The sequence below is a fragment of the Glycine soja genome, chromosome 4 (assembly GCF_004193775.1).
Source record: "Glycine soja cultivar W05 chromosome 4, ASM419377v2, whole genome shotgun sequence".
Classification (NCBI taxonomy): Eukaryota; Viridiplantae; Streptophyta; class Magnoliopsida; order Fabales; family Fabaceae; genus Glycine; species Glycine soja.
In genome coordinates, this window is record NC_041005.1 from 32,652,928 (window position 1) to 32,725,016 (window position 72,089).

Here is a 72,089-nt window from a genome sequence, read left to right on the forward strand (position 1 = left end):
TGTTTCTTGCTTCATGATTGGTTTATATTTTTTTTTCTTTCCATGATTAGTTGTATTTGTATGTTTTATACTTGTTACGCACTTTGCCTTTTTGTTGATGCCAAAGGGGGAGAGAAATAGGGATTAAATCAAGAACTCATATAAGTAATTAACTTACTTTCAAGTGAAGCATAAAATCAAAAACAAAGGGGGAGAATTGAAATTTATGTGAGTGATCGACTAGGAAAAAGTGTGTGTGTGTGTGTGTGTGTGTGTGTGTGTTTCTTGATTTCAGAAGTTGTCATCATCAAAAAGGGGGAGATTGTAGAAGCAAAGCTTCATGATGAATCAAGATTGATTCAAAGATGTTTTGATGATAACAAAGATGATGACAAAGGTGATGACAAAAAGCTCAAAGAATGAGATCAAGATGTTCAAGATAGAATCAAGAACACTTCAAGATTCAAGAGGAAAGTTGAAGAACACTTCAAGACTCAAGAGGAAAAGTTGAAGAACACTTCAAGATTAAAGAGGAAAGTTGAAATTCAAGAATCAAGATTCAAGATTCAAGGATCAAGCTTCAAGAATCAAGATCAAGATTCAAGAATCAAGAGAAGACTTAATCAAGATAAGTATGAAAAGGTTTTTTCAAAAACTGAGTAGCACATGGATTTTTCTCAAAACATGTTTACCAAAGAGTTTTTACTCTCTGGTAATCAATTACCAGTAGAAAAATGAATTTGAAAAAGTTTTCAAATGAATTTACAACGTTCCAATTAATTTCAAAAAAAGTTGTAATCGATTACAATGTTTTGGTAATCGATTACTAGTGCCTTTGAAAGTTGAAATTCAAATTCAAATGTGAAGAGTCACATCCTTTCACATAAAAGCTTTGTGTAATCGATTACACTGATTTGATTTGGTAATCGATTACCAGTGATTGTTTCTGAATAAATCAAAAGATGTAACTCTTCAAATGGTTTTTGACTTTTTCAAATTGGTTTTAAGTTTTTCTAAAAGTTATAACTCTTCAAAATGGTCCTCTTGACCAGACATGAAGAGTCTATCAAAGCAAGGCTTTGTTTTGCATTTTCAATAACTCTTTCTAACAATCCAATACAATCCTTTACAAGCCTTGAATCTCTTTGAACTTCTTCTTCTTCTTTGTGCCAAAAGCTTTCCAAAGTTTTCTTGTTTTCTAAACCTTGAAAACTTGTGCTATTCATTCTTTTCATCTCTTCTCCCTTTGCCAAAAAGAATTCGTCAAGGACTAACTGCCTGAATTCTTTTTGTGTCTCTCTTCTCCCTTTTCCAAAAGAACAAAGGACAAACTGCCTGAATCCTTTTGTGTCTCCCTTCTCCCTTGTCAAAGAATTCAAAATGACACAGTCTGAGATTCTATTGATTCTTCCATTTCCCTTATACAAAAGTGTTCAAAGGACTAACCGCCTGAGAATTCTTTTGTATCCCCATTCACAAAGTATCAAAGGTTTAACCGCCTGAGATCTTTGTCTTAACACATTGGAGGGTACATCCTTTGTGGTACAAGTAGAGGATACATCTACTTGGGTTGTTGATTGAGAACAAGAGAGGATACATCTCTTGTGGATCAGTTTTAGTGGAAGGTACACCCACTAGGTTCAAAGAGAACAAGGGAGGGTACATCCCTTATGGATCTTTGCTTGTAAAAGGATTTTTACAAGGTTGAAAGAAATCTCAAGGACCGCAGGTCGCTTGAGGACTAGATGTAGGCACGGGTTGTTGCCGAACCAGTATAAAAACTCTTGTGTGTTTGTCTCCTTCTTCCCTACTCTTTTACTTTTCGCTGTGCATTTTAATTTCCGCTTTTACTTTTGATTAAGTTTCTCTTCTACTCCTTATTCTCTTAACAACTTAGTAAAAGCCTTAGAGGAGTAAATTTTTAATTAGTAAAGGTTTATGAATAATTAATTCAAACCCTCCTTCTTAATTATTTTGAGGCCACTCAATCCAACAATAAGAAAAACATTAAGTGTATATGTTGGAATAAGCTACAAATAAATGAATCTCGCAACTCTAGCAAATTCTTGTGTGTACATTAGTGAGAAACATACAAAACATGTGTTTGAACAAATTAGTAATGACAAAGCTTTGTTACCAATTATTTGAATATTTAATTTGACCGAAAAAAGTAAATGTTCTTCATGATTTCAGATCATGGTTAGAACACGAGGTTTAGGTCGTGTGTTAGGAACTGGTAGAGGTAGAGGCATTAGTGAGGATGCACATCAGGCTGATGTTCCTCGACGTCGCAGGCCTACTGCTTCAGCACGTAGGCAACGAGTTCGTGTGTGTGAGGATGTTACAGAGAGACCTGAGGATGTGCCTCAGTTGCATGAGGATGTTCCTCATGTGTCTGATGCTACCCCAAAGATGACAGGCGCCGCCGATGCTGTTCACACAGAGGCAGTGGCTACTGATGGGAGCTTGGAGTCACCTGCTGCAAATGAGGGATTCCCCGGTGGGCCACGCGACCCTTCGGTTTTGACCGGTTTTGCTGAGCATGTCGCACACAACATCTGGAGTGGACAAGTACGTACTTTTTAATGTTGAGTAATTACATAAAAATGATTTGTAGTTGGATTGCTTTTTATATACACGTTATTATAAATTGTTATTCAATTTAGGAATGACCCGATCTGAAGTTGGTTTCTTATGGTAGAAAAGAAGATAAAATTGGGAGACCAGCGCCTGAGATCGATTTCTTATGGTAGTTGGATTGCTGCCACCGGATTGAGTCCCCTGATCAGGTGTTCTGTTATCACCACTGATCCTGGACTCATATCCGCCTTCGTCGAGAGGTGGCATCGCGAGACTAACACGTTCCACCTGCCAGTATGCGAGTTGACGATCACGCTGGATGACATGGCGTCACTCCTACACGTTCCCATCACTAGCATGCTGCATAATTTCGAGCCGCTGGTTTCCTCAGACGTGATTGGTCTACTGACGGAGCTTCTTGAGGTGAGTCATGAGGAGGCTACAGCTGAGACCCGACAAGCTGGTGGGCCTCATCTCCGGTTGGGGTGGCTTCAGGACGTGTATGAGAGCCAGTGCAGGGCCAGACGATGGGTTGTAGCAGCCCGCACGTATCTACTCCACTTGGTGGGTTGTACTCTTTTCGTCAACAAGAGATCAACTCATGTACATGTCGTGCACCTGGAGGCTTTCAGGGACCTGGCCCAGGCAGGGGGATTCGCCTGGGGAGCGACTGCATTGGTCCACATGTACGAGCATCTGAACGACGCGTCGCAGGCCTCTATAGGCAGGTGGGCGGTTACATTACACTTCTTCAGGTACGTATTATTACTGATAATTTAAATTGAAGTAGCATTGAATCCCTTTTTTTATTGATGTTCACTATGTGTTTGTAGTGCTGGATATACGAGCACTTTCCTACAGTGCATACATGCGTCGTTCATGATGCTTATTGATGCAATCCTACCCCCAAGGGCATTGGATAGAAGACTCCAAGAAGATTGGACTAAAGATGCAAGAGAAGGCCCTAGGGTTCTCATGAGCCTTAGGGTAGATTTCGGGCCCATGGGCTAAGTATGAGCCCATTTATCTTTGTACATATTAGATTAAGGTTTCACTAATTTTGGGTCTTGTATTTAGGGCTCTATAATGTAGGTAGGGTACCCTAGAAATATAGGAATTTTCAGCCCTTGTATTTTAGGGCACCTAGACTAGTTTTGTATTAGGGGTAGTTTTGTAATTTCACATGCACTAAGTGAATATTTGATGTGTGTGGTTGGAAATAAATTTAATTGAATTGGTAGAAGCCCAATCCAATTAAATTTTAGAGGGGGAGGTGAGCATTTGCTTACTATACCTCATTGCCGCATCATATAGTCACACTTTGTGTATATCCTTCATGCTTTACATACCTCATGACACCTAAGCACACTTAGTGGAGAATCTTGGAATTAATCTTGGATTAGTGGGCTGAACCATAACTAAAATTCACTAATCATAATTAGTGAAATTTTGGCTCCAAAGTTTGGCTCCACAAATTCAATTTCAAATTCAAGTGAAATTTGAATTGAAATTCAAATTTCCCTCCAAATTTGTATGACACTTAGGCTATAAATAGAGGTCATGTGTGTGCATTTTTTTGAACTTTAATCATTTGAATATTAAACTTCAGATTTCAGAGCTCATTTAGAGCACAAAATTTTGTGCTCTTCTCTCCCTCTCCCTTCATTCATCTCTTTCTTCCTCCAAGCTCTTATCCACGGCCTCCTATGTTGGTGAGCTTCTTCTAGACTCATCTTCTCCTTGAAGGGGCGTCTCCTCTCTCTCTTCCTTTCTCCATTCCGCTGCCATTCATCTTCCAAGAAGCAAAGGATTCCATTGATGAAGAAGATCCTAGGCCTACAAGCTCCAATGGAGCTTACACCACTTATGATGAGGGGAGCCCATGGGCCTGCAAGTGGCTTATGGGTAAGGCTCATATGACGGGGATCAAGGGAGCCCCGTATCAGAGACGTATGGATGCCCTGACTGTGACTGACGTGTACTGGATGCCCTATGCTGAGCACCGGGGAGTCAGGGGCTTTGACTTGATATCGTCGTACACCGGCTAGCTCAGAAGGGGTCAAATTGTCGTGTACGTTCGACCTGAGCGGGTTCTTTGACAGTTTGGCTACATTCAGACTGTCCCTCCACCGCCGGTTTGTGATTCTTTGACGGGTGATGATATAGATGACCGGTGGCTGCATTTTTCAGACCATATGGTGCCTGCAGGGGACTTCTGTGTAGTTTCTGGGCAGGTGGCGCCAAACTACATGGAGTGATTTTTTTGGATTTCGCACCCGTTCTTCATGCGGACCGAGGAGACTGCTAAGCCGAGACATCCGCCTCCCCCTCATGATGAGGAGTTCGTCGAGCCACCCATCCCCGAGGTTTCAATCGCGTCCGATCTCCCTACGCATTCAGTGGTAAGCATAACTTGTGTAGTTTTTCATAATTTAAATTTTTTTAAAATGTGATACTGACTTTGTTATTTTGACTGTGACAGGTTGACTGCGAAGGATGTCAAGGGATGGCTGAGGATTTGGAGCGGGTCATCAACCTCAGGATGGTCACTGAAGGCACTGACTTATATGACATCATGACTCGATGTTTGAGGGGAACTAGAGGTGACGCCGCAGATGGAAGTCTTAGGTCGTGATAGAGACGCCACATAGATTAGGATTTATATTTTTATTGTATTAAAATTATTAATTTTAGTATTTGTTTATGTATGTGATAAAACACATTTACTTACATCATTTATGATTTATGTTTGTCTCTCTATAAATATATGCTTTGAAATTTAAATATAAACCACACACATGAGTCACATTTATAATGGTATTTGAATATATAAAATAAAGAAGATTAAATAATTTAACAAGGAGATTTTCTTCTCCTTTGTAATTTAATATAAATATATAAATATTATTAGTTTTAGGAAAAGAAAAAAATTGTCATATTGAAAATAATATGTTATTCCATTCATTCAAATATGGAAAGAAAAAATAAAAATGATGACATCACAATTTTATTAAAGAAAAAAAATATGTAAGACAAACTTATTATTTATAGTATTTATTTTAGAAAAAGATATGTAGTATTAGAATTAAATTTTATTTTTTTCTAATATTATAATTATTTTAATATTATTATACAGATATTGTTTTTTTATAATATAAGAATTAAAATAGTATTTAATAAATAAAACTAAGTTGTATCAGTATAAATTACTTTTTTAGTAGTAATAAATATATTCCTTTATAAAAAAAATTAGTCACTGATAAAATTGATTTATATTTTAAACTAATACAATGTTATGGTGACTAAAAAACATTTAAAAAAAATCAAAACATCTCTATTTTTTGTTTTCAGTACATCTGGTATTTTTAGAAGAAAAATTGATGTAAAACCATCTTGAAAGTGAGGTAAAATTAATTTATCCCAATTTTGGTCAAATTTGCTTTGTTATTAAAATTTAATTTTTAATTTAAATGTTAAAATTTATAACTATTCTGAAATTAAATAATTTAAATATATATACGTACAATAAAGAAATTTAAAAGTTCGACCTGTTACAAACATGCTTAAGTACTCCTGTTCCGGCTTTTTTTAAAATTATGTGGGAGCCGCTTGAGACTGTCGAGGGCCCCTATTTGTCATGTTTGCACGTCAAGGAACCAAAAAAAAATAAAAGTAGTGCCCCGTTCCATCGAATCGCACCTCAAACCGAGGCACCAAAAATAAAAAAACTTGGTTTTGGGCCTCTTAGAAACATGCCTAACTACCCCTATGTGGGCTTTTTTTAAAATTATGTGGGAGCCGCTTGAGATTGTCGAGGGCCCCTATTTGTCATGTTTGCACGTCAAGGAACCCAAAAAAAGTAAAAGCAGTGCCCCGTTCCATCGAATCGCACCTCAAACCGAGGCACCAAAAATAAAAAAGGTTGGTTTTGGGACTGTAAGAAACATGCCTAAGTACCCGTGTTCGAGCTTTTTTTAAAATTATGTGGGAGCTGCTTGAGACTGTTGAGGGCCCCTATTTGTCATGTTTGCACGTCAAGGAACCCAAAAAAAATAAAGCAGTGCCCCGTTCCATCGAATTGCACCTCAAACCAAGGCACCAAAAATAAAAAAAAGTTGGTTTTGGGCCTCTTAGAAACATGCCTAAGTACCCGTGTTCGGGCTTTTTTTAAAATCATGTGGGAGCCGCTTGAGACTGTCGAGGGCCCATATTTGTCATGTTTGCACGTCAAGGAACCCAAAAAAAATAAAAGCAGCACCTCGTTCCATCGAATCGCACCTCAAACCGAAGCACCAAAAATAAATAAAAAAAGTTGGTTTTGGGCCTGTTAGAAACATGCCTGAGTACCCCTGTTTGGACTTTTTTTAAAATTATGTGGGAGCCGCTTGAGACTGTTGAGGGCCCCTATTTGTCATGTTTTCACTTCAAGGAACCCAAAAAAAATAAAAGCAATGCCCCGTTCCATCAAATCGCAACTCAAACCGAGACACCAAAAATAAAAAAAGTTGGTTTTTGGCCTGCTAGAAACATCCATAAGTACCCCTCTTCGGGCTTTTTTTAAAATTACGTTGGAGCCGCTTGAAACAGTCGAGGGCCCCTATTTGTCATGTTTGCACGTCAAGGAACCCAAAAAAAAAATAAAAGCAACACCCCGTTCCATCGAATCGCACCTCAAACCGAGGCAAAAAAAATAAAAAAAGTTGGTTTTGGGCCTGTTAGAAACATGCCTAAGTACCCCTATTTGGGCTTTTTTTAAAATTATGGGGGAGCAGCTTGAGACTGTCGAGGGCCCCTATTTGTCATGTTTGCACGTCAAGGAACCCAAAAAAAATAAAAGCAGTGCCCCGTTTCATCGAATCGCACCTCAAACCGAGGCACCAAAAATAAAAAAAGTTGGTTTTTGGCCTGTTAGAAACATGCCTGAGTACCCCTGTTTGGACTTTTTTTAAAATTATGTGGAAGCCGCTTGAGACTTTTGAGGGCCCCTATTTGTCATGTTTTCATGTCAAGGAACCCGAAAAAAAATAAAGCAGTGCCCCGTTCCATCGAATTGCACCTCAAACCAAGGCACCAAAAATAAAAAAAGTTAGTTTTTGGCCTCTTAGAAACATGCCTAAGTACCCGTGTTCGGGCCTTTTTTAAAATTATGTGGGAGCCGCTTGAGACTTTCGAGGGCCCATATTTGTCATGTTTGCACGTCAAGGAACCAAAAAAAAATAAAAGCAGCACCCCGTTCCATCGAATCGCACCTCAAACCGAAGCACCAAAAATAAATAAAAAAAGTTGGTTTTGGGCCTGTTAGAAACATGCCTGAGTACCCCTGTTTGAACTTTTTTTAAAATTATGTGGGAGCCGCTTGAGACTGTTGAGGGCCCCTATTTGTCATGTTTTCACTTCAAGGAACCCAAAAAAAATAAAATCAATGCCCCGTTCCATCAAATCGCAACTCAAACCGAGACACCAAAATAAAAAAAGTTGGTTTTTGGCCTGTTAGAAACATCCCTAAGTACCCGTATTCGGGCTTTTTTTAAAATTACGTGGGAGCCGCTTGGGACTGTCAAGGGCCCCTATTTGTTATGTTTGCACGTCAAGGAACCCAAAAAAAATAAAAGCAACATCCCGTTCCATCGAATCGCACCTCAAACCGAGTCACAAAAAATAAAAAAAGTTGGTTTTGGGCCTGTTAGAAACATGCCTAAGTACCCGTATTCGGGCTTTTTTTTAAATTATGAGGGAGATGCTTGAGACTGTCAAGGGTGCCTATTTGTCGTGTTTGCACGTCAAGGAACCCAAAAAAAATAAAAGCAGCGCCATGATCCATCGAATCACACCTCAAACCGAGGCACCAAAAATAAAAAGAAGTTGGTTTTTAGCCTGTTAGAAACATGCCTAAGTACCCCTATGCGGGTTTTTTTTAAAATTATGTGGGAGCCGTTTGAGACTGTCAAGGACCCCTATTTGTCATGTTTGCACGTCAAGGAACCCAAAAAAATAAAAGCAGTGCCCCGTTCAATCGAATCGCACCTCAAACCGAGGCACCAAAAATAAAAAAAAATAAAAGTTGATTTTGGGCCTGTTAGAAACGTGCCTGAGTACCCCCTGTTCGGACTTTTTTTAAAATTATGTGGGAGCCGCTTGAGACTGTTGAGGGCCCCTATTTGTCATGTTTTCACTTCAAGGAACTCAAAAAAAATAAAAGCAATGCCCCGTTCCATCGAATCGCAACTCAAACCGAGACACCAAAAATAAAAAAAGTTGGTTTTTGGCCTACCAGAAACATCCCTAAGTACCCCTCTTCGGGCTTTTTTTTAAAATTACGTGGGAGCCGCTTGAGACAATCGAGGGCCCCTATTTCTCATGTTTGCACGTCAAGGAAACCAAAAAAATTAAAAGCAACACCCCGTTCCATCGAATCGCACCTCAAACCGAGTCACAAAAAATAAAAAAAAAGGTTGTTTTGGGCCTGTTAGAATCATGCCTAAGTACCCGTGTTCGGGCTTTTTTTTAAATTATGGGGGAGCTGCTTGAGACTGTCGAGGGCGCCTATTTGTCATGTTTGCACGTCAAGGAACCCAAAAAAAATAAAAGCAGCGCCATGATCCATCGAATCACACCTCAAACCGAGGCACCAAAAATAAAAAAAAAAAAGTTGGTTTTTAGCTTGTTAGAAACATGCCTAAGTACCCCTATGCGGGTTTTTTTTTTTAAATTATGTGGGAGCCGTTTGAGACTGTCAAGGACCCCTATTTGTCATGTTTGCACGTCAAGGAACCCAAAAAAATAAAAGCAGTGCCCCGTTCAATCGAATCGCACCTCAAACAGAGGCACCAAAAATAAAAAAAAATAGAAAGTTGATTTTGGGCCTGTTAGAAACGTGCCTGAGTACCCCCTGTTCGGACTTTTTTTAAAATTATGTGGGAGCCGTTTGAGACTGTCGAGGGCCCCTATTTGTCATGTTTTTACGTCAAGCAACCAAAAAAAAATAAAAGCAACGCCCCGTTTCATCGAATCGCACCTCAAACCGAGGCACCAAAAATAAAAAAATAAGTTGGTTTTTGGCATGTTAGAAACATGCCTAAGTACCCCTGTACAGGCTTTTTTTAAAATTATGTGGGATCTGCTTGAGACTGTCGATGACCCTTATTTGTCATGTTTGCACGTCAAGGAACCCAAAAAAAAAAGCAGTGCCCCGTTCCATCTAATCGCACCTTAAACCGAGGCACCAAAAACAAAAAAAAAAGTTAGTCTTGGGCCTGTTAGAAACATGCCTAAGTACCGCTGTTCGGGCTTTTTTTAAAATTATGTGGGAGCCGCTTGAGACTGTCGAAGGCCCCTATTAGTCATGTTTGCACATCAAGGAGCCAAAAAAATTAAAAGCAGCGCTCCATTCCATCGAATCGCACCTCAAACCGAGGCACCAAAAATAAAAAAAGTTGGTTTTGGGCCTGTTAGAAACATGCCTAAGTACCCATGTGCGGGTTTTTTTTAAGATTATGTGGGAGCCGTTTGAGACTGTCGAGGACCCCTATTTGTCATGTTTGCACGTCAAGGAACTCAAAAAAAATAAAAACAGCGCCCCGTTCCATCGAATCGCACCTCAAACCAAGGCACCAAAAACAAAAAAAAGTTAGTCTTGGGCCTGTTAGAAACGTGCCTAAGTACCGTTGTTCGGGCTTTTTTTTAAATTATGTGGGAGCCGCTTGAGACTGTGGAAGACCCCTATTAGTCATGTTTGCACATCAAGGAGCCAAAAAAATTAAAAGCAGCGCCCCGTTCCATCGAATCGCACCTCAAACCGAGGCACCAAAAATAAAAAAAGTTGGTTTTGGGCCTGTTAGAAACATGCCTAAGTACCCCTATTTGGGATTTTTTTTTAATTATGTGGGAGCCGCTTGAGACTGTCGAGGGCCCCTATTTGTTATGTTTGCACATCAAGGAACCAAAAAAAAATAAAAGCAACGCCCCATTCCATCAAATCGCACCTCAAACCGAGGCACCAAAAATAAAAAAAAAAAGTTGGTTTTGGGCCTGTTAGAAACATGCTTGAGTACCCCTGTTCGGACTTTTTTTTAAATTATGTGGGAGCCGCTTGAGGTTGTCGAGGGCCCCTATTTGTCATGTTTTCACGTCATGGAACCCAAAAAAATAAAAGCAGCGCCCCGTTCCATCGAATCGCACCTCAAACCGAGGCTCCAAAAATAAAAAAAGTTGTTTTTTTGGCCTGTTAGAAACATGCATAAGTACCCCTGTGTGGGTTTTTTTTAAGATTATGTGGGAGCCATTTGAGACTGTCGAGGACCCCTATTTGTCATGTTTGCACATCAAGGAACCCAAAAAAAATAAAATCAGCTCCCCGTTCCATCGAATCGCACCTCAAACCGAGACACCAAAAATTAAAAAAAAAGTTGGTTTTGGGCCTGTTAGAAACATGTCAAAGTATCCCTGTTTCATACATAATACACATAACAAATGGGTCACAAACATAACAATTTGACACACTAACACATTACATTCAGTTGAACATGATGGACACAAATATAATTTGCACGAAACACCACAACATATAACTAGCATTCAAACATGCAAGGACGTAACCACCTTGTCATCATTCTCCAAAACCACTTTACTAAACAGAGCCAAAATTTCTATTGGCACAAATTGTTTCCAGTAATTGGACTCTACCAACACCTTCAGCACGTCGTCATCAGATTTTAGCTCAATAATTTCAAATTTTAAAACTTTGTCAGAATACTCCAAATGAGCAGGTTGTCGATAAAACAAACGCCTTACAAGTTGGGATTCATGAATCCCATGAGGAGGATTCCCTTTAGGTGCTACTTGCTTGATCAAATCCTTCAGTTCATCTATGGTACATCCTTTTGGAATATCAAATTTTGGGGGATTTATTCCTGTGAACGCGTTACCCACAAAGTTGTTTTGGCGTGGCATGTTCCACCTTCCGTTGTAATACAGAACCGCATCATGAGTAGGGATGCTGGGGCGTTCAAGTAAGTTTAAAATTGCATCTGGTGTTCTACCAACGATACATAACAACTCAATCGATTCACCACATGAAAATTGATCATTACACATTAACATGGTGTTCACATCCATGTCATGTTTCAATTGCATACATTGGAAGTGAATGTTGTTACTTGTATCTTCGAGCGGTCGTTGGTAATGAATTTCATCCACAATTTGATTGTTGTTTAGATGAAGGGTGTTATGTATTATGCTTTTAAGAGTTGAAAATTTGCACAGGTTTAGTACTCTCATGGGCACTGGAGTAGAACTTTGAAAATAAACCCCACACTCATTGTGAATGATGGCTCCATTTGGAAAAATGAATGTCAACCTTGAGTTGACAATCGTCTGAGATGAAGTTTCTCCTAAGAATGTCATTCTTTATTGAAATTTCTTTTGACAGAATGTGAATACCACTTGTTGTTGAGTACCATGGACATGCCCATGTCTCATTTATATACATGGCCCAGGCAGGTGCATGGCTTCACTTTTAACAGACCCGTGACCGTTTTTCATTTTTAAGTTTACAAGTAAAGCATTGTTGTGTCACGTCAGTAATTGTCGTGTCACATCAATGTCGACTCACGCTAGTAATTGTCCTGTCACGTAATTGCTTTTAAATGGACAAGCTAGTCAATTTGTTCACGCAACAATTCATTAGTATTTCAATACTGATTAATTACATGAACAGAAATCCAATCGTAAATATAGATACATAAATATTACAAGTTCAGTTTCTGCTTAGGTCTACGTGCATTGTATTAATTGTCATTAGGCTTAAGTAGTGCTGCATTCTACCTACATATGCAGTTGGCCACTATTTTGCCTCCAGATACGAATTGCTTGACCACAACAATGCCATAGACAGTAAGGGACAACGATCTTTCAGATAAACCTGTTGTAAGTGAAATTACAATAACAACTTAAACGAACAAACCAACTCATTCAATAATTGAAATTATTTGAGTAAACGAATTTTCAATGGACCTGAATAAAATGACTGCCAAACACATGACCGACGCATATCATGCAGTGCGTAGAAGAATCGGCCGATGGTCAACTTCTGAGAGGAAAAAATGTGAAGCTCTGTTGTCGTGACAACGATACAAGGATTACATTATATCTTGACGCAATTACATATCCCATATCCGTTATATCCATCCATTTGTCCATACTAACCTAAATCACAAAAAAAATACACGTGTCACTCATGTAAACATTATTTATATAAATAAAAAGCATAAAACACATACCTTGGATAACCCATCCACGTGTAGGGACAACCTCAGCTGTTCATATCTCTCCATGCCACCAAAGATCTTTATGTAGTCTTGCGACCATTTGCCAAGTTCTTTAATCAATTTGTTACGCATCACGGCCCAACACTCTTTTCCCATACCTAACAAAGCGGAAACTGACCGATATCCATAATTACCATTCGCTTTCACATCAACAACGTCCTCAATGAAACCATGCATAAATGGCGCAAATTGATTCAACATCGAGATCATCCTTGCTGGCTTCGGTGGTTCACAAGATGATGCACTGGGTCTGACTGAGGTGTTGTTATTTTGAACCAAATGATAAGCATCAACATACTCCCAATAAGATGGATCACGCTTTGTCAATCTTTTGCTTCTTTTCATTACTTTCTTCGGGGCACCTTTCGTCTTAACCTTTGTTGGAGGAGGACACATAGAGGTCTCATCGGGAAACGCGAATTCTCTGATTTTACTCTTGAAAGTAACTTTCCCACAAACATCAAGTTCCTCGAATCTTTTATATATTCTATTCATCTCTTCCTTAATGCTCACTTCGGTCTCATATAGCCCCTGGTCTGAAAACTAAGTCTCCTCCAGTACATATGGACTGCATCCAGTGGGATGCTGCCACCATCATACCTTTGTAGCTCGCATGCACAAGGAAGACCTAGCGTGGTTCTCAAGACACAACCACAAGAAGACAGATTGTCTTTGAAATGATGTACGTGCTCAAACTTAACCGAAATTTCATTTAAAGCGTACCTTGACACCATTCCCAGAAGCCTCTCAAGACACAACCACAAGAAGACAGATTGTCTTTGAAATGATGTACGTGCTCAAACTTAACCGAAATTTCATTTAAAGCGTACCTTGACACCATTCCCAGAAGCCTCTTGTATAAGGTTTTCTTAAAAACATGACGAACGACATGCATACTTGTTTCGAATGATGCTCTAATTTCAGTGTGATGCAACTTCATCATGTTGTTCATTGCATCCCAAACACTACAGAGGTCTCCAACGCTATTCTGTAATACCCTTTTCAGAGACCAATGAGCAGATTCAACCCTACATTTAAAACACACAACAAACAACACAAATTAATAACAATCATTTATACTAAAACAATCATTTAAATAAACTTGACAAAAATAATAAAACATGTAAATACCTATTTGTTGTTGTGTTGCCTAGGTGCATCACCTTATTCGTCCAGGCCGTGATAAACTTCTCCTTGTGTGGGACAATCCATGTCTCACATACGTAGTCAACGAACATTGGCCACGGGGAACACGCTACTTGAAACCTTTGAAGGTGCTCAAGGAACTCCTGTTCCGAAGGACAATCTACCAAATTACCTCAGCTATCTATTACGTAGTCTCAGACATTCTTCTGACCGATTAGCGATTTGCACTTTGCCTTTACATTTTTGTCTATGTGAAACCTGCACAACAAATCCGTACACTCTGGAAACACAACTTTCACAGCATTCATCAGGGCTAGGTCTTTGTCTGTGACAATAACAACAGGAAGGCGATCGTTTCTTAAAAAAAGGCATCGAAACCGTTCCAATGCCCATACAAGATTGTTCACGCGCTCACCCTCCAGATATGCAAACCCAGCAGAGAAAGTCATCCCGGTTGGTGTCACCCCCACAAAGTCAAGCAATGGAAGTCTGTATCTATTTGTTTTGTAGGTACTATCTATCCAAAAAACAAGATGACATGCGTTACATAACTTAACTGCATCTAGGTGACACCAAAACAAATCATGCACCACATCTTGATCCTTCAATCTATGTCAATGAATGTATTGGTCACGTTCAAGGAGCCTCATTAGGTGTTGCATTTCAGTGTCATCTCCTCTGATTGAAGAACGATATGCACTTCTTGCATTGTAGATTTGTTTAATTGTGGTGCAACTGTTGGCGTTGTGCTCCTTCAATGTTAGCAGGATGTTTCTTGGTTTCACATTCGACTTCGTCATATCAGCAATGATATTCTTCTCATCATATGTCAATCTCTCAGCATAAGGATGTCCAACTAAGGTCTTCGCCAATTCATGGTTGTGAATCCCACATATCAGCTTCACTGTCCAACCTTCACCTTCATGCACTAGTTTTCCACGAATCTTAAAGGGACAACCATATTTTCTAGTGTTTGTGTCTCTTCTAACAAATTCTTTCTTCCTACACTTGTACTTATCGCTCCTTTCACACCAAATTAACACAAATGAAGTTCTTCCTCTGCTACCAGTATATGTATCAGACCTCATAATTACTGCAACAAAACCGTTTTTATGGGCAACCGTTCGAACCCACTGCAAAACATCTTCTCGGGTTGCAAAGACCTAGGACACAACCATGACATATTAATTTTTACACAAATCATACATTAGACCAAACAACTCAAACTGATCGACATGATTACCTGAGAAGTATTAAAAGCGTCTGAACAATCAACATGTCCTTCATTCACACCACAATTTTGTTCATCTTGAAAATCCATATCAACTTCTTCGGACATCGTACTGTAATATGTCCATTGATCTTCGTCCATCTTAATTCAAACTATAACTATCACCTAATTCAACAATCAACTAAATAATTTGAACAATACAACAACCCAAAAAAATTTACAAACTATGAATATCGAACTAATTCAACATTTGACAACCTCACACAAATATTTAATCTACATATACATCAATATTTTAACAACAACCAAATTCAACTTTTAATTACATAATTTCAAAATTATAACCTACAAAGTTCATTTAACCAAAAAATACTTCAACCTAGGCAAAAAAATCAACACTTCAACCAAGAAATATATTGTTTTGTTTCACATAAATTACAAATAGAATTAACCAAAATAACATTCAAAATAATCTTAAAACTAAAAATCATAAAACAAATTAATCCACGGAAGAAGCTATACAACAGGGCAAGAAAACTTCTTCCGTGGAATGTCGCAGAAGACATCTTCTGTGAGCTTCCACGGAAGAACCTGTCTTTCGCAATTGTAACTACAACAACGGAAGAAAACTTCTTCCGTTGAATGTCGCGGAAGATGTCTTCCGCGAGATTCCACAAAAGAAGTTTTCTTCCGCAGTTGTAATGTCCACAACGGAAGAAAACTTCTTTCGTGGAAGCTCACGGAAGATGCTTCCGTGAGATTCCACAAAAGAAGTTTTCTTCCACTGTTGACATTACAATTGCGGAAGAAAAAAACTTCTTTCGTGGAAGCTCACGGAAGATGCTTCCGCGAGATTCCACGGAAGATATTTTCTTCCGCTGTTAACATTACAACTGCGAAAGAAAAAAACTTCTTCCGTTGAATGTCGCGGAAGATGTCTTCCGCGAGATTCCACGAAAGAAGTTTTCTTCCGCAATTGTAATGTCCACAGCGGAAGAAAACTTCTTCCGTGGAAGCTCACAGAAGATGCTTCCGCGAGATTCCACGGAAGAAGTTTTCTTCCGCTGTTGACATTACAACTGCGAAAGAAAAAAACTTCTTCCGTGGAAGCTCATGGAAGATGCTTCCGCGAGATTCCACGGAAGAAGTTTTCTTCCGCTGTTAACATTACAACTGCGAAAGAAAAAAACTTCTTCCGTGGAATCTCGCGGAAAACATCTTCCGTGAGCTTCCACGGAAGAAGTTTTTTTCTTCCGCAGTTATAACGTGAACAGTGGAAGAAAACTTCTTCCGTGGAATCTCGCAGAAGATGTTCTTCATTTGCTTCAAATCAGACACTTACACCATTCCACTACCCAAAATAAACAATGATACACAGAAAAGCTATGTACCTTAGTTGACAAATATCACACCAAAGAAAGCAACGATGAAAAAAAAAAAAAAAAGCAGCTTCTTATAAAAGAAAAACGTTCAGGGGTATTTTGGGATTTTTGAAAAATTGTTGGGTACACCGGCAATGTTGCTAGGTGCCCCTAGCAATTCCCTACTTACTTTTATAAGCCCAAACCCACCGATCGATCTCTACTGCATGAATCTTAAGATCCTGGATCTGAGAAAAACTAGATCTATTGCCGGGAGTTGCAAGCAAAAAACCAATTGTCAGCACTTTGACTTTCCGGCAAGAAAATTAGATCTTATTTTCCCACATGTGAGCATCCCAACAGCATAAACCCAAGTGGAAATAATAAGAAGAAATTGAAAACACTATTTTCATATTTTTGAAACCATTTTGTGCAATGTTGGTTTGGTGGGTGCTCTACGAACTTGTCATGATTTGGTGGATGTGCTACAAACTCACGGTGGTTTGTTGGTGGGTGCGCGACAATGTCAATTGGAACATCATCGCCAAGAATCACCTCCAACAGTGGTGCATGGTGGTCGATAGTGAGAATGATTGGAATGGCTTAAATCCGATGTAGAGAGTCTACCATATCAATGTGATGAAGAGATTAATCTCATGGCTACAAATGGTGGTGGAAATCGGACCACCTGCCATAGAATTCGCCCTCAAAACAAAGAATTTTTTTATTAAGAATTCATGATAAAATTTGATCATTTATCATCAAACTTAAACATATTTAAGCTTTTAATTTTCTCTAAACTCACATTATTCTTTACATTTTCACGTCTTTTTCCACTTCTAACTCTCAAAACCAGTTATAAAAATATTTTTAACAATAAAAAACAAAAACACAATCAAACACACTTTATCCCTCTCTGTTGTAAGATCTAGAGTAAATATCCCCATGGACTAAGGAAAAGCTAAATGGTGGTGCAGAAAACTTGCCATCTCGTGCATGAAAGTAGCCGTTACTTGACAACATCCCTCTTACGCAATATTTTGAATTAAAAATAAATAAAATAAAGCTACGGAGAAAAAATGTGCTGATTAAGAATTTCAAGAATTAAAAAATCCGAAGGATGAGTCAAGTGATTTGTACGGCATATCCAAGTCCTCCAGAATATAAAAAATTCTTCAAAACCACATGTTTTCATAAGTTGCTTATTAATTTATTAACTGGAGATCTCATACTGGTGGAACTATTAAGATTTGGATTAAAAAAATAAAGCAACTAACTTTTGCATAGAACCAGATATTATGCAATAAATCCTCAACCATGGATGAAGTTATTCTGTGCTTATTATCTTATTATCAAAATTAAAAAGAAAGACAATAGCTTGACACGCTTTCAAGAACTTCGGGTAACTTACATACAAACTGCACATTCCTATATTATCTTTCCCATTAGTGTTATCAATTGTCATTTTCAATATAGATATAACAAATAGGCTACAAACCTGTCAACATCTCTCTTATAACATACCGGGGTACAAGGAAGAGGCGGCAAGGTTAGAAACTTGATTATGACCGAACTTTAGCAAGCCGAGCCCTTATTTCCTCCATTTCTTCTTCATCGTCAACACCCTCAGCTATAACCTCTTCCTGCATATAATATTGTATTCCATAATTGGTGTTAAGTGTGAGGAGGCAAGACAGAACCTTGTTTATTTATAAGGAAAATGGAGTAAGGGCATGTACCTCTGCTCCAACACTTTGACCAGGTAGCTTCACCCTCTCTTTTCTCACAGCTTCAGGAAGTTGTGCAGCTGTCTCACCAGCTATTGCAGTCAAGACTTTGTCAACTTCTTCTTCTATCTCATCTTCTATGTCCTCAGAATCTAGCGCTGTGTCAATGGCATCATTTACTATCTCTTCGATAACTCCTGCCTGAAAGAGAAACATTCCCCATAACTACCAATGTAACTATCTTGACTAAACACATGCAACTATCTTCCCTAAACACGGAGAAGAGAGAAAAGATTGAAAAAAGTGGTATTTTTCTTCTGCATTAAAAGGATTGCAGGCATACCTTTGTCATTTCTTTGCTGAACTCTTGCATTGTCACCGCCATTTCGGGAGCCTTCATGAGATTATTGACAAGTTTCATAACCTCAGCACTCTTTGATAGATGTCCCACAGTACGAGCAATTGCTGCAAAAACAACCAAAGTCATTAATTTCCAAAGAACAAAAATCTTTATGGATTTTATTTAGTTACTTTAGAAGAATAAAATGTAAGGTAGTTGTAGATTTTAGGTTGTATCAACATTATATGAAGAAAGTCCCTGAAGATTTACTTGTGACTAAAGTTCAGTTATGCCTGAAAAATGGCATCTTATATGTAAAACAATATACACAAATATTTTTCTTGTCATATCACTTCAATGTCTTTCTCCAAGGTTCCCTAAATTTAAATGATTTATATATAGACATGATTTACGATATGACATTACGGTGTCATTTCATCCATATACTCATAGATAGACTATTAAAAAGAAAAGATAGATTGTATTGAATAGTAAGAAAAGAACATAACATAGGAGAGAAAACTCTCCTCCAAGGGTTTCCACTTCACAAAGGATTTCTCCTTTCACAAAGAGTTAATGTTCAATTACAAATGATCCAAATCTGAATCTCCACTATCCTTCTTCCCAAATCTGGATCACTAAAAACAGAGGGAGTGAAACACATAAAAAACGAGAGATCATAACGCAGATTGTAAGATCTTACTTAATATATAAAATTAAATTCATATACATATAACAATAACCTTAAAATTACAACTAACATTTGATTAAAATCTACAAATGAATAAGACAACTGACAAGTTTGAGTTCATAATAAAATAAAGATAAAATTTGGTAACAACTAAAACACTAAGAATGCAGACATCAGGCAAATTAAAACAAAGTGCAAAGGTAAAGTGGCAAAACAGAGCAATAGTAGTCAAACAGTACAGCACTTGGACAAGTTGGGTGAGTCTTTCTTTTTTAGACAGAAAATAGGCCTTTCCTGTGCAAGCATGGCAAGATCATATGATTTCTCCAATTCTACGCTCAACATTGTGCGTTCCTACTGACGCCAATCATAGCAAAACACATTTTTCATGTGGATTGGGATCAGAGGGAACATCATGCAATGACACACAAGGTAGTAAAACATTGAGATCCAACCTAAGATTAGGAAGAGGGGAAAAACCATAAATAGTGGAAATGTAACATAAATCATAAGATCCAACCTAAAATGCAAATTTATATTTAAATATATATATGTGCATTAAAAAAATGCATAAGGCAAATAACATTAAAATCATTACTAAATTTAAGTAAACTTAAACTGAAAGAGCACAAAACTCACAAGTTACAACTTAACTATTCCTAATATAAAAGACATAAGTTCTTTAACAGATAAAACTCAACACAATACACAAAAGAAGTCAAACCCAAGGTCCCAAGCAAAACCAGAGTTTTGACCAGAAGCAAACAAACAAAAACAGAGAAGGAAGAACAGGGATCAGTGGTTATGTCAAACCCCAGAAAACCCAGAAGCAACCAAACACCAACAAAGAAATAAATAAACCCCAAGGAGTCAAATCCAGAAGGATGGAAACCAGAATATGTTGTGAGCATAAAAGCAAAGACTAAAAGAGGATACCCAAATGAAGAAATATGAAATGCCCTATGGTTTAACAGAACAGGTCTTTAACAAATACCATTCAGTTTCTACAAACCTGGTAAGATCATTGAATATTCAATTTCAACGATTTCATGAGTACCTCACTGGTCATACAAAACCATTTCAGATTTGGATCAGGATCACTTTGGCCAGAAAAAAATTGTAAAATCGTACAATCTTATGAGTAAGAATGATTTGATTCTTACGATTCACAATTTGAATTCACAATTTGAATCCTACAATTCAATACAATTTAGCTACCTATTGATTTGTATCATAAGATGAATCTTAAATGACCTCAAATCTTACAATACATGAATGAATCAATATAATATCATATCATCAATACAAATTACATGATTCATCAATTCGTTATTTTTTTTTTTTTTACTTTTATTTCACCAATTTTTATGAAAGAAATTGAAAAGTCATATAAGCTTAAATTGTTAAATGAAAAGAAATTGAAGGAGCACCACTCGACTTATGTTATTTGATTACTAATGCTACTTTATTTGTCACTCACTCTTTCAATGCATGTACTCTGTTTTGCTACTTCATTGCTTTGTTTTCATTATTCTAAAATAAAGGCTTAACAAACTCATGTATAACTAATGTAGTAATTTAGTTTCACAAAGACTTATGGTGAAGTTTATCTATTTTTAGTTTAAAATTATTACATTGAACACTAAATATCATCTATATGCTATATTTAAAGTTATTTTTTTTATCGCCTTTGAATTTTCCAATTCAGTACAAATTATGGTTTAGGGTTTTGGTGATTCATGATTTGAATCTCAACTTGATAAACTTAATTTTGACTTCCAAGCAGGTTGTTCTAAATGACTCACAAGACAAAACTTCAAACTCGTCTATATGGTGCATACCAGATTAACCTCCTAATCATTCTATCCTCTATCCAAAAAACTAAAGACAGATGCAGCCGATAGTCAGGTGATCATTTTCCTAAACAACCAAAAATCCAATCATCAACAAATCCAATTACGTTGACAAATTTACTAATACCATTCAGTTATCAAGAGGGGTTAAATAAAATTAAAGTTATTCAGTTAAAGATCAATTATCAAAAGGTTAAATTATTCAATAGGTCCCCGTACTTTTTGCGAAATTTTCAATAGGTCCCTAAACTATCTTTTTAATTTTTAATTTATTCCCTAAATTAAAAAAGTAGGTCCCTCGTTACTTTTTGGGGGCTTAAGACCACCACAAAATGACCATTTGTGGTGGTTTTAGAAACTCTAGGGACTCAACTAAAAAAGTTTACATAATAAGGGACCGAATTAAAAAAGCTAATAGTTTAGGGACCTAATTAAAAATTTGTTTTGCAAATAGTTCGGGCACCTATTTAAAAATTTGCTTTGCAAATAGTTCAGGCACCTACTAAGTAATTTAACCTTATCAAGAACCTGGTACTAAACACAAATAACTAATTTAGACAATCCTTATTTGCTATAAGTCAAAATTAAGTTAAGGCTAACAAAACATGGAAAAACCTACCAACACTCTCTCCAAGGTGCATTGATATTGAATTCATTTGTGCTTTATTTTCATAAAGACGGTTCACAGTTTTCCTAGATCTCACAAGTTCCTTAGCAAGTGCCTGCAAATTACACAAATATCACAATAAGGAAAAATGTTTCTCAAAATACTGACCTTATCCTTTGAACCTTTAAATCTCAACAGATAAAACAAACCACTGCCTAAGAGGTCATACACTAGCACAAACCAAAAATAGCTTCATTGTTAGTTTATTGAATATTGTGACTAGTCCTGACAAGTCCACTTACAGCAAAATATCCCATAAAAAGGCAAATAATATCCTACACACCTATATGCAACAAACGAGATGACAATGTATTTCATACACATGAAGACACCATTAAATTTTCCTGGCATTTAAGACCAACTCTACTCATAACTCAGGCGTCAACAAACACATTTTAGATGGTGATGACCATGACACACATTTCTCAATCCCTCAAATTCAGTCAAATCATGACACTACCAAAAAATTAAAAAATATCACTTGCACTAAAAATAGTAAATCAATAACAAATAAATAACTTACAAGTCACAAACAAACAAACAAAAAAGCAAATAAGCCAACCTTTGCAGAGCCCATGTCATTCCTCTTTGCAGCTTCTCTAATTGCCTTCTGCACATTTTTTTCTTCTCTCTGTATATCTAATAGAAACGCATAAACACAAAATCAAGCATAACCAAAACAAGTCCAAAACTAAATACAAAAAGGGATTAATTAGGGTTTTTGAGAGAGAGGAATACCGCGAATTTGGCGCTCAATGTTGCGACACTCTTGGCGAAGCCTACGCTGCCAATCCCTCAATAGTTGCTGCGGATTTGGCTTTGGCTTCAGAATGTTCATCACCTTCTCCATTTCCGATTGATCCCAAAGCCGAAAATTGATTTTTCGAAGGATCAGAAAGAATGAACGTTGCCCACAAAAACAATTGCTTCAAAATTTGATCTTTTTGGCAAAATCTATGAAAATTAGATCCCGCTGAAGAACTCGGTTCATCAACTGATCAAAGATGAGTATTCGGTTCTATGAATAACACCCACGCATCACCGTGGCACCATCTCACTCTTTTTTTCCCCTTTCACGCGTATTCCAAAAAATGAGCTATTCGTAGATTTTTCTTTTTTTTAAAAAAAAAAAAAGGAAAAGGTTATAACACTATTTTTTTTTTTGGCTTATTTTTGGGATACATTCATTTGCTTACCAAAATCAGATTTTTCAACAAGTAACAAAGCATAAAATATACATTTGCTTTGATATTGATACCACCAAAGGTATAATGATATTGATACCTTACAAACTTTTAGAATTCAGAAGCACAACCTAATCATGTGTTATGAACGAAGAGGACAAGGTCATGGGTGAAGACGAAGGCGTGACGCGGGTACAATCGAGGCGACTGAAGAAGATGCCCAAGCATTGGGACGCCTATCAGATGGGCTGAAAAGGCTCAAGTAGGGATTGCCATAGGAGCTTTAGGCGGGAAGGGTGGTCATTGGGGTTTTTCTAGCATTGGTAGTTAGTTAGTTAGGGCATAGCAACTAACTAACCACTTACGGTTAGGCTAAGTTCCATGAGCATATAAATAGCTTGTAAGCTTCGTATAATGAATAAGAATATCCAAAAGCTTCTTCTTCCTCCTGAACTCTCTTCCTCATCTCTTCTCTATACTCTCCCTTTGAGCTAGAACCCTTCTTCCTTCTCGGCGAATACCACTGCTCCTCTTAGGTTTCACGTTGCCAGCAAGGAGGTTCCCTAGCCCTCGAAAGCTAGGTATCATTGGTGCTTTCATTGACGCATTTCGTAGCAAGTATGGCAGAAGGCACGCGATCGAAAGCTCTGTCATCGGAAAAAATGGAGGAATTATTCGCGAAATTTGCAGCGTCGTTTGAAGCAAAGATGGAAAACCTTGTAGAACGAATGGCGCACCTCGAAGCAAATTGGTACAATCCACAACAAACACAACCGGAGATGACATTGTTCTCAGCGTCGGGATTGCACACAGCACCGCATCGGATGAAGCTCGATGTTCCAAGATTCGACGATTCTGACGCCACAGGCTGGATCTTCAAGATAACGCAGTTCTTTGAGTATCACACAACACCAGATCACGAAAGGTTAATGATCGCATCATTTTATATGGAAGGACAGGCATTGGCTTGGTTTCAATGGATGCATCGCAACGGCCAATTATCGTCCTGGCCAGCGTTCCTTCATGCTCTTCACTCGCGATTTGCGTCAACAACTTATGAAGATCCAACTGGTTTGCTATGCAAACTGTAGCAGCAAACGACGGTAAACAACTATCTCTTTGAATTTGAAGCTTTGGCAAATCGTATCATAGGGTTGCCTTCTTCAATTGCCTTGAGTTGCTTCATTTCTGGATTAACTCCGGCAATCCGCCGTGAGGTCCAAGTTCTGCAACCAGTTTCGTTGAGTCAGGCAATAGCATATGCTAGGTTACAAGAAGAAAAGCAGAACGATGCACGAAGGACATTTTGACCTTCGTCAGTCGCAGGAGCTTCCTCAAGCTCTCAACCACCGTTATTACCCACTCCATCCACCAATTCCCCACTGTTACCAACACCTGCGCGAATAGCTTCTTCCAACATTCCATTCAAGAGACTCACTCCAGAAGAATTATCCATACGGCGAGAAAAGGGACTATGCTTTCAGTGTGATGAAAAATACTTGAGAGGACATAAGTGTTCCCCTTCCCTTTTCCTGCTAATTGTTGAAGATGACGATGCGGTTTCAGAGTCCAATGAGCAACAACCTCTTCTTCCAGAACCTGTTTCAGACCCTCCACCAGCACAGTTAAGCCTCAATGCATTGTCTGGTCAGGTAGTGCCAGAAACTCTAAGAATGCAGGGTTACATTAGAGGACAACCAGTGAGTATACTGATCGATGGAGGTAGTACGCACAATTTCGTGCATCACAGGGTAGTTACAACGTTGAGGTTAACAACGACTGCAATGGCGCCATTGAGGGTCACAGTTGGCAATGGTGACGAGCTACAGTGCCAACAGACTTGTCCAAATATAGAGGTAACCATTCAACAGCACGCCTTTGTTATAGATTTTCATGTTTTACCTATATGTGGTGCTGATTTAGTGTTGGGAGTTCAATGGCTAAAAACATTGGGGCCAGTATTAACTGATTATACTACGTTGACGATGAAATTTATGGCCGCCGACCACCTAGTGGAGCTACAAGGCGAGCACGAACAGGCCTTGGAATCCATTTCCTCATCACAGTTACGCCGCATGATACACACAGATGGTGCCAGCACGTTGTTTCACATTCGACTAGAGCCCCTCTCGTCCCCGCCGGGGGAAATTACTTCGATACCACAAGAAATCGAGGATTTGATTGCCTGATACTCTCAACTATTCCAGCCATTAGTGGACCTTCCACCCTCGAGAACCACTGATCACGCCATTAGCATCCTACCCAATGCAACTCCGATGAATGTGCATCCTTATAGGTACCCTCACTTTCAGAAGAAGGAAATAGAAGATCAGATAGCCTCTAAGTTAGACAAGGGATTCATACGGCCCAGTGCTAGTCCATTTTCTTCCCCAGTCCTGTTGGTAAAGAAGAAGGATGGGTCATGGCGGTTTTGTGTCGACTACAGGGCACTTAACGCTATAACAGTGCGCGATAGATTCCCCATTCCAACGGTGGATGAGCTGCTAGACGAACTGGATGGAGCTCGATGGTTCTCCAAGTTGGATTTGATGCAAGGCTATCATCAGATTCTGATGAAGGAGGGAGACATCAACAAAACCGCATTCTGAACGCATCAAGGGCATTACGAGTTTAGAGTGATGCCTTTTGGTCTGTGTAACGCTCCATCTACATTCCAGGCAACCATGAATCAGTTGTTCTAACCCATCTTGCAAAAGTCCATCATCGTCTTCTTCGATGATGTGCTCATCTATAGCAAGACGATGACAGATCATCTGGTGCATCTGGAGAACGCGTTCCAACTCTTGGTCTCAAGGAAATTTTCCTTGAAGCGTTCTAAATGTACATTTGCTTAGGAACAGCTCGAATATTTGGGACATGTGGTCTCCGGGAGGGGTGTGGAACCGGTGCCGGATAAGTTGCATGCGATCCAGGAGTGGCCACTTCCTCGAACAGTTAAAGCATTATGAAGTTTTTTGGGCTTGGTGGGTTTTTACAGGAGGTTTATTAAGGGCTATGCCAAAATTGCAACGCCTCTTTCTCAGTTATTGTGCAAAGGTCAGTTTCAGTGGTCGGAGATGGCGACTGAAGCTTTTAACGCATTGAAGAAAGCAATATCCACCGCGCCAGTTCTCGCACTTCCCAACTTCGAGATTCCATTTGTGGTGGAGATGGACTCTTCTGGTACCAGAATAGGGGCTGTTCTTTCTCAGGCGGGTCACCCCATCGAGTTTTTCAGTAAGGAGTTTTGTCCCAAGCTCTGTGCTTCCTCAACTTATATTCGCGAACTTGCGGCAATAACTACGGTCGTTAAAAAGTGGCGCCATTACTTGTTGGGCCATCATTTTGTGATTCTCACTAATCACCAAAGCTTACGGGACCTGATGACTCAGGCGGTGCAGACGCTGGAGGAACATCGTTACCTAATTCGCTTGTTGGGATTCGAATATACCATCCAATATCAGCCAGGTCACGAGAATGGTGTGGCAAACGCGTTGTCCAGAGTCGCCGGAGAAGAAGACAAGGCCTCCTTATATCTGTTGTCGACACCACAGTTCTCCTTCATTGCTGATCTCAAAAGAGAATTAGCAACACACCCTGAATTCCTGACATTGAAGGAGAAAATTCAAGGGGACCCTACCATAGCTACTGAATATAAACTTGAGAATGACTTGATCCTGCACAAGCACAGCATTTGGCTCCCAACGGGGTCTTCCATTATTCTGTTATTGATGGAGGAATTTCACAGTACACCAGCAGGGGGCCATTATGGAATTCAGAAAACACTCCAAAGGTTGCAGGAGAATTTCACATGGAACTCCATGAGGAGTGATGTTCGTACGTTCATCCCAGCATGTGTGACTTGTCAACTTACGAAGTATGACAACCGCAAGCCAGCTGGATTATTATGTCCCTTACCGGTACCATTCCGGCCGTGGGAGGATTTAAGTATAGACTTCATCGTGGGGTTGCCAGCTTATAAGGGCCACACATGAATTTTTATGGTTGTGGATCGATTCTCAAAGGGATTACATCTGGGTATGTTACCCACTAAACATTCTGCGAGGAAGGTGGCGGAGTTGTTCACGGCCATGGTGAGTCGTCTGCATGGGCTACCTCGCAGCATCATCTCGGATAGGGATCCATTGTTCGTGAGTAGATTTTGGAAGGAATTATTTGAGTTGAGTGGCACCAAGCTTAGACTCAGCTCGTCTTACCATCCACAAACAGACGGTCAGACGGAGGTGGCAAATCGGATAGTAGAACAATACTTGAGGGCCTTCGTCCATCGCAAGCCAGCGTTGTGGGGACGATTTCTGTTGTGGGCAGAATGGTCGTATAATACTTCGTGCCATTCGAGTACGGGATTAACTCCGTTTGAAATCACCTTCGCCGAAAACCACCAGCTATCCCTGAATACATAGGTGGAACATCACAGGTGTCATACCCTAATTTCGTCCGGGGACCATCCGTTTGTTGGGATGCGACCCTCGTTTGACCACTTCGAGGTACTTGGCACCCATCGTTAGGCAATCTGTGAAGTTTCGTGACATGCTGGAAGTCAAAAGGAAGCATTGTTGCACAATCCGTGAAGTTCCATGACATGCTGGAAATCAAAAGGAAGCATTGTTGCACAATCCGTGAAGTTCCGTAACATTTCGGAAGCCAAAAAAAGGATGATTACATAATCCGTAAGGTTTTGTGACATTACAGAAAGAAAACAAGTATCGTTACGTAATTCGTAAAGTTCCGTAACGTTACGGAAAAAAAATCAGCAAAAAAAGGCAGGGGGAGTATTTAGTAAACATAGGGGTACAACTAGCAATCAGGCCCACTTGGGCCTTCCAAGGTCTTCCAACAGAAGGCGGTGCCTTCTGGTGGAAGCAACCCAGCTCGCCTTTTGATTGCATATCCACTTCATCTGATCTTTTTTTGTGCTTCGTGGACAACAGATGCATAGAACATATAACAACTATAACAATATCAAGACCTGCCTAAAAAAAATTGAAGACTAAAATAGAAGCAATAAAAGAGACCGAAGTGTCTTGCCTTTCCTGCAACCTATACATACATTTATTTGTTTTGGTATGCTCACGAGGAATATTGCATATTTCTTATAAGGTAAAAGAAAACAAAAATATATAATATACACCCTTAGCCATTTTGATGAAACAATTAAATATTGATGACACCAAGCAGCAGCATAACCATAAGTGAAACAGAAAATGGAGCAGGTAGGAGAAAGTAGTGCTAGGAGCTATTTTTTAATTACAAAATCATGAGAGCGAGATTTTTTTTTTTTTTTTTACTTTCTACTTCCCCTCCCCTTTTTTAGCCAAAGTAACACACTTTCTTTTATATATATTTTAAGATACGTAGATTTGATAAAAACAAGCAAAGCTCTCTATGAATTTATGCCACTCCTCCTCCAGTGATGCCAATCAATAAGATAAGATTCAGGTGCTTTCTGCTGGAACTGGAACCTGACTCAAAACATGACCAAAGTTGCTGCTTAAAGGTTTGGGCCTCCATTGAGTCCTACCCCTCACAATCTCAGCACCATCATCAAGTCGAAGCAAGTGCTTGCACTCAAAAAATCCACCATCTGCCAAGTTTCCTACATCAGCACCAGAGAGATCAGAGAGGGAATCCAGCACACTGTTCCTGCCACACTCCCTCCTGTACTCCAATGTCATGGCACACAGCTCATGGCTCTCCAAAAGTGGCTGTGGAGCACTCTGCAGTTGTCCAAAGCAAAATTCTTTTGGTAAAGCATTCTAATCAAAATCCAAGCAAATAACAAACTAAACAAATAAAACATAAAATGGAATGCTAGTGACACTTTCCATGTCACCCTCTTTCAAACCCTCTATGATTGATTTAAATTTATTAGAAATCATCATTTTTTGTAGATCACACTTCTAAATCTTGAAATAATCATTAATTGATTGGGTCTCACCAAAACTAGTGATTTCTAATAAATTTCAACCAATATAAAATGTTAGAAAGAGAGCTCCTTGTAAAATCAATTGTTTTCCCTCAAAATAACACAATAATCAAAAAGGGGGAAATATTAGGACACAAAAAAGATCAAACGAGGAAGCGTGCTCTATTTTCCCATCCACCATCCCATTTTAGTATCCATTATCCCATGTATCAACTTTCAAGCCACTTCAAAACTGGCATAAACCACTTCCATATGAGGCATCAAATGCCCACATATAATATAAAATTGAATGCTTCTGTCTTGAAACAACTTTCACTTGATGAGACTGGAATTCTGAAACATGATCTTACTCAACACTTTCATTATTACTCACACCCAGATTCCTCTCAAAAGAACACACTGGCAGAGTGGCATTTGCTATGGCACACTATCATATAGACCCAATGGGGTTTAGAGTCTTTTGAAAGGAAAGTGGGTGTTCCAGAATAACAGTATCACCATTCAACCTCCCTTGCAAAAGTTCAAACTGTCCAGTCAGACAAGCCTTACTAATATATCCACCAAAAGAAGAAAAGAAATTAAGGACAGAATAATAATAATACAAGAACAGAAGACTACCTCCAGAATCCACCCAACATACTTCACATTGTTAACATGCTGATTCACATCTAGATCATTCCATCTGGGCTGAAAATAGAGACACATAATATGATTAGAAAACATCTGAGATATTTTAGAAAATAAATCAATGATAACATGAAGTTTGCATACACTTAAACCAGTGCGAATGAAATTAGCGGAATCATCAAGTTTGGTTAGTTTTCTGTTATCCTCTGGCACAACTGGAGCAGAGTCCACAAAATAAGAGCTTATCTCTGCCCTGACTTCTTCGGGAATTTTAGACAGTCTTCTTGTCACTTTATTCATCATGACCCAAACACTGCATAACATCAAAATCAAAATCAAAATCAAAATCAACCAATCAGAAAATGCTTATAAGTTCCTCGCACCTAGGTACAACATGTACACCAGTTGAAGGCTTGTACTTAATAACAAATCAAGAAGATATGAGATACTGTTGGTAGATTCAGAAATTCTCATCTACAAAATTTAGTATAATTAAATCAGTAATTAATTGCCTTTCAATAGTGGTGTATTAAGAAAAAGTAAATATGATAACAGATGACTTCACACAGCCTTGTGAGATTAAAAGCAGTGCCAAATCACCAGAGAGACACATTCAGATTCAGAATAACACTTCAAAACATGTCTATAGGCAACAGAAGAAAGGATTCCTGAAACTAATATCTACCTGGAGGCTCTTGTCAAGATTTCACCAGATTTCGCGTCACGCACAAGCCAATCACGACACATACCATTCTTCCCTGATGCAGATACCCAAGTGTCTACTTGAACAACATCACCCCTGAAGCAAATATAGATTCACTCAACTTCAGATGAACAGATTCAGAATTTACTAAAGAGATTATTCTCGAACAGACCAAAATGCAGAAAAGGGCACATGGTATAAGTTGCTTCTTTTGAAAACCTGTATATGCATCCAACATTTTACAATAATAAGACAGAAATATGCAAAAAAATGTACGGAATGTAAAAAGAATTTACTACCATATCTCATACCCAGTCTAACAGACTTAAGGCAAAGGACTTCATATAATTCATTATGTAAAAAGCATGTGCTTATCAGATCAATTACCATCCAAGAAGAATTTTTTATACACATTACAGTAGTTTTATTTTTTATTTTTATTTTTACAGATTCATGAGATAGATTTTGAAAAGTGAAAATATTTTTAAAAATAATTCACAATCACAATATATTCCAAACATGCCTTTAATCCCAAGTTCCTAACTATCATACCAATTTTGTGAAACAAAAAAGCACAAGTGACAGAAACAAATGCAGAAGTACAAAATAATTCAACCAGATACTATATAAAGTCAAAGTAAAGATGAGTAAGGCAAAAGAAGATTTCACAGCTGAGCATGGACGCCTTTGCAATTCTTCACACATCAAAAAGGTTCTTCTTAGTCACACCAACTTACCATGTGGGATATTTATCAACCACAACCTGCATCTTAGTCACCACCCATATCAGGTTCTTTTTGCACATTTCAGGCGTGGAACCAAATCCATCACCAAGAAGCCCAGCAGTCTTAACATGATTAAGTGCAGTCTCCTGTTTGGAAAACAGACAATTTAGGCAATAAAATAAAATCATCAATAAGCAATTGCACAAAACTTAGATTCCATAGGTGTTTTTGGCATTGTTCTTTGATCGAAATTGGAGTTGTATCTAATAATCTGCAAATTACCAAGATAAAATTTTAATTTTGATTTAAAAACGACACAAAAAATGTCAAACGAACTGTAGGTAAGTTTTGTCCTATGCAATTATTCTCTAAATTTTTGTTGACAACCCGTGATAAGTTACTTAACTTCTATAATAATTTATTAAAAGTTATATTTATCGTGATTGCTGAATGCAATTCTCAGCAATTTTTTGCAAAAGCTGACCTGCAAATGATTCATTAAAGTCTCGATAGACGCGGTTTTATCGGCGCCAATCTCATAGGACCTAATGGGGAAGTTCTGCCTGAACACAAGCCCATCCTGCACGATCTTCCCAATCCCAAAGGGGTCAATGAGCATGTCGGGGCGCCGCGGCTTCCAATCCAGCATCATCCACTGCTTCTCCGCCGCCAGGAACACGGTGGTGATGGCGGCCAGAAGCATGCTCCAGTCAGGTAACTGGTTGATGAAAGTCCTCGGGGCGTGCGAAATCGACGAGGACGACGACGACAAATCATTCTCAACCTTCTCCACGGTCTTCGGAGGGGCTTGTGCGTTTGCCTTGACCTGCAAGCCACCGCACAAACCTTGTTTCTGTTTGAGTCCTCCGAGGTTCACAGAACCGCCACCGCCACCGCCACCACCACCCAGTTTCTTGGGTTTCCCTTTTCCAGCGTCTGGCAAAGGCACGGGAAGAAACGACGCCGTAGCGGCTGTTGCAACCATTATGAATAACGTTAACCCTCTTCGCCTGCATGGAAAGTTAAAACACCATTTAAATAAAACTAAAATATTAGTAATATATAAATTTTAAAGCCAAGCTGCAATGTTATTAAAAGAAAAGAAAAAACATCAACATCAACATCAATTAGAAAATTATGTTACCGAATTAATGAAAAAGGTGTAAATATAGTAAGTAATGATAGTTTTTTCAGACACCAATCTATCGGCGAATTAATGTGCAATTAATGCAAAAGTCGGTGTAGATCTGACATTGAATCTAGAAAACACCGCAAACCAAGATTGTATAATGAAAGATGGCGAATTGAAGTCCGAGCAAGAACATTTTTTTTATAAAAAAAAACAAGTATTATTTTAAAAATAAATAATATTGTTTGTAACAACAATATGAGTCGCAATCCAAAGCATCGAAATTCACGAAAAATAAACCGAAAGCGATTGAGATAGTAATCCTCAACGCCTTGTTGGGTTTCCGGTGAATGCAGTAAGTTAGGGATCCTAGTAAAACCAATTTTTTTAAAGAAATAATAATAATAATGAAAATGAAAAAGAAGTTTGGATACGTGATTTTGGGATGGGGCTAGATCAGAAGGGAGCAAAACGCGGCGTTTCGTACCTTACTGAACCAGAGCGGAAGAAAAGAAGAAATGGGAGAGATGAAACGGGAAGAAGTGGCTGATGATGATTCGGTTGCAGAGAATCAATCACAGAAACAACTTTTTGCTTTTCCCGTTTTCACTCTCTCTCTTTCTTCTTCTTCTTGTTCTCTGTTTTGAGAATGGAACCCAACAATTCTGGGTGGTGTTGTGGTGTTTTCTGGATTCGGAAAGTAGAAGGTAAAGAAGGGAAGAATATTAACAATAATGTGATAGGGCCAGCGATTATTTTGATGGCACCGAAATAGCCTCCTGGGGCTTTGTTATATGCAATACACCTGTCCTCCCGCCCGCCTCTCTTTCAAAGTTTATAATTCTAATTCCTATACTCTTCTATGTTTGTATTTACCATACTACCCTTTTTGTTTTACTAACTTCTCCAATCTTTGCTACTCTTTTTTTATCTCCTATGGTTTTCTAGAAATTACATGTTGGAGCCCCGTGGCTCGGTTGTGTGAGCCGTGTGGGGCAATGCACACGAGTAAAATGGAATAATTAATAGTTTGGGTTTGAAATACAACTAAATGAAAAATAATTTTTTCATACTTTATAAGATAAAATATATTTTGAATCGTCGTAAATTTGCAAAGTATTATTTTGATTATAGTAAAAAATTTCATATTATTTTGGTCATGTGAAAAATAAAACATAATTTTTATAGTTCTAAATGATAACTTTGTTATATGATAATCTAATATGAATTTAATTACACATAAATTAAATCATTTGTGGTAATTAAAATTCTCTAAAATGCATTACACAATTTTTTGCGACTAAAAATCTTAAAAATTGTAATTTTTATTATTTTTTGATGATTTTTTTGTAAGACATTAGAGGGAAAGATAAAGTAACAATATGTTTTAGTGTCTTTTGAGTGTGCTTGGGAAGAAAAAGAAAGAAAATAATTAAGTCTGTTAGTCATATAAAGGAATTGTCTAACGAAGTTACCATTAAAGACCATAAAAAATATGTTTTATTTTTAAAGGATCAAATTAATATGAAAAATTTTATGAGGACTAAAATAATACTTTTTAAATTTTACAAGAACTCCAAACATATTTTACCATATTTTATATTACCTCTTGTCATATATTGTATCTTATATATAAGATAAGCCAAATATTATTTTTTATCCTTTTATATTTTAGTATTTTTTATTTTTGTATATTAAGTTTTAAAAGTTTCATTTATTTTTTTATGTTTTTGAAAGGTTTCGTTTTGATTTTTTTCCCAGTTTTTGTTAGAAACATTAATGTTTCATTAACTTTTAAATTTTAAAATAAATAATTTAAAATAGTGGCGACTAAAAATTGTAACTATTTTTATTTTGGTCCTATTTATTTTCTTCTTCGAACCACGTCCACCATAACTTCTAGTGCTGCAATTCATCTTCAACCCCACGGCCACGCAACACCCCCATATAACTAAACACCACTAGATCCAAAGCTAGCATGACATCTAGTCAAACATGATATCTCTTCCCCTTCCTTTTCCACAACCACACTTATACTCAATACCTAGTCGCTATCATAACTTGCACCCTCACCAGCGCCAACATGCACCACGAACTCCACCACCTCCACAAACTCCTCCTATCCTCTCACCACACCATATTGCACACCCTTCCATCACTTCCATGGTCTAAGCCCTCTCCCAATTGGGTCGCGTCAATGAGGCCTTCTCACACTCTAAATCCCTTAGATATTAAACATAAATATACTAGTTTGAACATGTTAACAACCATAAGCAACACATCCAGAGCAAACATCGAAAGCAGAGAAGAAAAATAAATTTTAAAGGTACTACCTCTAGCCATTGCTATTGACCTTTTTCAGCCTTCACAGTTTTAGCTTTCCAAACCTTTACTGGCTCAAACTCAATGGTGAGTTTATCTGAAGAGAGGAGTAGACTTGATGATCAAAACTGAGAGCACCTGGTTCTATTTATAGAGCTCTGCCCATCACAAAGCTCAACCTTCATGGATTGGAGCATGGGTTGTTGTTTGTTGTTGAACATTGAAGAGGATAAGGATTGAATGTGGGAAGAAAATGGACCATGTACAAAAACCCGCTTCCCATAGAAATCGCAACGGGAAAAAACAGAAAAACAATATGGGAATAAAGGAACGAAAATTCCATCATTCTCCGACTTGGTCCATTTAACCTAACATTAGTCATAACAAGAAACAAAATATGAGTCATGGCGATAGGTCCACTAATAGCAAGTATTATCGTTCATGTACCACAATATATCAAGTCTCTAAATGCTAGCTCTCAACTTTATGAATAAACCATATATTTATTCCAAATTTACACTTAATGATATTTCTCATAAATAAATGAACATGTGCACAAAACATATGAGAAAACATTAAACTAAATAAGAGTTTCAAAAATAACAATTGTACTACAATGAAATCACATCATGGAACCAAGTCTCATTCGAACTACAAGATCCTTAAAATTCTTTGGTGGCATGCCTTTAGTCAAAGGATCGACTATTATCAACCCAATGCTAATGTGTTCAAAGACCACTTTCTTTTCTTTAACACGTTCTCTTATGGCTAAGTACTTGATGTCGATGTGCTTACTTTGACTTCCACTTTTGTTGTTCTTAGCCATGAATATCACAACAGAGTTGTCACATTACAACTTCAATGGTCTAGAAATAGAGTCCACAACTCTAAGCCCGAACACAAAACTCTTCAACCATACACCATGCAACGTAGCCTCAAAACAAGAAATGAACTCAACATCCATAGTGGAAGTAGCAATCAAGATCTGCTTGTCACTTCTCCAATATACAGCTCCACCAGCTACCATAAAAATATAACCATATATTGATTTTCATGAATCAATGCAACTAACATAGTTGGATCTGAGTAGCCAATCACTCTAGACAATCAGTTTGTCTGTACACGAGCATGTAATCCTTTGCTCCTTGAAGGTATCTCATCATTTTCTTTGCAACTTTCCAGTGGTCAATACCTTGATTACTCTGATATCTTCCCAGAACTCCAACAACATATGCAATGTCGGGTCTGGTGCAAACCTGAGCATACATAAGGCTTCCAACAATTGAAGCATATGGAATATTCTTCATGTGTTCCCGCTTAAAATCAGTTTTCGGGCACTAACTCAAATCAAGTTTGTCACCCTTCACAATGGGAGCTACACTTGGTGAACAATCTTTCATGTTAGATCCCTCTAAAACTTTGTTAATATAGATCTATTGAGACAAACCAAAAATGACTCGAGACCTTTTCTTATGAATCTTAATGCCAATGGCATAAAATGCCTCTCCCATATGCTTCATTTCAAAGTTCTTCGAGAGAAATTGTTTCACCTCATATAGCAAATCTTTATCATTAGATGCAACCAAAATATCGTCCACGTATAACTGAAGAAAACAAATCTTGCTCGCACTGACCTTTTGGTATATACATTGATCCATGATGTTCTCTTCAAAACCGAATGAAGTGATGACCTCATGAAATTTTAGATACCATTGGCAGGAGGCTTGTTTCAATCCATAGATGGATTTATTAAGCTTATAGGCTAAGTGCTCACTATCACTAAAGGAGAATCCAACAAGTTGTTTCATGTAAAGCCCTCATGAAATTTTAGATACCATTAAGGAATATTGTTCTCACATCCATCTGATATAACTCAAAGTCAAAATAAGTTACTAATGCCGTAATTACCCAGAAAAAATCTTTCTTAGATACAGGAGAAGATGTCTCTGTATAGTTGACTCCTTCTCTTTGAGTGAACCATTAGGCAATAAGTCTTGCCTTATGTCTCTCAATGTTTCCTTGTGAGTGTTTCTTTGTTTTAAAGACCCATCTACATCCAATGGCTTTTACACCATTAGGCAACTCAATGAGATCCCAGACTTGGTTTAGATACCATAGAATCCATCTCATCTTTCATAGCTTTATACTACAAGTTTGATTCCTTAGAACTCATGGCCTGTGAAAGCGATTCAAGATCATTTGCGGCTCCAACGTGGTAGTTTGAATCATGTAGATACACCATATAATCACTGAGAATTGCTAACTTTTTGACTCTAGTAGACCTTCTTAATGCTGCTTCATGATCGTCTTGAAGATCTTGTTGTTCCTCATTAGCAACTTGATCTATAGGATCATTTTCAACAATTTATGGAATTTCAATCACTGGTTGTCTAAGACCCATTTGTACTTGAGGGGTGTGAATGACAATCAACTTGTCATTTGAACCAGAGGGTTGAGCTTCATAGTGATCCTTTTTAGAAGTAATGTACTAAAATTGACCACTCCCATTGATCAAGTCATTCTCAAGATACTTTGCATTTCTTAATTCCACAATCTTTGTGCTATGTGATGGACAATAGAATCTATACCCTTTTAACCTTTATGCAAAGGTGTCTTTGAGACAGCCTTGGTTGGAACTTGATTTAATATATACACAGCCTTCTTTAATGCTTCAATCCACAAGAATTGAGAAAGTTTTCTATTACTCCTCGTACTCTTTACTATGTCGATTAAAGTTTGATTTCTTCTTTTTGCCACACCATTCTGATCTAGAGAACCAGACATAGCTTATTGGGCAACAATCCCATGTTCTTGAAGAAACTTTGCAAATAGACCAGGTGCTTGTCTATTCTTTGTGTATCTATCATAATACTCTCCACCTCTATTGAATCTCACGATCTTAATTTGCTTTCCACATTGTTTCTCCACTTCGGCCTTAAAAACTTTAAAGGCATCTAAAACTTCATCTTTAGAATGAAAAATGTAGAGATACATATATTGTGAATAATCATCTATAAAAGTGATGAAGTATTTTGGACCACTTGAGTCCATGTCTGGACAAAAAATATCAGTGTGTATGATTTCTAATAGGTTCAAGCTCCTTTTTGCACCCTTCTTAGACTTTTTAGTTTGCTTTCCCTTAATGCAATCTACACAAGTTTAAAAAATTAACAAAATCCAAAGCACTAAGTACCCCTTCATTTACCAATCTCTTAATTCTCTCGATAGAGATGTGTCCTAATCTTCGGTGCCACAACATAGAGGATTCCTCATTGACAACACATTGTTTTAACCTAGCAGTAACATGGATATAATTATAGGTAGCATCATTTTGCAATTCAATAAAGTAAAGCCCATCAAGTAATGCACTTGAACCTATAATTCTAGATTTATTAATCAAAGAAAAACCAAAATCCAAAAAATTAATGAAAAACCCAATGGTGCAAGTCTTGATGTAGAAATCAAATTCTTAGAAAAACTTGGAACATAAAATCTCTTTTCTAAACACAAAATAAAATCATTGCTTAAAACTAAACTGCACGTCCTACTTAGGTTTTCCATATATGAGCTCATCTTGCCTTCTGAATAGATGTATTGCTCACTTCCCACTGGCCTCCTTAGGTTTTCCATACCCTGCAAGGTCTTATAAACATGGATTGTAAAACCAAAAACAATCCACCATGTGTTATGATTAACATTAACCATATTAGATTCATAACAAACAAAAGTAAATGGAGTACGTTTCTTGTCGAGCCAAGTCTTTAATAGTCTTGCTTAATGCCCTTTCTTCTTGCAAGAGAAACACTTTGACTCTTTCTTTATGATCGGATGAGTAGGAATCTTGCCCTTATTCTTGGATTGATTCCCTTTCATCTTTCCCTGAGCAGTTAAATATACCTTTTCTCATCTTGAACACATGTAGTCAATAGCTTATTAATTGACCACTTATCCTTATGTGTGTTATAAGAGATTTTGAAAGGGGCATACTACATAGGTAGAGTACATAAAATGTAGTGTACTAGGAAAAAATCTAACATAGTAACTTGCAAGGCTTTCAGCTGAGCCATTATATCCCTCATGTGCATGATGTGATCACACACTCCTCTTATCCCATGGAGCTTTAAGGATGAGAATTGCATTATAAGGGTGTTGGCAAGGGCCTTATCAGATGCAACAAATTGATCATCAATGGCCTTTAAAAGATCCTTGACCTTTTCATGCTAATCGACAAAAATACGAATACTAGCAGATATACTGGTCTTTATGAACATCACAGAGAAATGATTAGATCTCTCTCATTTTTCATAAAGATCAACGACATTTAGAGTGCTAGTTTCAGTGATACCCAGTGGTTCATTTTTTCTAACGACATAGTCAATATCCATCTAGTCTAAATGAAAGAGAATTCTCTCCCTCCAAACCTTATAATTGTCCCCTTTCAATTCGGGAATATCACACTTAATATCAGAAATGTTCGTAGATTGATTAACTGCAAAGTTCAACCATACATTCTCATTATTCAGAATTTGAGTCTAAATAAAATATTATGTTTTACCAATGTAAAACATGTATTACCTTATGAACCTAGTGACATAAAACTTGTCTGTGGGCTAAAGTCCTACTCAATTAGATTCAAACTTATGATAAAACTATCAAACTAGGTTCCTTTTTCCATAATTCCTGTGGGCAAATTAAGAAATATAACTTGATATTTTATCCTAATTAGTCATACAAATATAATAAAACTATTCTGGGTAGATTATATTACATTACATATGATTAATCACAACTAATATTTTCAATGTGATTTTAACACTTAATATATATATATATATATATATATATATATATATATATATATATATATATATATATATAAACCTAATCAATTAAAGATGTTGTGGATATTCTCTAATCAATTAAATTATATTAACCACTTAACATTAATTAATTCTTAATAAAGAGCTAAATATTTGCATAACATTCTCAATAATGCAAATAATTGAATAACATTATATAAATATTATTTAACATAATTTTGCATGTACAATAATCATAAAATCATACATACAAAATTCAAGAAATAAAGAAACAATATATGGACATCATTATTTAATAAAAGAAACCACACAAGCTCTTAAATTATTAATTTTAACATGCATAAATTATTTAACTTAATATTGCATGCTTAAATAAATACCAAATTCAAACATACAATTAAACTAAATAAAAAAAATTAAACACATTAAAATGCATTAAATATTTCATAACCATATATATGTTAAACTGTTCTATTTAATTATTTATTATATGTATAATCATCAATAAAAATTATACATGCAAACTCATATAATTAAATTAATCTCATCATATAAATAATAAATTAATTATGAACAACATATTAATTAAAATCATTAAAACACTTTATAAAACTTAAATAGCAAAACATGCATGTATACAAATTAGATTATAAAAGCAAACAATATACATGGACTTTCGAAAGAAAAAATGATGGCCCGATCACGCTAACGTGTTTCAAAATTTCATGTGATATGAAAAGGGCTATTGGGTTTCATTTAAGTAGAAACAAAAGGGACCAATCATATTATTAGTTTATTAAAACATGTGATGTCACAGTAAGCCAAAGGAAGCAACAACAAAGGACCCTTGTAGTATGTGTTGACATTTTACATGATGTTGTCATCATCTTCAACCTTTAGCCGAGTCATTTTGACCCAGTTGTAGCCCGTGGACCTCCATAGAAAATCCGACAATTTCTCCATTTTCAACACTGAACTCATTATTTTTTTTTAATTCATTGAAAGCTTAGAAACTCAATTTCCATATAATTCCATGTCTTATTAATGATTAAAAACATAATGCCCATATCTCAATGAAACAACATTTCAAATATATGGGTGCTAAACAAAAGCAAGGAAGAGGTAAATAAAGCTTTGATACCAAATATTAAACATAAATATACAGGTATGAACATGTTAACAACCATAAGCAACACATTCAGAACAAACAATGGAAGCAAAGAAGAAAAAATTTTCAAAGGTACCTACCTCCAGTCATTGCTATCAACCTTCTTCAGCCTTCACAATTTTAGCTTTCCAGAGCCTCACTCACTCAAACTCGATGGTGTGTTTATTTGAAGAGATGACTAGGCTTGGTGATCAAAACTAAGAGCATCCATTTCTATTTATAGAGCTTTGCCCATCACAAAGCTTAACCTTCATGGATCAAAACATGGGTTGTTGTTTGTTGTTGAACGTTGTAGAAGATAAGGATTGAATGTGGGAAGAAAATGAACCATGCATAAAAACCCACTTCTCATAGAAACCAGAACAGAAAAAACAGAAAGATAATCCGAGAAAAAAGGGACTAAAAATTCCTACACTAGATCCCAATTCCCTTCACTCCTTCCCTCCCTTCCCTTTACAACCTCCTCCTCTGCTCCACCCTCCAACATCACCGCTCCGACCTCACCACATGGGTGTACTGAGACATGATCACCACATGTGTGACCCCTCAGACCTACACTTTCAACCTCCTCATCCATTCCCTCTATAAGTCATGTGCTTTTGACCACACATTCAAACTGTTTGATAACAGTCCATGTGGTATTGCTAGCATGGTTGTGTACAATACTTTTATTTCTAGGTTTTGTAGAGAAGAGAGAAATGTTGAGACCGAGAAGCTTGTTGAGAAGATGAGTGAGTAGGGTGTGTTGCCTGACGTTGTTAGTTTGATATGCATTGCACTATTATGTGTAGCAACGAAGACTATGCCTTTGAGGCTTTCTTTTGAGAAACACAATGTTGATTTTTAGTCGTCACTATTTTAAATCAATTAATTCAAAATTTTAAAGTTAAAGAAATACTAACATTGTTAACGAACAACAAAAAAAAAGACCAAAATGAAACTTTCACAAATATGAAAGACCAAAATGAGACTTTAAAAACTTAACGTATCAAAATGAAAAAAAAATACTAAAACATAAAGAACCTAAAGAAACACTTAACCTACAAGCAATGTAACACCTTGAAAATTACAACTCAGACCCATATAAATATTTATTTATTTTAAATAGTTGTCTATGATTGAATTGTTTCTGGGCCTGATTTAATTTAAAATCACAATATTAGGTTATTTTATTGTGAGTGAAATGCCTTTAAATAATTGGTTTCTTTGTGATTATTTGTCTGTAAGTGCTTGCCTGTGATGTTTTGTTGCTGATTTAATTTTTTTAAGAGAAAGAACATATATTTGATCATTAGGATTTATTTAATTACACAAAAATACCTCAAGCATTAAGTTTTATAAAAGTTTATTTGGTTAGATTTAATTCCTAAGGCTAGTAGAAAATTAATTTATATCACATAAATGGGTTTTTAAGGTTTTTCCCAAACTGTTTTTGACTTGTAGAATTTTTATGTAATTTTTTTATATTTTAGCTAATGAATTGACTTAACTTGTTGGAAAGATAAGAAAATTGTCTTTAAGGATATATATATATATATATATATATATATATATATATATATAATATTTGTTCATAAAAATATTTGCTAAATTTTACAGAGGCTTGAATTTTCCCTATTTCCTAAAGTTAACGTTTCTAATGCATGGTTACTTTTTATGTTAATTTTGACTAAGTGTTGTATGTTGATTTTAATTGTTATTATATGAAATGCAATTTGTTTTCTTATGATTGAAAGACCCGTGGAGTGTAAATCCTGGACAAGTATAACCGCGAAATGTGTTATTTTACTTGGAGATTAAGAGGTGTGACGCCGAGCATCTATTGCATGTTATGATTGTGTGTGACCTGGTTGACTTTGTTGGATCAAGTGGCCTCGGAATAATTAAGAAGGGGGGTTGAATTAATTATTAATGAGCCTTGACTAATTAAAAACTTATCCTTCTTAATGTTACTAGATTCAATTAGGCTTTACTTCTAAGTTATTAGAAATTAAAGAACAAAAGCAATAACTTAGACAAAAGTAAAGCGGAAATAAAAAGTACACAACGAAAATTAAAGAGTGTAGGGAAGAAGAAGACAAACACAAGATTTATACTGGTTCGGCAACAACCCGTGCCTACGTCCAGTCCCCAAGCAACCACCGGTTCTTGAGATTTCTAATAACCTTGTAAAAACCTTTACAAGCAAAGATCCACAAGGGATGTACCCTCCCTTGTTCTCTTTGAACAACCAAGTAGATGTACCCTCCACTTGAACTGATCCACAAGAGATGTACCATCTCTTGTTCTCAGTATAACAACCCATGTAGATGTACCCTCTACTTGTACCACAAAGGATGTACCCTCCAATGTGTTAAGACAAAGAATTCTTAGGTGGTTAGTCTCTTGAATTCTGTGTAAGGGGGATACAAAAGACATCTCAGACGGTTAGTCCATCAAGGTGTAATCGATTACACATCAACAAATGTGTCTCTTCATGTTTAAATTTGAAAATCAAAACATTTAGAAACACTGGTAATTGATTACAGGTATTGTGTAATCGATTACACAAGTTTGAAATGATTTGAAAATATTTTATCACAAGTTCTGACTCTTGAAATTTGAAATCTAATGTTTTAAAACATTGGTAATCGATTACAACTTTATAAATCAGTTTGAAAAGTATGTTGGCTACTGGTAATTGATTACTGCCTTCTGGTAATCGATTACCAGAGAGTAAAACTCTGTGGTAAAAGATTTTTTCTTTTTGAAAAATTCTTGTGCTATTCAATGTTTTGAAAAAAAAAAATTAGTATTTATCTTGATTGAGTCTTCTCTTGATTCTTGAATCTTGAGTCTTGATTTCGATTATTCTTGAATCTTGATTCTTGAAACTTGCTTCACTCTTGATTCTTGAAACTTGATTCTTGAAACTTGCTTGACTCTTGATTCTTTAAACTTGATTCTTGAAACTTTCTTGACTCTTGATTCTTTGGCATCATCAAAATAATCTTGGAAGACATTGCTTCCACAGACTTACAACTAGGGACTATGATAGACTTATGTGTTAGGCCCTTTATGAGCTAGTTATAGGGGCTCCAACATGAGTCCTAGTGTCAACTAGGACCCTATTCTAGTGGGCACAATATGTCTCAAAAGACATGCACCTGTGTGGGGTTGTAGAGACTTTGACACGAGTCCCAATTTCAACTAGGTCCATTTTTAGTGGGCATGATATGTCTAAAAAGACGTGCTTTTTTGCATGGTAGTTGTAGGGTCTTTGTCACGAGTCTCAATGTTAACTAGGACCTCATTCTAATGGGCATTGTGCGTGTCTTCAACAATGTCCAATGTTGCGTGATAGTTCATAGCAACTCAGGCACGAGTACCCATATGACTAGGTTTTTTTTCCAAAGAAAATAATGCACTTGAGAGACGTGCAAGCGTACGTGAATATGTGGTGGAATGCTAAAATACAATTCGAAGAGAGTCGTGTGGGGCATTTTTGTGACACCTTCTACCCTATACATATATGTACTAATAAAAGGAAAAGAAATCATAATTAATTAAAAGTTTTTAAAACACATTTAAATAAAATCCTTTCAACAGGGTAAAAGGCTCACAATCACTTTCTTTTACATCATATTCAAACTTGTCCAAATAAATAATAAAGTCTTCTCAACTCAAACAAGGCTGCCTAAGACTTCATACAATTAATATAGAAACATATACCCCAATGTCACATCCTATCAGAGCATTGTGTCCCGACGTCCTTCAACACAAGGTTCCTTAAATCAATTCACCTAGTCATCTGCTCCCCCAAACACAAAGTTCAAGATCATCACAGGATCCAAACACAAACAACACACAGGGAGTGAGTTATCACATTCCTAACTAATAGAGAAACAAGACAACTAGATATACATATCATATAAATGAGATACAACTTAGTTAAACATAACTCACGTAATTCCACCACTTTGTCATTTAAAATTCACTTTTCAATCATCAATCACATTACACATGAAACACACACACCGATCAAGACATAATAACACATCAATTTCATAATAAATAATTAGCAAGTGTATGCAATATTTATGCTAAGACTCAAGCCTATATGCAATGTGGTACCATGTCAGTGAAAAACCACCCGAGGCGCTTAGGAGTATATAACAAGACACACCACAACATGGGTATGTTAGGTTACTCTTACTAAGTAAAATCATAGGGAGACTAGTCAGGGTCACGCTGTTTTGCGAGAATGCTCCAACTATGTGGGATTGGGACAGGCTTAAAGGAGCACTCAAACCGGATGTATTTACCCCCAAGGCCTACACTCTGTAGAGTCTATCAGGGCCTCTCCCTCCTTATTCAAGTCCAACCCCTAAAATAATTTTTTTGCATGTAGACACTGCTCATGAATTATACATTACCCACGACCTCACACTCATGTTTTAAACACGTTTAACACATTGCGCTACAATTTAATACTAGTTCCTAAATAGGAAACCTACACTTTCTCTTTAACATTGGTTCCTAAATAGGAAACCTACACTTTTTCTTTAACATTGCGCATCAACACTTTTCTCAAGATAACCTGGTCGGGTTATTGTATAATTCACAGCTGACAACACAAGTAATGTCACATCAAGTGTTAACCACATACTTATTCACAACTAAAACTTGTTCACAATTTCACATCTCATAATGTCACAATCCACCATCATATGTTTACATGTATATCATAGATTAACACATATTCAACTTTATACTTATACTCAATCTCAATAACAATATTATGATCTTAAAGCAACATGTTATTCCACAATTCATCACAAATTCAATTTATAAACACTGCTCATGAATTATACAATATTCACAACCTTACACTCTTGTTTTAACCTTACAACTTTCTTTAATTTATTATTTTAGTATTACAATAAATATATACACATAACATGTTGATCATCGTCGTGGAAAAAAATTAGAACAAGATAATAATTTGTATAAAATAAGTCATTGAATAATATTATTTGGAATATAATTCACGATAATAAAAAGAGCTCAATTTTTTTAAGGGTTCACACTCAACACAAAAACACATCAATTTCACAGTAATTTCTCATTGGGACATCAACTGGTTCATCAAACATATATAATTCACAGTTATAATTATAAGGATAAAATAAAAAATTATGGAAACACCCCAAAATCCATGTCAATTGATACTTCAAGGATCCCTACACATGTTCTTATTAATCCTCAATTGTGAATAACTCATCTCTTACCTCGATGTAGTCACTCAAGCGTTCTCCGTTATCAATTGTGGCATTTTTGGTGCTCTCTAGAGCTCCTCCTCCGGTTGCTCTGTTAGGTTTTTCAAACGTTAGAGAGAAGAAGAAGGGATTGAAACCTCCATTCCATGGCCTTATGTGCGATGCATCTTTCTCCATTCACAGACATTCGTTTCTAAATCCCAATGGCGCAGGTGTGTCGAATTAAATCGCGAACCACATATCAAAATTTCACGACAATCTAACGGTTAACGAGTTCGGGATCATAGTTTTACCGAGACAGTTATGGGTTTCTACGGGAAAGAAAAAGTTACAATGCGAAGGGTATTTCTATCAGCTCTGACATTTTTTCATAATTCCCAACGGTGAGAAGGCTCGGAGTTGAGTTGTGAACCTGGTGCTTAAATTTCACAATGATCCAACGGTAAATGAGTCTGAGATCGTTGTTTTTCTAAGATAGGTTTGGTGGTAAGCGAGAAAAAGAGAGGGTTTTGGGAGTTGGAGAGGGAAATATGAAATTGAGAGTAAGAGAAGACATCATAAGTGTGAAAACTGACCTAACACGTCTCTATTTATAGTTAGGATACTTACAACTTATTATTTACTCTATTTATTTATTTTTATTATTTTATAAAAAAGAACTCTATTTTATTCCCTATCAAATGAATAAATAAAATACCCTTTTTTTTCTCTCAAACCATTATTTTAATTAATAAAATCATTTCTCCTTATTTATTTAATTACGAAAGCCTCATCATTTTTTAAAACTATTTATTTTAAATGAAAAACCTTTTTAATTTAATTCACGAAAAATGGGATGTTACAATCATGCTGGAAGTTGTAAGAGCTCATAACATGGTGGTCAACTAGTGGTTTCCACGCTACGTGGTGTGGGAGGATGGTTTCCTCGGTTGTCTATGTGACATGTTGTTGGAGTCGAGAATCGGTCTTGGGCTTGTTCATATATTCGATGTTGTTCAGTACCAAGTGCAGTGGAACCCCACAACGACAAAGAATATTAAATCCAAGGATGAAATATATGTTGAGATATAAGAGAAACCATTTACAATGTGAGTGAGACATGGAGGATAACCACATCATCATGGTTATTAGTTTGTGTGTGACTTGTTTTTAGTCTTTTTATGTCTTATTGATGAAGCAGGAAGACTCACCCCTTATGTTTTATTTTTAGGATCACATGGCAGGCAAGGAGTCAACACTCCATCTCGAGGGTGAGTGCACTTGGAGGTGGTGGATACCTAACATGACTAGAGGCATGCATCACTTCCTTGGCTATCCCGATTATGTGTGGATGCCTACTGACTTATGCTTTTATGTAGTTTCCACACCGGGTTGGGTGTTAGAGATGACTGCTCTAATACAAAGGATACTTTGTCTAATTTTTCTTAGGATTTTTACACAAGCTTTGATTTTTAAATTTTGGGGCTACGAGAAGGGAGATTGGATGAAAGACTTTGTTCTCTAGACAAGTCTTTGTGATTTGAGCCTATGATAAATCTACTTGTTGGATTTTCATGAAATTTATATTATTTTACTCTATACAAAATTTGAAACAATTTCATGTTGAAGCCCTTGAGAGATGAGGTCATTTGAGGCCCATCTGTGACATGCAAGGCGACTGCCTTGTTTTGCAAGTTGTGTCTAGTAATGTGTTGTTTTCTTTAATTCTTGGCTTATGTAGTTGTCAACTTGAAAAATTGGTTACATTTTATTAAACTAGAAAGAAAATTATTTTCAACCATATATATTAGAAAAATTATGGATTTCAGCTTCATGTTCTAAAGGCAAAAGCAAAACAAAGTGGCTGCAAGAAAGACATTTTGTGAAGTATAGAAAAAGTGTTGGAAAGAAAATTTTACTCGGAATGATGCAGAACAAATTTTTGTACAAATTTTAGCTAAATGGAAAGAGGAATTTATTATCTTTGAATTGTAAAATGTAGAAGTCAATTCAGTTTTGGGAAGAGGTAGAAATTTAAAAAATCTTTGAAGTATGTCAAAATTGGAATGCTCTCTGTCTTGCTACATTGTAGAATTTTTATGTATTTTTTAATATTCTCTAATGAATTGGTTTACCTTGTTGGAAAGATAAGAAAATTTTCTTTAAGGATATATATATAATTTGTTGATAAAATTGTTTGCTAAATTTTACAGAGGCTTGAATCTAAACTATTTCCTAAAGTTAAGGTTTTTAATGCATGGTTACTTTGTTATATTAAATTGTTAATTTGACTAAGTGTTGTTATGTTGAATTGATTAATTTTGTCTAAGTGTTGCATGTTGATTTTAATTGTTATTATATGAAATGCAATCTATTTTCTTATGATTGAAAGACCGAGGGAGTGTGAATCCTGGACAATTATAACTGTGGTATGTGTTGCTTTACTTAGAGATCGAGAGATGTGACCCCGAGCATCTGTTGCATGTGATGATTGTGTGTGACTCGGTTGACTTAGATTCGGGGACTGTAATGGACTTGTGTGTGGTAGTTACAGGGACTCAAGCATGAGCCTCAGTGTCAACTATGACCTTGTTCAAGTGAGAATGGTACATCTCGAAAGATGTGCACCTATGTTTGGTGGTTGTAGGGACTCAACATAAGTCTCGATGTCAACTATGACTCTTTTCTAATGGGCATGGTACATCTCAAAAGACGTGCACCTTTGCATAGTGGTTGTAGGGACTTGTTCACAAGTCTCATTGTTGACTAGGATCCCATTCTAGTTGGCATTGTGTATGTCTCAAACAACGTGTAATTAATGTGTGATAATGCATAGGGACTCAGGCACGAGTACTCGTGTGACTAGGTTTGCTTTTGAAGAAAGTATTGCACTTGAGAGATGTGCAAGTGAATGTGAATACATAGTGGAATGCTAAAATACAATTTGAAAAGAGTCGTGTGGGGCATTGCGTTGGAAGTTGTTAGAGCTCTCAAGGCGGCGATCAGCTAGTGGTTTCCACACTACTCGATATGGGAAGATGTTGTCCTCGATTGTCTATGTGACATGTTGTTAGAGTCAGAAATTGGTCTTAGGCTCGTTCGCCAATTTGACATCATTCAATACCAAGTGTAGTGGAACCCTACAACGGTGAAAAATATAATCCCAATAAGAAACATATGTCGAGATAGTAAGAGAAACACTCTTCGTTGCGAGTGAGACCCGATATATAATCACATAATTGTGGTTGTTAGTTTGTGTGTGACTTGTATTTAGTCCTTTTGGGTCTAGCTAACGAAACAGGAAGACTCACCCCTTACATTTTATTTCTAGGATAACATGTGGGTAAGGAGCTGATGCTCAATCTCGAGAATGAGTGCAATTGCAAGCAGTGGATACCTGACGTGATTAGAGGCGAGGATCACCTTCCTTGGATATCCCAGTTATGCATAAATGTTTGCTAACTTATGCTTTTGTGTAGTTTCAACACCAAGTTGGGTGTTAGAGAGGACTAGTCTAAGTCTAGGACCTTTACTTTTATATGTATTTATTTTGGGCCTAGGCTTCAGTGCTTCTGATATGTGTATATTCAATCATCTACTTTGTTGTCATATACAGTTGTACCCTGGGGTTGTACACGTTACTTTACTCAAGGAAAAACTTATGCAAGTTTTTATATTTCATTATCTGAATGTGTTGTTTCTTTTCAAAAATATGCATAGTCGTTTTATTTATTACGCGGTATTGACTTTGGAGATCATCTAATGAATGTTTTTTTCAGTCACTAAAATTCTAGTTCACGTTCCCTTTGTTTTACAAGTTAGTGAAAATTAAATGGATTAACATACTTTATAAAATAAAGCAATGGATTAATTAAGGTATAATTATAGTCTTAGAATTTAGAATGTTTCAAGTAATAAATAAACAAGTGGGAACAATTTTATATTATTTAAAAATCTAGCTTAATTGGTTGAACAATATTCGTGAGTTGTTATAAATTTTCTGATACTTAAGTTTGATTCTTATGCATAAAAATGAGAACATTTTTTTTCAAATACATTAAGAGTATGTTTGGATGGAGAAATTTAAAAATATAAAGAATTTTAAATTCTAAGAATTTAAAATGCTTCAATTTAAATTCCTTCATTTTCAAAATTATGTATTTGGATAAAGAAATTGAATTTCTTCATTTTCAAAATTTTGTGTTTGGATAAAGAAATTGAATTTCTTCATTTTCAAAATTTTGTGTTTGAATAAAGAAATTGAATTTCCACCAAATGCAAACTGATATCTAAATAAAATCAATTACCTGATAAAGTTAAACTCTGAATCTAACTTCTATAGTATACAAAAAAAAAATGGAAGAGTTTGGCAAGTTCAAAGAAGGAACAAGATATTAAAAATATATATAAGAAAATACCAGACCAGCAAAAAAAAAACTATCGAATTGCCAAGTGAACTTATGAATGAATTTCAAACTATTCAACTATTCAAGTCTCATACACAGAAACCCAAAAAACACCGAAAATCACATGACATAAGAAATAAAATTAGTTCCAAACACAACAACAAAGTGCATTAAAATAAAAGTAGAAACGAGAACACTAAAATCTAGCCTACACAACACCAAAGTGAGTGAAAGAATCAAAATATGTAAGCGTTACAGACAATTAGCAATGAAGAGACTAGAGTGAGGAATAGATGGAGAGAAACCTTGTGGTAGTATTTCTGGTTCCCTTTTTAGTTTTTTTAACCTTAGACGCTTCGTTTTGCTCTCTCTGAGTTGAAGAGGCTGAGGCTATTGCCTTGCCTTGCCTCACTCGTTCAATTGTGCTGAGAATGGCTAAGGCTGACGCTTCATAACTGTTAGTGTCATGTGCGTGAGAGTGGCTGAGAGGGAGACAGAGTGTGTGCTTAGAGTGGCTGAGAGGGAGATAGAGCGTGTGTGCCCTGAGAGTGGCTGAGAGGGAGAGAGAGAGTGTGCTGAGAGTTGAGAGTGGTTGAGGAATTTTAATTCATTTACTTTTTGTGAGAATTTAAAATTCTGCCAAATTAGTATATTAAAATGCTTTATAAAAATGATGACATTTTAATTACTTCTAAAATATCCTATCCAAACAGATTATTTTATAGGAAGACAAGTATACCAAGTCGCACAAGTAATATAAAACGGTAAGAATCGAGTATCGTATCCACAGGGAACTGGTTTCACTCAGAAAATGTATGCTCAGTGAGCAAACATTTGTACACCATCAAAAGAGAAGTAAATAAAAAGTTGGATTTTTGTGTGAAAATCTACTTAACTACAAACTAAAATATCTAGAGATTGAGAAGTAAAAACAGTCAAGTAAAAAGCGTTGGGTCGTTCTACTGAATCTACTTTGATGTTGCTATGTATTTTTCTCTATTTAATGTTATCTTAGTGTTCTTATGCTGAAAAATTACCCAAACCAAGATCCCTCAAGTGAATGGGCCTAACTCTATTTAAACCTCGTCCTTTATCCCTCAACAAACTTAGTTTAAACGAGTTGCATTAAGATTATAGCATAATAAAGACTAAGTCACTGCACTCCATTCCTAGACATACAGTTTTCTAGCTTGCTCTATCAAGTTCTAAGGCTTTAAAGCACTTTCCAATGCTAAAAATTCTAACTATACATACAAATGGGCCATCAAGCCACAAGCATGTAAAAATAATCACAGATAGAGGCAATGAACACATAAAAACAACATTAAATAGAAAGTAAAAGAGTGTTACATCAAAGGTTCAGTAGAACTCCCCAACAAGAGGTTTAGCCTTCCATTACAAGTAATGAACATTCAGCACAAATGATAGATTTTGAGGGAAGAAAATGGCTAAGAATGGTTGAGGATGTCTCCTCCAACCTTTAGAACCCTAATCTCACTCCTCTAACCTAAACTCTCTTGGAAGCTTTGTTTCTGTCGCTCTAGCTTCTCCCTTGGCTTTGTTTTTTGACTCCTCTCTCTAGTTTCGGCCAACTTCAATATTTTAAAGGCTCATTGATATTTTAGATTTTGAAGGCTCGCTTAGCGAGATTGTCTCGCTAAGCGCGAGTCAGTGAAATTTGGCTTAGCGAGCTGGGCGTGTTGTGCGCGAGAAAAAAGGAACGACTTGTTGGGCAAGCTTGCGGCATGTTGGATGAGCAAAACTTTGATTGATCCTCTTCTAGGGTTTCCCAACACGCTAATCGAGCTGTGCGCCTCGCTTAGTGGATGTTACTCGCTAAACGCATAAGGCTCGCTTAGCGAGACACCAACTGCTTGAACCTTCTCTTCTTTTAGCCTGAAATTGAAGTGTTTTCAACATTAATTCACAAAATGGGAGTATCCACTATATAAAATCAAACTAAACATGAAAATATGTACAATTCCTACAAAAAAGAACCATAAATTAGAGGAAAGAGGCTAATTTCATGTAACTATTTAATATAAAAGTTAGTCATAAATACGACTAACAGAAGCCACCGGTTACGTTGTTAGCCGATTATCTGTTGTCTCTACATCATTCTGTAACAAATCCTAAGAAGAACAAATATATCATAAATAACCTACGGATTCAAATTCCGCCACGTTTGTTTGATCAATCATCATGGATCCAGGTATTCCTAAAACTCTTATTGATAATCTAATGTAATGTGTTCCTGGTGGTTATTGGTATTTTATAAGGATCCGCTAAAATTCCAACATTAGGTACTCTTTACCTTCGTATAGGTTCCACATGTAATCTTTGGGATTGGTTTATGTCCCTTAAATCTCTTTTTACTTTGTTTTCAATTTAATAATACTTCTTGGTTTGGGGTAGAGGATCAATAAGTGGTTTGAGTGCCAACATAGTTGGGATGTCTCCTCTTATTGTGATATCTTCATTCCAATGTTTATGAAAACAATATCAATTTAATTCAACATTTCCATCCTATAACGAGTGTTAACCTTATGTATTTTTCTCTATTCAAATATGAATATTAAATGTTGCATCATACATTAAATTGATCTTTAGATGTTAGTTTGCTTTTCCAACATCTTTCAATGCATCTCTTCATGTTTGAGAGATGTTAGAAAACACACAATTGTTTATTGAAAATTATAAATTTTGGTGAGTCTTATTTTTATGGTTTCAATAAATTTTAACTAATAATATAGTGTATTAGAAATAATCTATTAGAGCAACAAAAAAGTGTTAGAGTGTATTGTTAGTAGAGTTGGGCAAAGGACCCGCAAAACCCACAACCTGCATGGTATATGGACCTTGATATTTTGAACCTGTTTAAATTGTGGGTTTTTTTTAGCCCAACCCACTTAACCAGTGGATTAAACGAGTTTTATTCATGGGCTCCATAGGCCCCCATAAACTTTTTACATTTTAATATAAAAAATATAATATTAATAAATAAGGGGTGTAAATAAAGTAAAAAAAAAAATTAAAAAAGTATAGAATTTAAGTACTTTCTAAATGGTTCAATAGTTGGTGAATGATGATATAATATTTTGATTTGGTATAGATTTATAGATTGAGTAAACATGATGTAGAAAAATATTTTTTTAGGTGTCTTAAGATGCAAATTATGTACCATTTTGGGCAAATAATTTTTTTATTAGACAAGTCATAGTTTTTGAAATGATTTGTTGGATCAAGTGGCCTCAGAATAATTAAGAAGGGGGGTTGAATTAATTATTAATGTATTTTGACTAATTAAAAATTATCCTTCTTAATATTACTAGATTCAATTAGGCTTTTACTACTAAGTTAAGAAAGTAAAGAACAGAAACATTAACTTAACCAGAAGTAAAAGCAACAATTAAAAGTACACCGCGGAAATTAAAGAGTGTAGAGAAGAAGAAGATAAACACAAGATTTATACTGGTTCGGTCACAACCCGTGCCTACATTCAGTCCCCAAGCAACCAACGGTTCTTGAGATTTCTTTCAACCTTGTAAAATCCTTTACAAGCCAAAGATCCATAAGGGATGTACCTTCCCTTGTTCTCTTTGAACAACCAAGTGGATGTACCCTCCACTTGAACTGATTCACAAGAGATGTACCCTCTCTTGTTCTCAATATAACAACCCAAGTAGATGTACCCTCTACTTGTGCCACAAGAGATGTACCATTCAGAAACAAGTCACTTTAAGAATTGTGACTTTTGGAAATTTATTTTTCGAAACCAGTTACTGGTAATTGATTATCATCAAGGTGTAATTGATTACACATCAATAGATGTGACTCTTTATGTTTAAATTTGAAAATCAAAACGTTTAGATACTCTAGTAATCGATTACAAGTATTGATGAGAATCCTGAAATTGGCCAAATACAGGCTAAAGGCCCAAGTGGAGAAGGGCGAAGGCCCAAGTGGAGAAGGATAATGCCCCCAAGTGGAGAAGGATGAAGGCCTAGAGGCAGAGACACTATCAAGACTATTAATTGTTGCTGAAGACCCAGATTAATTTGAAGGCCCAAGTTAAATATGTTTTTTAGTTATAATTTTTATTTATTGTAATTTTGGCCCAAACTATTTAGAAGACCCATGTCTATTTTTATCTTTTTGTTCAGATATACTATAAGTATTGGTTTTTGTTTTGAATAAAAAACTTTTGACATTTGATAAAATTTGGTGAGAGTTTCTCTCTGAGTTCCTTGTTGAACCAATCTCAGACTTATCAAGGTAATCCTTGTGGCGTCTACCCTGACTTATCTTTCTTCACCGGAAGTGGCGTCATCCAAACCTCCGTAGCCTGTATCAAACGATCCGCTCCTACTCAGGTTCACATCAAGTATTGTGTAATCGATTACACAAGTTTAAAATAATTTGAAAATGTTTTGTCACTAGTTGTGACTCTTGAAATTTTGAAATCTAACGTTTTAAAACATTGGTAATCGATTACATGATTATGGTAATCAATTACATCTTTGTAAATCAGTTTTGAAAACAATGCTAGCTACTGGTAATCGATTACTACCTTCTGGTAATCGATTACTAGAGAGTAAAAACTCTTTGGTAAAAGTTTTTGTGAAAAATTCTTGTGCTACTCAATATTTTGAAAAACTTTTTTAGTACTTATCTTGATTGAGTCTTCTCTTGATTCTTGAATCTTGAGTCTTGAATCTTGATCTTGATTGTTCTTGAAACTTGATTATTCTTGAATCTTGATTCTTTGAAACTTGATTCTTGAAGCTTTTTGACTCCTGATTCTTTGGAACTTGCTTAACTCTTGATTCTTTGGCATTATCAAAATAATCTTGGAAGTCATTGCTTCCACATGATTTAAAATGAATCAAATTTTACATTTTAAAATTTAATTTTCTTTCTTTTTTTTATAATTTTTTTGTCAAATGCAAGTAGACCCGCTAAGCCCGTGGACTATAGAAGATGAGTGTGAGCTCAAAAAAAATAAGCTCATTAGGAATGTACGCTTCATGAAGTACGGCCTTTGTGGTTGCGGGCTTTGCAGGGCACACTTACTCGTATACCCAACTCTAATTGCTAGTTAGCACTTCTCTCTCTCTCCACAAGAGAGAAAGAAAGAGGAAAAAAACTTTAAAAAAATTATTCTCTATCCATTTTTTATAATTAGATTAAAAAATGAAGAATTAAGATGAGAAATAACTTAATCTTAACTCATGTATTGAACCTCCTTGTGTATCTACCCTAATAGCTCTACTACAATAATAGGATGACCACTGATTGACTCTTTATGTGTGGAGAGAGAGAAATTATTGTAACACTTTCTCTTGTGACAAATGATAGAATATCATTATTTTTTGTTAGTGAAAATTATGTAGTGTAACTCAACTAATTGAGTCGAGTTATAATGTGTTTGAATTAGGTAGATTCATAGTAAGAAATAATCAATTGTTATTTTTATCGTAAAGATAAAATAACAAATAATTATTTTCCAATTTTATATGTTATCACCACAATTTTTTGGGAATAAAATTGAGTTTTTAATATTATCCGAACACACTGTTAGAATCTTATAAGTCCAAACCACTTCCATTTTGATCATTTCTTGCGGATGAAGTGTAAATATAAGTTGTATTTTGAGGTCAAGGTTTTCCCTATCTTAACTAAATTGAGACTATTTTTTTGCTTCCCCTAAAATTTTGTAAATAAAAATAGAAAATAAATATGAACTCTGAAGATTTTTATTTATGTTCTTGATCTGCGTGAATATTGAATGAGAATTCTACTGGACACAAAAATGGAAAGTGAATATACAAATCGTATTAAACTCACGTTTCCATTGATACTGTACTATAAATTTCCATCTATATCAAGGGCAAAACAGACCGATAAGGCAAACACGAACCTCCGAACTACTAGCAAGCTTTATTTTATTTTTTATTGATTTTTTCTACCTCCCCGAATCAATTGGAATTCTAGTTATTAGTTGAATTTAAGAAGGACATGTATTGCAGTAAGTTGTAACGTAGGTAACAGTTGGAACTTGGAAATGTCAGTATCCGAAGGCATTAATATGTTGCCACAAATCAGGTGTGGCTTAGGCACCGTTCTTCTTTATCTGTTTCTTTTTTTTGTTACATTTCTCTGTTTCTTTTTTTTTTTGTTACATTTCTCTGTTTTTTTTAGAGTAACTTGATTCGGTAAGCATTGATACTTTGTTTTTGAATTTAATGAAATAATTTTTTTTTAATTTATAATATAACCCGTGTTCCTATTTTTAATACTTAATTATCTAATTTATTAAGATTAAAAAATGATTAATTTAATTTATGATAATAAATTTATCTTAAATATATATTTTTCAAAAATATCATTGTTATTAATATTTTTTTCTCTTATAAATGTTTATCAATCTAACATCTCTCTTATTTAATTAAGCATATTTTAGTTTAAAAATAACTAATATAAAATACATTATAATAGTTCTTATAAAAAGAAATAAATATTACTCTTAATTCAGGTGTTATAAATAAGAATAGAGGTATTTAAGTTGAGTTATATGATTGAGTCCATAAACCTAGTAAGTCAATGACAAGTTGAATTGGCTACTAACTTGAGATTTATTTTTTGTTTAGTCTTTTTAGTAATTCTAAATTTGAGATATTTAGACAGTTTTTTTTACTATTACTGTAGAGCTCTTTTGTTCAAAAATTATTATTTTTACATATTAAGTATAATAATTTAACTATTAAATTAAAAATTATTGAATAGATCAACTTTATGATTTTATAAAATTTTAAAATTATTTAATACTTTATTAGTAAGTTATATCGATGTCATTTGACATATAAGATTTGTTTTATCAAAGCAATTATTATTCACTTCATGATCAAATTAATGAAATTTGGACTCCTTTGGTTTAAAGTTATATAGAATTAATTTTTTTAAAAAAATGAATTATTAAATATATTTAGAACATGTACTCAAAATTAATCTCAATACGTGTTTGGTTGTACATCACCGATTTACATTTGTCTAAAAACTTACGTTATATTTGATATAAAAACAATTACAAGTTTTGTAAGAAAAAACTATAAATTGCTTGGTAATCACGTTTAAAAGTGTCTAACGGCGATCTAAGCACATTGCTAGCCACAAATCTGTGATACAACGTGTAGTAGGTTAGGAGGAATTGATTCTCGAAATTTAGAAAACAAAAAGTACGTGTAAGTTGTAACCCGATTGTTTCCACGTGTCTATCCCAAATTAACTCTGTTTTCCAAAAGTGCAACTAGATCACCGCCACCCAACTGAGCTTCCAATTTTGACATTTATAGAAATATGTTTTGGACACAAACAAATAATTAAGGCATACGCGGTTTACACAGACAGGCACTTGTTAAAAACTTAGGCAAATATAATTAATATTTGTAAGATATTAGTTAAAAAATTAAAAGAAAAAATGTTTTTATTGAAATGTGTGAAATTAATAATAAATATTTTCTCTTTTTAAGGATACTGATTTGGAAAAACTCAAAAACTTAATTCGAAATTGATGAAGACCCAAGTTTATGTATGTCATGAAACAAGTAGTTTAAAGTTCAAATCATAACCATTTACCTAACTATCCACATTTTTCTCTTAACGAATCTCTATCTCTCTCTCAATTTTCTTTATGATATTCTTTCCTTTTTTTAAGTGTGTAAATATCTAAACATTAGAAAGAAAAAAATGTGTCCGGGTATACCGGGAAAGTAAAGTAAATATATTTTAGTTTACCAATAATTATACTAATAACTTAAGTAGAGATGGTAACAAAATCTGTACTCGTGTATACATATCCGAATCTGATCCGATTTTGATGAGTAATATCCAAGTTGATGGGGGTGTGAATTTGGATTTTTTTCAATAACCAAATGTTGAGTACGGGTGGGTATGGGTATGAGATTACTATATCCACTTCAACCCCGAACCTGGACCCACCCTGACACTTAAATTTTTTAGAATTTTTGCATAACTTAATCAAAAGGCTTGAAATTTTTATTGTTAGTTAATTTTATTTTAGAATATTTACATAATTTAATATTTTTAATGATTTTTGTAGACACATGCGTTATAATCAATTTATTGATATATAAATAGTTAAAAATAAATGTTTAACAATTAATTTATTTTTTCTAAAATCAAATTTTTAATATTTTCTTTACAAAAAAATATTGAAGAGATAATATCCGTCTTCGCCCCGTCCCATTGCCATATCTAAAAGTAAGTCCTTAAATATCAACTAATATAAGTTAATATTTTTTATTTTGATTTCTTGTAAGTTTGTTTTATTAATTTTAATTCCTATAATTTAATATTTTCCTATTTTTAGTCTATGTTGTCAATCATTATTTAAAAACCGTTAACAATGACGTTTACACTGTGACATCGTTATGTGCTATATAAGTAGAATATGGCATCATCACATGTTATATTAACGTTAACATAATGTGATATTAACAAAAATAATGTTATTAGAGTCACGTCAATAATAACATTAAAAAGACTAAAAAAAAATTTGTTTTTTTTAGAAATTTACTGAAATTACAAATGAAAAAAAAAACAGACTGATAGGAACTATAAAAAAAATTACAAGACTAAAAATAATTTATTTGTGTCTATGGCACTTAAAGTTGTGCATATTCTCATTTTCAAATATTGTGAGTTGAAAAAAAAATGATAAATGTTATATTAAAATCAACTAATGCAAAAGATAATAAAATATCTAGCAAATTAAATATAATCAATCAAGATCTGAGGTTCCATTTTGACTAAGGTCAACTAGTGAAAATCACTAACAAGTACATACAACACCATATACAAATAAGGGGACAATAGCAAACCAATGTGAAAATCAAACTGAACATTGGTAAATCCCCTAGATGAAGTATGAAATCACTATGAAGAACATATACAACTTTAAGGATATTTTGTCATACCTGAATCTTTTAATTAATTTATACTTCATTATTTTATTTTATATTAATTATAAATTAATTTTTTCGATGATATTTAAGACTTTAATAATTTTTTGTCTATAAATGTGTATTTTTTTTCTTTTAGTTCATGTCATTTTTACTAAGACTTTAATAATTAAATTTCTAGATGATATTTAAGACTTTAATAAGTTAAGTTTGATTGAAAAATTGATGTATCACTAAGAAAAGTTGTTTTTAACTAATAATTTAGTGTTGGTCGGATTAATCTTTGATAGTAGGATTTATTAAGGATAAATAAACTATTAATATATACATTAATAGAATGACATATTATCCTAAAATATTATTTCATTAGTTTTTTTTTTAAAAAAATTCCATTAGTATAAAAATTGATATATACTATCATTCCATTAAATATTAGATAGTATATAACAATAGTTATTTTTATAAAAAAGATTATTTTAATAAAGAAAATGTTCATAGTTCAAATTTTCTTTTTCAATCCATAAATGACCTTTTTTTTAACTTTTCTTGATTTACCATTTCTAACAAAAATATTTTATTATATAATTGATTTCTTTAAGTGGAAAGGCAATAATATAATTATCCCATTTTATTTGTGCGCTAGAATAGGATAATAGAAGGACATTCAAATTGAAGCAAAAGACAAGAGTAATAAGCAGAATTTGAGAGAATCGAATCATAGGAGCCGTTCACAGAAGTAGACAAACCTAGTATTATTACTTACTAATGTTGGTCCATGCTTGCAAGTACTACTAGTAATGTTGGTCCTGCTTTTTACGGCTGCATGGTTTGGACCTTATATATGCAAGTATCTTGTCATAGCACGATCGTTTCAGATTACTCAGAAGTGATGGTCAGACGAGAAAGACGTAGCACGACAGTTACGCCGAACACTGGCCATATGCCATGTAAAATCATTTTCATTAGAAAAGTGTTATTTACAATTTCAAGATTTGTACCTATACGTTTTTAATTTGACAAAGAAAGGATAAAAGGAGAATATTTTGAAACATAATTTTTGTATTTTATAATAAAGAAAAATAATTGAAGAATAATATTAAATTTTAGGTAAGTGTACCATCAAGTTGTTGGTGTGAATGATATTAGGTTTGATTCTTTTAAACAAAGTCTTAAATACAAATACTGTGAATAGAAAAAATATGATTAAAAGAAAATATCTAAATAAAGATCCAAAAGATTGTAGAAGCAAACTTTATGATAATGAATCAAACAATTTTGATGATGTCAAAAGCCTAAGTGATTGATTCAAGACTTCAAGATCAAGCATCAAGAATCCAATCCAAGATTCAAGATTCAAGAGAAGAAATCAAGAAGTAACAAGTCAAGACTTCATATAGGATAAGTATTAAAAGAATTTTTCAAAAACCAAATAGCACAATTTGGTTTTACAAAAGAATTTTTTCAATTTTTCTAAGTTACCAGAGTGATTACTCTCTGGTAATCGATTACCAGTTAGCAATAATGATTACCGGTGACCATATTGGTTTTCAAAATATTTTCAAATGATTTGTAACGTTCCAAAATGATTTTCAAATAGTGTAATCGATTACACTATATTAGTAATCGATTACAAGCGAATCTGAACGTTGGAATTCAAATCCAATTATGAAGAGTCACAACTTTTCATAAAATACATTGAGTAATCGATTATACCATTGTGGTAATCGATTACCAGTAAATAGTTTTGAAGAAAAAGTTAAGAGTTATAACTCTTAACATGATTTTCTCAAAAGTCATAACTCTTCCAATGGTTTTTTTACCAGACATGAAGAGTCTATAAAAACAAGACCTTGACACGCATTTTAAAAGCATAAAAAACACATATCTCTTTCAAATCTTTTTTGACCATTGCCAATTGTCTTTCTTTGCAAAAACTCTTTCCAAAAAGCTTTCTAAACTTCGGTTTCAAAACTTTGTTTTTCTGCAAGTGGAAATTCTGCAGAAAACAAAAGTGTGCTATCTTTTCTTCCTTCTCCCTCTTGCCAAAAGATTCAAAGAACTAACCGCCCGAGAACTTTTTTGATTCTTCCTTCTTCCTCTTGCCAAAAGATTCAAAAGACTAACCGCCTGAGAATTCTTTTGATTCTTCCTCTTCCCTCTGAACAAAAGATTTCAAAGGACTAACTGCCTAAGATATCTTTTGTTTCCCCTTACAAAGATTCAAGGGACTAACCGCCTAAGAATTCTTTGTCTTAACACATTGGAGCGTACATCCTTTGTGGTACAAGTAGAGCATACATCTACTTGGGTTGTAATACTGAGAACAAAAGAGGGTACATCTCTTGTGGATCAATTCAAGTGGAGCGTACATCCTCTTGGTTGTTCAAAGAGAACAAGGGAGGGTACATCCCTTGTGGATCTTTGCTTGTAAAGGATTTTACAAGATTATTGGAAATCTCAAGAATCGGTGGTTGCTTGGGGACTGGACGTAGGCACGGGTTGTGGCCGAACCAGTATAAATCTTGTGTTTGCTTTCTTCTTTCCTACATTCTTTATTTTTTCACTGTGCACTTTTTATTTCTGCTTTACTTTTGTCTAAGTTATTGTTTCTGTATTTTACTTTCTGATAACTTAGTAGTAAAGCCTAATTGAATCTAGTAACATTAGGAATGATAAATTTTTAATTAGTCAAGACACGTTCATAATTAATTCAACCCCCCCTCTTCTTAATTATTCTGAGGCCACTTGATCCAACAAAGATTATTTATTATATTTTTTTGATAAATATTAGTCATTAATAATATTTTTAATATTCAAAATTCTTCTGTGTTTGATTTTATCATATTAATGGTGATAATTAACTTTATTTAAATCACATGTAAGTTTTCATATTAATTAAGACTTATTTAATTTGCGTGCAAGTTCTCATAAGAAAAAAAATACTTACAAGTCCTTATATCAATTAAGATTTTTCTTAAATTGTAAGTTTGCATAAGAAAGAATTAATTAAACTGAATTAATCTATATTTTATCATAAAATAATTTAATATTAGTTAATTATAAAAATATTTAATAATAGTTAAGAAAATAAAATTGTATCTACATCTCATTATTCATAAATATTTTTTATTCTTCAATTACATATGTAAATATGTTTCAATTTACTGTGTTAAGGTTATAAACCATTCAATTTTTTTTTATATAAATATATGTTAAAAATATTAATTTATAAATATATAAACACACAATAACAAATATATATGTAAAATGGAAAATCACATTAAGATCTAAAAAAATGTACTCATATATAATATAAAATATCAAAATTTTCTTGAATAAATGTGATTAGTTAGACTTCTAGATGTGAATGCGTGAATAGATCATAGGAAACACCGTAGGCGCTTGAGAGAGTTAGGCTCATTCATGTGAGGAATCATTGTCTGAGTATTTTCTCGGTGTAAGAATACTAGGATAATGTTAAATAGAGAAAAAACTCTTTTATACGACAAGAGAAATTTCAGTAGGAAACTCCCCAACGCTTTTATCTTGATATTTGTTGCATTTTACAACTTTGGGTATTTTACTTTTGTCTAAGTAGTTTAATATTACAGAAAACTTATTTCACCACTCAATATTTACTTCATTTCAAAGTTAAACAATGTTTACATACTAAATATACATAGTCTAGGTGAAACAAATTCTTTGTGGATACGATCTCGGTCTTACTGTTTTATATACTACTTGTGTAAATCGGTACACTTGTTGACCCAACGAACAGTTATCCTATCTTTATTAGGAACTCCCATATTTCTTAATTTTTTAGCACTATAATCATGACTAGTGCCCCCAAGTTCTAAATGTCTATTTGTTCTCCTACTAACCATAATAGGTGGCATCACAAGTTGACTTTGAGGGATAGGCATACTTAATTGTGGGTTGTTTATATCAGGCATACCCATGGTCTTGTAGTAAAAAATGGTGGAGTATTGGTGTTTGTTATATTGCTTTGAGGCAAAGTAGTCTCAACAAATGTAAGAATTTGTTAACATATCACATTTTTGCCTCTAGTAATAACTTCGTTGTTTGGTTGACTAACATTCACAAAACTTCATTTCCTGAATTATTAGTCGTCCTACCACTTCTTAATAACATGTAACTCTCCTTGAGACTTATTCTAAAGGTTGAAAGTAATGGAAACTTAGTCCTACCAAGTGTGCTAATTTGTTAACTGTGAAAATTGTAAATAGTTTCCAAAGAAAGTTTTATCTATCAAGTAGTATTTTTAAGTAGTGATTCTATTAACAAATAAATATTTACGAGTGAAACATAGAATCCATATTTGATTATAATTTCCTTTTAGTCAAACAAGCAATTTATAATTTTGAACTTAAGAGAGTCACCTATGAATTGATGAAAATAGTGATAATGATTTCAATGGTGATATCCATTATAATCGTTTTTACATAAATGGTTTGTATAGTAATTTCTATAATAACAATTTTGATAACTAAACTTCCAATGATAATGGTAATTTCGATAATAATTCTAATAAGATAATAGATACAAATGTTGGTAATAATTTTGATAATAATAAGCAATGGAGATTTGATAAAGACAAAGTTTGGAGAAAGAATGGAGATTGGCAAAAGTAAAAGTTTTGAGAAAAATTGAATATTGAAAAAAGTAAGGGGTTCAGAGAAATGCAAAAAAGTAAACAAAAATAAATTTAATTAAAAGTGAGATGAATACATACATTGTGGCCTTTGAACGAGGGTCATTTTCATGTGAGCAACATAGTTGGTGTTGGAGGATTTGAGTGACAATGATTAAATCCAATGAAAATGGCTACAAGAGGTCTTTACTTATAGACTTCTACTAATAACGGTCGAATTATATGATTTTGACATGTGTACAAATAGATTCCTAACTACTTAGATCTAATGGCTTCAATTGTCTTTGCGTGCCCTTCCTTATCAAACCACCATAACTTCTATTTTGAATTCGAATTCTTCGTGTGAGCGCTTTTTCTTCACATGAATAATAATGCTACCGAGAACCATTTTCATCAGAATAACACCTTTTATAATTACTTCACCTTACTATCATTCATTTCTCATTGAAACTATAGTCATCGAAAATCAACTAAGTTTTCAACTCATAAATTTTTCATATTAGAGATAACACCCGATAACCAACCCAATTCAATCCTATTAAAGTTGAATTGGGTTGGAAAAAAAAAGATAAACCCAATCCAATCCAATCTAATTAATTTTAATTGGATTGGATTGTACAATAGACAAAATTCAACTCAATCCAGGCTACTTACACCCCTATTACCAGATATTTAAATAAATATTTAAATATATTTTATATACACACTTGTGATTAATTTCACTTTTTAAATTATAATATATAATATTCAGTAAATATATAGAATAAATTCATGTTGATTTAAATTGTTTTATTGGACAATCAATTGAAATTGTGCATGTGTATGTTTCATAATAATAAAATATACCTGTTTGAATTGACTTAAATTTAACTGTGCAAACTAAAAAAAATACCAGACTCTTTATTAGTTGTGTTCATGTAAAATTTACTTGTAATGATAATTACTATATTTTAAAGTATATTTGTAATAAGATATTTTCATATTTTTACTTTGATCAACAAAAAAATATATCATATCAATTTACACGGTTCTTAAACCTATTATATAAAATTCAAAAAATAAAATAAATGTTAAATCTAAGTATTCCGATTTATACAATTCTTATGTACTATGATTGATTTAAGATTCTATTCCAAATAGAATAAAATAGAACAAATATAAAATCTGCATTAATTAAATTATTTGGAGGGAATGAACATGGAGGTGTCAGGTAGCATCACCCCATGGAAGTATATATATATATATATATATATATATATATATATTGGAAGAAAGAGTGGATGACATTGAAAGAGGTGATTGGATGACACTGCGGGTATTGTCCAATCTAGCACTTTATGCTAGAATTTGTCTTTTATCCAGTGACACATCCAGTTTAGTCTACCCATGCTTCGTCCATTCTACTTAGAGGGTTCATTAATAGTGTTCTATGTTGTAACTACTTTAACCGTTTGTAACCATTTTTTGATTATTTTGTTATGTTTGTACACTCCTATAAGGAGAGTTTGTTAACAGGGTTTAAAGTGAGTTAGAGAGCTTCTGAACCTAATTTCATTGTATATGTTATATTCTATTATTCGCAACATAGTCTTTGTTGTTGTCTGATCTCTCTTCTCCTTCTATCATTTGTTTTCTTTATATGTTAGCGTAATTTCTCAGTCTTAAACCCAACAAATCGGTATCTAGAACTTTAGTTCAAATCAATTGTGCATTTGTTTCATGGTGGGTCTAAGTCATCAGAGATCAACCATTCTGTTTCTGTTTGTGCTGCGTCTTCAAGATTTGATCAAAAAGATGGTCAACACAATCAAGATTAAGAAATCCACTTGAAATAACAGCTTTAACCTTTGGCACATCAAGATGTGTACCTTGTTGAAAGAACAAGGAATCTGAGCACCTCTCTTTGGTCAACCACCGAAGGTTGATAAGTCAGTCTTTGAGTTGCAAGATGAAAAAGCTCACTCACTAATTCTCTTGTCAATGTCTGATGACATCCTTTATGAAGTTTCTAAAGAAAAAATCAATTCTGTGTTATAGCTCAAGTTGGAGAAACTCTTTATGACAAAATCATTTTGTAACAAGTTGCTTCTAAAACGACGTCTGTTTGGCCTTCGAATGAGATAAAGTTTGCCACTAAAAGAACATCTTGATGAGTTAAACTTTGTTCTAGTGGAGCTCCGTGACATTGATGTCAAGATAGAAGATGAAGATCTGACAATGATTCTGTTAGCCTTTCTCCTTCCTTCCTCTAAGAATTTTGTGAGTTCTTTTAGTGTAGGTAAAGAATCTATTACACTTGAAGAAGTCAAGTCCAATCTTTATTCTAGAGAGCTTCGATTGGAAGCGTCTAGGAATGGTGATGAAGTCTCTGCGTCTAGATTATCGGTGATTGATTCTGCCAAGGGGCAGAAGAATAAGAAGGCAAAGAAAGATTTTGTTGCTACTGTGATTTAGAATGATTCCTCATCAAAAAATGATTTGGTTCTGGTTGTTGGTGAACAACTACAACAATATTCTAAACAATGGGTATTATGTTGAAACAAAGAGATTGAAGACTTGAAGACTAGTCTTAGGATCTTTTGGTTTTAATAATTTTACATTGCCAAACAAGTTTGTAAAGATGTGGCATTTGTATTGGATATTTTTAGATTAGGCATGTTGAGTGTTTTAGACTTAGTTCTCTTATCTATGCTTGGTGCAAATCAAACATGATAAGATAAACATATTATTCTCAAAGTTTGTTAGAAGGAATGAGTTCAACACTGCAATTAATTACCAAGTTTAGTAATCAATTATGAAGTGTTAGAACAAGCCACAAAACTCACTTCTACTTGAAATTTGGCAAGTTTCACCGAATTAATCGATTACCATTTTCAATATTTGATTACATAAGTCAGTTTCAACATAAGGAAGTCTTTGTGGCTCAAGATAATCGATTACCACATTCAATAACTGATTAGATTGTGTTTGGAAACTTTAGGAGCTCTCTGTGTCAAAATAATCGATCACCATATTTGGTAATTGATTATTCCAAAACCATGAAAGTTTGAGAAGCTCTTTGTGAAACGAGATAATTGATTACCACAATCTATAATTGATACCAGGTTTCTAGAAATGCAGAACAAAAGGGATTTGAATGAATTAATCAATTACCACATTTGATAATCAATTAATTAGTTTTATTTGTTAAAATTATAAATACCCTCACTTGTTCTTTCTCATTAGTAACTCTTGATTCAATCTTATCATTTGAAAAACACTTTCTGAAAGTCATCTAAGGGATCCACTTTACATTTTAACAAGAGATTCATGTTGATCAAGATTTATTCATTCTTCATCATTGTTTGATAATGAAAGCAAGATCTTGGAGATGTTGTGATCTTCATGTCAAGGTGTATTTAATCTAATTTAAAATTCTTTCTAGATTCTGACCTTGATTAGGGTTATCAAGGGTTTGTGTGAGTTGATAGGGTTTCAACTCCTGATCCTTCTATTGTAGGGTTCAAGGAAATAGTAGAATTTCAGAAAATTGCATGTGCATAGTGTTTGTACTTTATTCTTTATCAGTGAAAGTTCTAAGGGGTCTTAGAAAAATTGGATGTAGGTCTAGACTAAACCAATATAAATTTTGAGTATGATTATCTCTTTCTCTAAATCTGTTTTTTAATCAATCTTGGTAATGGAATTTACATGAAAGGGACATAAAACTCTGTTTTCTAAGGTTTTTGAATATTTTGGTTTTATGTGTAGTTGATCTTTCTTCAACAAGTTCTTTTGAGAAAACCTTCATTAATAAAGGGAAATTGATTTTAATTGAATTAAGAAATTAAGCGGTAATGTTTTTGAAGGAATCTATTCAACCCTCATTTCTAGATTCCTGGTTATTCCAACATATTGGACTCGATTTGTTCTTATCATATGTGTCCACAGAGAAGCTGGTTTGCAAATATGAGAAGAAGTTTGATGGTAATGTTTTGATGGGTAACAATGCCTCTTGCAAGTCAAAATCAAAATGCATGCTAGGATTGTTAGAACCTTAACCAATTTTTGTTATATTCCAAAGCTTAAGAAAAATCTACTTGTGTGGGTGCCTTGGATTCAAAAGGTTTTTCTTGTCGGGTTGAAGATGGAGTTATGCAAATCAAAGGGAAAGGGAAGTGTGTGGTATGCAGGGGACTAAGCAAGGAAATTTGTACATCCTTCAAGTGTCCATTATGGTAGGTTTTGTCTCCACTGTTTCACAAGCTGGGAGCCATGCGTCCAGTGGTGCATCCAATGATAATTGTCTATGGCATATGCATTTGGGTCACGTAAGTGAAAAAAGGACTAGAAATTCCCAAAGGTTGTGCACACCATAAAGGCCACATTGGACTACATCCATTCTTACTGTTAGGGGCCTTCAAGAGTTCCATCATTGGTAGGGGCAAGGTACTTCCTCTCCATCATTGATGATTACTCTAAGATGCCATGGGTAGTCATGATGAAGCAGAAATATGAAATTTTCAAATGTTTCAAGCATTGGACAATTCTTATGAAGAATCAAACAGGAAAGATAGTGAAGTGTCTTAGGACAGACAATGGCTTGGAATTTTGTTCTATAGAATTAAATGAATTTTTTAAAGATCAAGGCATTGCAAGATAACATGCGGTATGTTATACTTTGCATCTGAATGGAGTAGCTAAAAGAATGAACAAGACCTTGTTTGAAAGGGCTAAATTGATGTTATCCAATTCATGGTTGAATAGAAGTTTCTAGGCTAAGGCAGTCAGCACAACATGCTATCTCGTGACTTGCTCACCATCCACTGCCATTAAGTTTAGGACCCCTATTGAGGGAAGGTCTAACAAATCTATTGAATACTTAATGTTTAAGGTGTTTAGATGTCCAACATATTATCACATAAGTGAAGGTAAGCTGGAGCCTAGGGCTAAGAAGGGTGTCTTTATGGCCCATGGAGAAGGAGTCAAAGGATTTAGAATCTAATCTTCATTATGAAAGGACATTCTAAGCAAGGATGTCATCTTTGATGAGCTCTATATGTTGCATTCTAAATTTGAAGAAGATTCGGGTAAGGCTAAGGATGTCATTAAGCAGGTGGAGTTTGAGAGCTCCAAAATAAAAAAAAACTTTAGTAAGCAGAAGCAGTTTGAAGCACCTGATGTGACTAATCAGGATATTCAAATGCAATCTCAACATCAGTTAAGGGGTCAGACTAGATGAGTCAGAATCATTCGTAGCAATCGAAAACCACAACACCCAGAAAGTCTCAAAGACAAATCAAAGCACCTAAAAAATATGGCTTTGATAATATGGTGTCTTATGCACTATAGATAGTACAAGGAATTGATTCATTCATATCAACTAGTTATCAGGAAGCAATTTCCTGTTCTAAATCCGAATAGTGGATGATGGCTATGAATGAAGAGATGAAGTCCCTTCAAAAAACCAAATTTAGAATTTAATTGAATTACCTAAAAGTAGACGAGTAGTGGGGTGCAATAAGATCTTCAAGAAGAAATCTAGGTCATCCAGTGATGAAGTCATTAGTATAAAGCATGTTTGGTAGTGAAAGGCTACATGCAAAAAGAAGGAGTAGACTACAATGAGATCTTCTGTCTAGTAGTTCTTCAATACATGTTTTATTGGCTCTTGTAGCAACTCTAGACATGGAGTTAGAGCAACTCGATGTTAAAAAAACCTTTCTCCATGAAAGATTGGTGGAAGACATTATGATGCAATAGCCTAAAGGTTTTGAGGTGTAAGAGAAAGAATATTTTGTCTGTAGGTTGAAGAGGTCTTTCTATAGGTTGAAGCAATCTCCAAGACAGTGGTACAAGAGATTTTATGAGTTCATTGTTTCTCATGGGTACAACAAAAATCCCTATGATTCATGTGTCTATCATAGTAAGGTGGAGGATGGTTCTGACATCTATCTGGTACTCTTTGTGGACGACATCCTCGTAACATCTCAAGATAAGTCTGAAATTCAAAATATGAAGTCACTACTCAATAGTGAATTTGAGATGAAAGATATAGGATTTGCATAAAAGATTTTGGGCATGGAGATTAAGAGGTACTGAGTCCAAAAGAAGTTTTTCTTATGTTAGAAGGAAAACATTCAGAAAGTGCTAAATCGTTTTGGGATGGCATCCACAAAACCAGTTTCTACTCCATTGACAACATCCATTCGTCTCACTAAACTCAATGCCACTCAGTCAGAATCAGAAAGGGAATACATGTCTTATGTTTCTTATGCGAGTGTTGTAGGTAGTCTCATGTATGCAATGATGTGCACAACACCAGACTTAACACAAGAAGTTAGTGTGGTGAATAGGTATATGGGTAAACCTGGGAATGAACATTGGCAAGTTGAGAAACGTATATTCAGGTACCTAGCTTAAGGGTACAACTGATATTGGACTGGTTTATCAAGGTGACACATCTTATGCCCTTGTTGGATATTTAGATTCTAACTACATTGTAGATTGGGATAAAAGACGATCTACGACAGGGTATGCATTCAAAATTGGCAATTCTCTTATCAGTTGGAAGGATGCACTTCAACCCATAGTTGCCTTGTCCACTATAGAGGTAGAATACATGGCTTTGGCAGAAGCAATAAAGGAAGGTATCTAGCTGAAAGGTCTTATTAGCAATCTTGCACTACTACAAAATATAGATTCAACATCCCCAGTTTAACATCTGTTACAAGAAAAACTGATGTTAAACTACTCAAGGTGGCACTTCTATAAGGATAAACAATCACACGATAGTCTAAGTGCAATTTGTTTAGCCTAGGATCAAGTTCATCATGAGAAGACTAAACATATTGACATCAGATGTACTAGAAAGGTGATTCCAATCTAGAAAGTTGATACTAAAGAAAATCCAGCTGAAATGTTCACAAAGTTTGTTCTTCGAAGCAAGTTCATGCACTGTCTGGATCTACTTAAAGTAGATCCTAAGAATAAACAATATTACTTTTGATTTAGAATTGTCATTGAACCAATATGGAGATTGTTGGAGGAAAGAGTGGACGACACCGAAAAAGGTGACGGGACGAGACTGCGGGTATTATCCAGTCTAGCCCTCTATGTTGAAATTTGTCTTCACTCTTTTGTCTAGTTACGCGTCCAGTCTAGTTTACCTATGCATCGTTCGGTCTGTTTAGTTAATATGTTAGATGGTTCATTAACAGTGTTCTCTGTTGTAACCATTTGTAACTGGTTTCCGATTATTTTGTTGTGTGTTGTAACTTTCTTATTACATAATCTCTCTTCTTCTTTTATCATTTGTTTTCTTTACTTGTTTGTTCAAGAATTATTATACTGGTGAAAAATATTGATTCATAATTTATTGGGTTGAGTTTGATTTTTTTTTAATTACCATGTTAAAAGTGCAAGTAGCTATTAATTTTATTGATGACTATCACTATTAAAAAAACTTAATTAGCTATATTTAGTGTAGTGCACTACATGCATCGTGCAAACTCATTTCGTTTTAATTCTTCAAATTCTTTTAACTTTAGTTCTCGCAAAATTTATTTATTTTGAGTAATTTCTATCACCTTTTAACAATGATACAACATGTATCTAGTCATATATGTCACCTTATATGATACATTAAAATTTATATAGTTGCTGATACTTCTCTGCTACATGGCACGTCTCCATTAAACGATGATTAACGGATTATTAGGACTATTTTAATAAAATTTTAAATTTAAAAGAACTAAAAGATAAATACTAACAAATATATAAAGAGACTATAACTTTTGTGGGAAAATTATTTTACGTAAGAACATGACAATAATTAATATCAATAATATCCGATTAAGATTAAAAATAATATACGATCGAGATTAAAATATTTAAAATTTTAAATTAAAATCTAACATATATAATCAAATCTCTAAAAGATTAACCAATTAAATCTCTAAATTGTTGTCATTGTCATTGTCACCACCATGTCCGTTGTCACCATCGTTGCCACCACCTTCATCAATTATCACCATCATTGTTGTTAACCGCCAACACCTCTACCTCCATGACTGTCGTCGTCGCTGCTATCACTATCATTGTTGACGTTGGCAATGGTGACAATAACAGTGATGACGGTCATGGATGCGGAGATGGAGGTGGTGACAATTTGTTTGGTGAATCTTTTAGCAATTTAATAGTTATATTAGATTTTAATTTAAAATTTTTAAATATTTTAATTCTAACTGTCTATTATTTTTTATTCATAATCTAATAGTTGTTATTAAT

The 72,089-nt window shown here is 34.9% G+C and overlaps 4 protein-coding genes across 6 annotated transcripts; 1 reads left to right on the top strand and 3 right to left on the bottom strand.

The window, feature by feature from the left end:
* The first annotated feature begins 2,175 nt into the window (after positions 1 to 2,175).
* Positions 2,176 to 3,442, top strand: LOC114410744 (protein MAIN-LIKE 2-like). The gene is made up of 3 exons (XM_028374680.1): positions 2,176 to 2,554; positions 2,681 to 3,283; positions 3,393 to 3,442. Exons 1-3 carry the CDS (start codon positions 2,176 to 2,178, stop codon positions 3,440 to 3,442), a joined length of 1,032 nt encoding a protein of 343 aa, XP_028230481.1.
* An 8,802-nt stretch (positions 3,443 to 12,244) lies between these two features.
* LOC114409599 lies at positions 12,245 to 15,595 on the bottom strand. Of its 3 annotated transcripts, XR_003666129.1 has the most exons (5): positions 15,274 to 15,587; positions 14,016 to 15,193; positions 12,837 to 13,912; positions 12,571 to 12,762; positions 12,245 to 12,478 (listed from the first exon to the last, which is right to left on the bottom strand). XR_003666129.1 is itself a non-coding variant. In XM_028373106.1 (4 exons), the coding sequence occupies exons 3-4, from the start codon at positions 13,377 to 13,379 to the stop codon at positions 12,640 to 12,642; spliced, it is 666 nt and encodes a 221-aa protein (XP_028228907.1). In that variant the 5' UTR covers positions 13,380 to 13,912; positions 14,016 to 15,193; positions 15,274 to 15,574; the 3' UTR covers positions 12,487 to 12,639. The 3 variants fall into 3 exon arrangements, 2 of the variants coding, with proteins under 2 accessions (XP_028228907.1, XP_028228906.1); XM_028373106.1 differs by lacking the exon at positions 12,245 to 12,478 and having other exon boundaries at positions 12,487 to 12,762; positions 15,274 to 15,574; XM_028373105.1 differs by lacking the exons at positions 12,245 to 12,478; positions 12,571 to 12,762 and having other exon boundaries at positions 13,889 to 13,912; positions 15,274 to 15,595.
* A 2,331-nt stretch (positions 15,596 to 17,926) lies between these two features.
* LOC114409598 (vacuolar protein sorting-associated protein 24 homolog 1-like) lies at positions 17,927 to 22,892 on the bottom strand. The gene is made up of 6 exons (XM_028373104.1): positions 22,639 to 22,892; positions 22,463 to 22,539; positions 21,853 to 21,955; positions 18,693 to 18,814; positions 18,362 to 18,550; positions 17,927 to 18,265 (listed from the first exon to the last, which is right to left on the bottom strand). Exons 1-6 carry the CDS (start codon positions 22,748 to 22,750, stop codon positions 18,185 to 18,187), a joined length of 684 nt encoding a protein of 227 aa, XP_028228905.1. The 5' UTR covers positions 22,751 to 22,892; the 3' UTR covers positions 17,927 to 18,184.
* Positions 22,893 to 28,125: 5,233 nt separating this feature from the next.
* LOC114409600 (palmitoyl-acyl carrier protein thioesterase, chloroplastic-like) lies at positions 28,126 to 33,037 on the bottom strand. The gene is made up of 7 exons (XM_028373107.1): positions 32,703 to 33,037; positions 31,571 to 32,096; positions 31,099 to 31,232; positions 30,344 to 30,457; positions 29,803 to 29,971; positions 29,650 to 29,718; positions 28,126 to 28,822 (listed from the first exon to the last, which is right to left on the bottom strand). The coding sequence occupies exons 2-7, from the start codon at positions 32,069 to 32,071 to the stop codon at positions 28,541 to 28,543; spliced, it is 1,269 nt and encodes a 422-aa protein (XP_028228908.1). The 5' UTR covers positions 32,072 to 32,096; positions 32,703 to 33,037; the 3' UTR covers positions 28,126 to 28,540.
* Positions 33,038 to 72,089: the final 39,052 nt, after the last annotated feature.

What these genes read in the sequence shown, in the direction of transcription:
- LOC114410744 (XM_028374680.1), top strand. Translation starts at nt 2,176, where the DNA reads ATGGTTAGAACACGAGGTTTAGGTCGTGTGTTAGGAACTGGTAGAGGT. An exon ending in CATCTGGAGTGGACAAGTAC is followed by an intron (nt 2,555 to 2,680) that starts GTACTTTTTAAT and finishes TTCTTATGGTAG; the next exon opens with AAAAGAAGATAAAATTGGGA. An exon ending in CGCGTCGCAGGCCTCTATAG is followed by an intron (nt 3,284 to 3,392) that starts GCAGGTGGGCGG and finishes ATGTGTTTGTAG; the next exon opens with TGCTGGATATACGAGCACTT.
- LOC114409598 (XM_028373104.1), bottom strand. Translation starts at nt 22,750, where the DNA reads ATGGAGAAGGTGATGAACATTCTGAAGCCAAAGCCAAATCCGCAGCAA. An exon ending in CATTGAGCGCCAAATTCGCG is followed by an intron (nt 22,540 to 22,638) that starts GTATTCCTCTCT and finishes CGTTTCTATTAG; the next exon opens with ATATACAGAGAGAAGAAAAA. An exon ending in TCAGCAAAGAAATGACAAAG is followed by an intron (nt 18,551 to 18,692) that starts GTATGCCTGCAA and finishes TTTCTCTTTCAG; the next exon opens with GCAGGAGTTATCGAAGAGAT.
- LOC114409600 (XM_028373107.1), bottom strand. Translation starts at nt 32,071, where the DNA reads ATGGTTGCAACAGCCGCTACGGCGTCGTTTCTTCCCGTGCCTTTGCCA. An exon ending in CTTTAATGAATCATTTGCAG is followed by an intron (nt 31,233 to 31,570) that starts GTCAGCTTTTGC and finishes TTTTCCAAACAG; the next exon opens with GAGACTGCACTTAATCATGT. An exon ending in GTTGATAAATATCCCACATG is followed by an intron (nt 30,458 to 31,098) that starts GTAAGTTGGTGT and finishes TATTTGCTTCAG; the next exon opens with GGGTGATGTTGTTCAAGTAG.
- LOC114409599 (XM_028373105.1), bottom strand. Translation starts at nt 15,402, where the DNA reads ATGGACGAAGATCAATGGACATATTACAGTACGATGTCCGAAGAAGTT. An exon ending in ACGCTTTTAATACTTCTCAG is followed by an intron (nt 15,194 to 15,273) that starts GTAATCATGTCG and finishes GTTGTGTCCTAG; the next exon opens with GTCTTTGCAACCCGAGAAGA.